The 63,220-nt window shown below is 38.9% G+C and overlaps 2 protein-coding genes across 3 annotated transcripts; one reads left to right on the top strand and one right to left on the bottom strand.

Moving 5' to 3' along the window:
* Positions 1-7,907: 7,907 nt before the first annotated feature.
* Positions 7,908-20,541, bottom strand: LINS1 (lines homolog 1). The gene is made up of 7 exons (XM_074155663.1): positions 20,454-20,541; positions 16,140-16,684; positions 15,954-16,043; positions 14,586-14,727; positions 13,731-14,321; positions 10,203-10,383; positions 7,908-9,251 (listed from the first exon to the last, which is right to left on the bottom strand). The coding sequence occupies exons 2-7, from the start codon at positions 16,545-16,547 to the stop codon at positions 8,351-8,353; spliced, it is 2,313 nt and encodes a 770-aa protein (XP_074011764.1). The 5' UTR covers positions 16,548-16,684; positions 20,454-20,541; the 3' UTR covers positions 7,908-8,350.
* An 11,193-nt stretch (positions 20,542-31,734) lies between these two features.
* Positions 31,735-50,528, top strand: ASB7 (ankyrin repeat and SOCS box containing 7). 2 transcript variants are annotated; one of them, XM_074156337.1, is made up of 4 exons: positions 31,735-31,945; positions 39,499-40,104; positions 49,647-49,671; positions 49,713-49,764. In XM_074156337.1, the coding sequence occupies exons 1-4, from the start codon at positions 31,735-31,737 to the stop codon at positions 49,762-49,764; spliced, it is 894 nt and encodes a 297-aa protein (XP_074012438.1). The 2 variants fall into 2 exon arrangements, with proteins under 2 accessions (XP_074012438.1, XP_074012437.1); XM_074156336.1 differs by lacking the exons at positions 49,647-49,671; positions 49,713-49,764 and adding an exon at positions 50,389-50,528.
* The last annotated feature ends 12,692 nt before the right edge of the window (positions 50,529-63,220 follow it).

The following is a 63,220-nucleotide window of genomic DNA, read 5'->3' as shown; positions in this document are numbered from 1 at the left end:
CAAGCATACTGTCTATGAAGGAAGTTAAAAGTGGATGACTACAGAAGAGTCCAAGAACAAAATAAACACAAAATAGTAACCGATGATACCCCCAGCCTTTAGTAGTTTGAGGCTCATAGACTTCCCAAACCACAGATGGTGTCTGTGTAAATAACACTGAAGTTCCCCACCCAGTCTTAATTTTCACAACTCCTTTTGAGTATACTGAAACTTTCATCATAATCCATAAGACTGCAATAAAAGAAGTGACCCTGACAATATTTGGATTCTGTTCCTTTATTTGCCCAGAGGAAAGTTGGGTTTTGTTCATATAGCTACTTTTTCCTTTTTTTTTTTTTTTGGTATTATATTTTGCAGCTATTGCAAGGTCTTCCATAAAACTGGGAGCAGTATTCAATGAACTGATGCACCAGAGAAATATTAAACATGAAGGATTATTTCAGAAAGGTAGTATTACGGGTTTGCTGTTGCTTTAAATTATCTCCATACTTTCCCACATCTGAACCACTAGTATGAACCAAGCAGAACATTTAGGAACACTTTGCCAATTAGGAAAGCCTAGAGCAAGCTGATTCATCTATCGCTTGGCTAATACTGTGCCAGTAATGTAATACGTAATTGGCAGAAACACCTCTTTATTATGCCTTAATCCACAATTTCTTCATTGTTACACTAGATTGCAAAAAAAATGCTTGTCTGACTGGAGCAAATGTGGGGCTGGTACAAATAATAAAACGGGAAAAGATGTTTTTACATACTTTTTCAAGGAGCATTGGTTAGGTAGCACTCACCACCTACGTAGGACTCTATTACAAGATTAAAGATATTACATGGTAAATAAGAAGCTAACCATACCCTCTTGATCAAAGCTGCCCACTGACCTTTCAATTATCGCTGCACTTTCATAGTACTTATCTTGCAGGTATCTTAAATTTGAATGCTGCAAAAAACAAACCCAAAGAAAAAACAACTTAGACTCTATGTCTCACTGAGAAAAAAAATTAAAATAAATCATAAAATAAAAAATAAAAGTGTTACTACTCATTACTTGCAGCATAACGCCTACTCAATCATATGACAATTAAATATAAGTAATGGAGACATGTATTGGAGCCAAGTAATTATTTCACGTATCACTGGAAATTATGTATAAGTTTTCAGCAAAAAAAAATAATTATTAGAACAAAACTAGAAAAATTCACAAAATTCACTTCTGTTTTCCATCCAGTTAAACACATCTATTAAATTACAGTAAATCCACACATGGGATGTGAGCTTTCACCTGAGCTTCTAAGCAGTTACATAAGAAAGCTTATAGCATTAGTTAAGTTTCTCAACAGGGAAAACCCTCTTGGCAAATCTTTGAGACTATATTAAATCTTATGCTTCTAGAATCAGAGGTGTTGCGCATGACGGCACCTGCAGGGAGAAGAAGAAAAATAAAACAATAAAACACCAAACCCACAAAACCTAGGGGTTTCTTTTGTTTTCCTTTATACAAAAAAAAAAATTTAAAATTCATCTGGAGAACCCACAGATGTTTTAAATATATTGCCTATTAGTGCCTAGCTATTTTTGCTAACTGATTATCTCAACGGCAGTTAATCAAATCTCAGTCATATGTGTACACACAGGAAAAAAATAAGAATCAATTCAATCTAAAAACAATAATTTGGATTATCTTTTCACCACCAGCGAAATCCATCTGCTTGCCATCTGACATTCCTTTGAGATTAAGGTAAAACACCCTTGATATTCCTATACTTTCTGCTCCTCAAGAATCAACAAATATCTGAAAATGAACCATTCCAAGTCACGTGTTCAAGGACATCAATATCATAACTCATGATCTTGCAATCTGTAGTTTATATCCTTCAAGTGAGTTCACATCTCTTAATACACCAACCTTCCCCTACATAAAAGGGATGAAGAAGTCCATTTACAATCTCACAAAAAGCTTTCTCCTCAAGACCTTTCTTACTAGGAAGTATGACCTGATTCATAATCCATACAGGATTTTAATCATATCTAATTAATTGTGTCAACTGCCATCATTGAAGACTAGACACCTGATTTTGAACACAGCAAGCATTAGGGTAATAAACACTTATCGCACATGAATGCCATCGCAGGACTAAATCAGGAATACACACAATTTCAACACAAAGGCTGAAATCTTCAAAACCCTTAAATCTTTTTACAGTATTGTTTCAGAACTTGGCTCCTGTGAATTTTAACAAGAGTTAGAAAACTCAATACTTTGAGAATGTGGGTCTTCATAACAATAAAGAAGATGACAATTGGATAAAATGGGGATGTCCCTAGTAATACTGAAGAATAAAGACAGCAGAGGGAAGTGAAGGAGCAGTAACACACTCTACAGCTGACCCAAGCTGCCATCACTTCACTGAAATGCAAAGAACAGGATCATTAATAGGCTTCAAATATGCCTTAGAAAAAAGCCTCCAGGAAAAGACACCAGCATTACCTGGGGACTGCTTTCTAACCAATTTCTCTCCATGCTTTGCAATTGAGGGATATAAATACCGCAATTATACTACCTCTTTCAAGTTGTTACAAAGTCTTGGCTGCATTTCATTTAAATACTGATCATACACTGTATCAATAAGCCTCCAGGGCAGCAATTAAGAATGCTCTCATATCCAGAGGCACAGAGAAGTATGCGTGAAGACTTCATCTGGTTACAGTTTGGTCAGCGTTCTTAATACAAAACCCTAGTCTGCTTTGTCCTTAAGTTATCTTTGGTGAGATTTTTCTTTCCTCTTGATTTAGCATCACCTTGTCCATACTTGTCAAATTCACCTTTCTAACACCAGAAACACTATAGCAATTCAAATACACCTGCATAGCTATATAAGGTACTTCTATTAAGTATGTTCTAATATGTTTGAAAAAGTAAATTTAGCAAGAAGAGTAACTTTGGTTGCTTACATTTATAGTAAGCAGTTTGTTAAAACTTGTGTGCTACTCACAAAATCTTAACAAGAACTGTATCAAAGGTTTGACTTCTGTAGTTCACACTTTCTACTCCAGATATAGCACTGCTAATTCACTCAAATAATACTTCCATGTGCTATTACTATCTTAAGATGCAGGAGACTACACAAAATATTCTGGCTGTAACACTAGATATTTAACAATTAGTCCAACCAATTCCTTCAGAGAGTTTTAAAATTTGTTTTCAACAGTCCAAATAATATAGGATTTAAACAAGATGCCTTGTTGATCTCTGGAGCTGGAAGCACTAGTTTAACAACCATATAAAAATAAACCTCAACAGCTTGTAACACTTGCACATGTTGTTTGATTACATTACTAGAAGATGCTTTAGAGCATCAACCTTTATCCATCCACAGGGAACATGAGCACAAAATATAAGCATTTGCTTAGTGAAACTGAAAGGCAATCCCTTTGATGCTCCACAGCCAGGAATTCCCCCCTCCGCATCAGCTCATGATTGAAAATTATAGAAAAATACTGGCATCATACTAGTCAGTATTTTTAGCTTAGGTGAAGAAGCACTCTTTTAGAGGGACCAATATTCTGTTGAAGATGACCAAGTACTAGATTCTTCTCTGAGGAGTTAAATAAAAAAAAATAATAAAAATTGGTTGAGTTTTATATTTGCTGCATAATGGGTCTTTGCCTAATTCTCACAGCAGCTGTAGTGGCTTCAACAGAAAGAGAAAACCATTTCAGACATAATTTTCTTAAAGAATATAAATACTATCAAGGAAGCCAAGTATTGGAGTTAAGTTTCCAGAAAGCATTAATTTCTGTTTCAGTTAAATCCCTACATGAAATAGCTATAAAAAGTCTGTAGTAACAAAGTTCCTCTAAAAACAAACTTTGACAAACTCCAAAAAGATTACATTTGAAGATAAAGCTAGCAAGCAAAGGATGAACATTGTGAATGCAGAAATGTAGAAATAAGCACACAGCATCTCGTTATTTGACAGCAAATCTTTTTACTTAATCAGTATGTGCTGTTTTGCAAAACAGACTTTAAGATCTTACCCTTTGGTTTCTACGTACCTATTACTTCCTTCAAACTAGCTATGGACATTGGGAAGGCCTTTGAAGGTCCACAGAAAATCTTTCAGGTTTCAGCTCCCTAGGCACCAGATGAGATGAGAATCTTCAACAACTACAATCAGCAGCTAGAACTCCTGACAGTTTTGGGATACGTACATACAACCCTTTCCTACAAGGTTTTAAGGAAGCCAACAGTCATCAGTGCAATTACTATTGAGGTTGCATGTACTACTTTTTCAAACATTTCACAATTTTTTCAAATCTTCCCCCTGAAGGGACACTGCTGACTGAAACTCATGTTTTGCAGCACAGGCGACTAGGAACCAGAAACAACTAAGGATATTGTAGTTCTCCATGCAAGCTTTTTACCACAAAATACATTGTTGTATTCCTTCCTTCCTGTATGTAAACCAGCGGCAAAACAGCTTGTCTATTAAAGTGTGTCTCTGACAGTTTTCAGCAGTAAACTTATTTGCACAACATTCTAAAAGACAATGACCTGGAAAAGCTTAAATCCCTGAGGTGTTACTCAATCAGCACCAGGTCCATGCCTGCTGTTGAGATAGTGATAGTAAAAGACTGCTGTCATCCATTCTGACACGCACAATTGGCTTCTAGCAAGATTTCAGAGTGAACCAGGTAGCCTAAAAGACTTTACAAAATATAACAAGAATTTACAAATTCAAAGTGTTTAAGGCCAGGCTGGATGGGGCTTTGAGCAACCTGCTCTAGTGGGAGGTGTCCCTGCCCATGGCAGGGGGGTTGGAACTCGATGATCTTTAAGGTCCCTTCCAACTCTAACCATTCTATGATTCATTCGGACAACTCTTTATGGGAAAATACACAGAAGTAAAACTGTAACTGTAACACAGTATTTTCACTCCTACTGACAGTGAGAGGCTGTGGTAAATACTTGATACCAACTTCAGACACCATCGCAGATTGACTTTGGAAAAATTACAAACAATGCTTACCCTGCAGCGATAAACCCAGGAACAACCAAGGCTCCTTATTCCCAGCTCTACAGTACGTATAAAAATTCTCAAGGTTGGTTTTTATTCTTGTATTACAGGATCAAAACTCGTATTACAAGTCTTAAAACAAGAATGGAGAGCAGTCATAAAAATATTGGAGGAAATCCAGTCTGAAGAACCACAAGCATGGAACCACCTGGATTCAGCTGTAATTGCAATCAAGCTCTACAAATATTCCAGTTTAAGAATATTGCTTTTAAAAAGCACATCCAGTAAGCAACTTCTAGTACTAACTGCTTACCTCATTAAAGCATAATTTATTCTATTGATGTTGAAGGTAAACGCCTCAAAACAACTGCACAGACATAAATGGAAACTGCGGACATTTCAGGACAAGTCCTCAGACAGAAAGCTGTCTCCAGACAGGTCACCTGAGTTGTTCTGTGTCTTGCTTTGAAATAATACAAGCAAAATTGTTAGATACCAATAACCAAAGGTGAGGCCTATCAACCTCCTAGTAATGGTACAACTGACCTGCTTCAGAAGTTCTAATTTAACATTGGTTATAGGTTCTGCAGCCAAGTTAATTTGTTCTAGCAAATGAAATAACAACTTTGCCTAAAAGATTTAGATAGTAAAAACTCAAGACCAAATAAACCCACCTCCAACTCCACCTTACATACTCACCAATGGATTAAAATACAAATTATTTTGCAAAGTGTTTTCTCTGTGCTAGACTTTTTGAATATAGCCATAGAACTACTAGTTACCTCCACTGCTCATGCTCATTTTGTGTGCAATAAGAAAAAAGTTGACTCATATCAGTTTTACTCCATCTCAGGTCCTTCAGTTCATAAATGGTAAAATATAAACACATTAAGGTTGCCAGATACAAACCACATTTACCCATTTTTACCACTAAAACATTCTGAGAATTAAAACAATGGCTTTCTGATAAGTGAAACATGTGGGAATGATCACTACTAATAAGCAACTGGGCACACAATCAACTTCATGCCTGTAAGAATTAAATACAGTTGGATTGCCATTGGATTTGCTATATTCAAAAATCATGGCTCCTACACTTCCTGCTAAATTCTACACACTGTTCTGAGATGTCTAAGCTTTTACTTCACAAAAGTTTTGATAGTTGTAATCACTGACAAACAAGATGACTAGCACTTAATAAAACCTAAATAATCTCCCCATTCTACCTTTCCCACCCTGCTTATCTTATCATTGTCTGAGAAATACTGTTGTAATTTAGATACTTCTAACTGGCAAAGTATAGACCAAGAAATGCTGAACACTACTATGCTTAGAGAAAACAATGAAGTTACTCAATTAAAATAAAATCGTCAGCAAAGGCTAGATTAGAAAAGAAATGAGGATAGTGGAAAGGATTTCACTGAAATCTAAGTACCTACCTACGTTTAAAACTGTGATCTTGAGAAACTCTTGCTCAACTGCCTTGCCAAAGGCACTTCCCTTGTTTGAACTGAAAAGTTCCCAAGTTGTCTAGAGTTGCATCTTTGAGCATGCCCAGAGGCATTTAGTCCTGACAGAAATGAGCCACTCAGCATCTACAGCATAACCAAGTTCAAACAGCAAAGAGAAACCAGGCATTCTTCTGCCCTGGACAACTCAAAGTTAGGTTTTAACTGAAGTAACTATTGTCAATGAATGGAAGAGTTTCCATTCATTGACGTTCTCACCCACTCCTATGCACAAGTTACCTCAGAAAGAAACCAAAGCACAACAAACGCACAGAATATTCAGATCTCCTACATGCCAGTGAAGGCATCACTTGTTCCTATAGAACTGCCCAATGATTACAGCTGTCACCCTGAAACAGTAAGACTGAGGTTCAAACCTTTCTGTCTGAAAATTCATACCATTCAAGTGTCTCTTGAGAGCACTGTGATTTCCAGCTAAGTTATCCCAGAAGTTTTACCTAGTTTTCTTCCCCTCCCAGTAGTGTTGATTCCTCAGTTCAGAGCTCAAGACTACTCTAGAAGATGGCCACAGAGATTTGGGGGTCAGTCACCTTCTCCAGAGACTCTTCATCTTAACTGAATATCTATTTTAATTTAACACTAAATAGCTATTTAAAAAGAAGATAGAACTTACTTGGTTTTCAATCAAAGCACTTACCTTCAAGAGATGATCCTAAAAGGAAAACTGCTTCTTACAGTTCTGATGAGGTCAGATTTTCACAGTAGTCCCTGTTGTCAGTACTTTCTCACTGCCTAACCCTTGTAAGATCATTACAAGCTGCACATTAAGTGTACCAACATTAGGTGGCTTCCTCCTAAGTGCACACGCTGTTTTGGATGCTCTTCTGAACCAACTCTCCTCAGGCAAAGTCTTAGACACTTACTTTTCAGGCTATTCAAATTAGATCTAACAAAAGATGTAAGTATAAGAACTTAAATTCAATATCCATCTCACTGCACTGCAGACACTTAATTTCTAGTTATCTGTTTCTGATTTAACAAACTGATTAAGTATATATTCTATAGTTATATGGATGCAAGGAATTCTGCTGCATTACATAAGCTTGATTTTAGATATAATACTCCACTAAAATGTTCCATAAATAGCCAATATATGCATTAGTCCCACACCTACTTTTCCTTTTAATTAAAGGAATATACCATAAAATATTAAGAAAAACTAAATTCAGTTTTCAGTGAAATGACAATGCTGCTGATTAAACCAGGCAAACAGTAAAAGCTTAAAAAGTACATCCTAGACATCAGCTAAGCACTTCAGCCAAGAAAAGTGTGGCATGTATTATTGTGATTGTGGTAGCACATCTGAACATCCACTTAGAGCAAAGTACCAATTCAGAACACAGTATAAACACCAAAACTTCCCCCAACTACAGTATTTTATTGAGCTCAACCTCTAAGTAGTCAAGTGTTGCATTAACACTGTACTGTAGTCCATAAATCACTACCAATCTGTCAACGGCTTCATATATAGAATGACATTAAGTATAATTGACAATACTTTGAGTACCATGTGTTGTTGATACGCTTGCACATCAAATTTTGAATACCTAACAATTAATCCTTATATAGCATACATTGACATACATACCATAAATAAGCTTAGGACCCCAAGGTAATGGATGATATCACTGAGTGCAATTGCAGACTTTTAAGGTGTCAACCAAACACACGTTTATCCTGTTTCAGGTTAAATACACTGACAGGTGCAAGAAGCATGAGCTTTAGCAGTCATTAATCTCATGGAAATGTTCCCTAGTGCACTAGTTAAAAAAAAAAAAAAAATCACTAGAACACTTTTTTGGGTTATTGTGGATTCACATTCTTACTGATCTTCTCAATGTGGTTCAGTAGTTTCAACAATGCAGATGGATTATATGGGAAAAGATTTCTTCTCTGCAACCTAGAAATAGCTTTTTGCAATTCTTCCAAACATTGTGTTGATTTGTAAAACATTATTCTTAGGGGAATGATGTTATCCGAAGATGCCATACAAGTCAAACAGGATGAGGTATTATATCCCTTTTGTTTCAGAGGCAAGACTTCAGACTTGAGTGTGTTTCGTTTATCATCTGTGTAGCTGCATCCAGTTTCCCTTATCCTCGTCTCACTCTCATTATTTAAAAGCACCTGCTTTGTGTTTACCAAGCACTCTTTTCCATCTGATTCTAATTCAGAGTCATCTGAGCTGTCATAATTAACAAGGCTTTGAAAAGAACCCAGCAGAGGTGTACTATGGTCGCATATCAATGAGTTAGACTGGTTAGACTCTGCAACTTCATTATCACCTTGCTCTGTTGTAAACACTAAGTAATTGTGAGAAGGCGGCAAAGATATCAAAGTCTGTGGTTCTAGTTCACAACAAGCATTTTGCGAAGTCTCATAGGTCATACAGCTTTGGTTTCCTTGAAGGTGTGGCTTGACAGAAGAAATTGATTGAAAAGTGCCATGTTTGGTATCAAAACAGTTACAGACATCTACAAACTGATGCCAGTCTTTTCTAAGAAGCTTTAAGTACCTTACGAAGTACTCCAGAAAGCAAGTTTCCGATGAAATCAAAAAATCTAGAAGTACTGTGGAATCAAATGCAATTTTTTCTAGAAAAAATAAAAAGATACAGTGAGGATTGTATCCACTCGCATGTGTAAGGAAGTTCCAGGTTTCCTCCGCTTTTTGGCTTAAGTTGTCAGCAGCATCATGCCGTAACCTGAAAAGTAAGTCATAAAATGGATTAAATTTCATGAAAGTTTACAGTTTTTTAACAAGCAGATGTGTTCAGAAAATGGTATTCTTGACCTTTTTTTGATTTTGCCAAAAATTAAAAACCAAAAAAGAAGTTTTGATATTACAATGAGAAAGAATGAGGCAGGTGGGGGTAAATCAGACAATTTAGGAAGCCAAAGCACTTAAAGCAAGCCTTCTTAAACAGCACTCCTCCTTAGGAAACATTCTGGAATAAACAAAGTTATTTGCGATACATGAATTGGTATTTTAATATTTTTGTAAACCTGAACATAGACTAACTTTTCAGGATGCTAAGCACATTGGGAAAAGTGGCCTGCTTTCATTTAAGTGTCTAAGAAGAATTGTCTGTATCTAAGATATGTACTTGCAATATCTTCACATTGGAAGCTTGAGGGATCTTTTATAAATTAGGACAATATTTTATCTAATTTAAACAACAATGAAACAGTGAATGTCCAGGACAAATTCACAAAGAACACATTTCAGCTGTGAGCAGTAAGAGTAGTTAGAGGGCTACTTTGCCAGAATTCTTGAAGTTTAATTATTATATCACATTCTTTTCAAACTCCCAGTGTTGAAAGAAAAGAGTCTTGCCTTTTATCTGTGTCTAACCACTATTTTAGATTGTGAAGTCAATTATTCTGAATTACAGGATATGATAAAGTATTTAATAGGAAACTCTTGCACAACTCCCTCATTTCAATCCAAAAAACACTTATTCAAGTTATCAGCAAAGTGAACTGCTCTTACGTCACACATTATTACATTGTCCTGAGGTAGGTTGGGTTTTTTCTAATTATTAAAAATCTTTTGTCTTTCTACAAGAAGTAATCAATGGAAAAGTTACATGTATCACAATAACCTCACTAAATTACAATTCTTCATAGTTCTGTCAAATAAAATGTACACTAACCTATCAAATTTTAAATAAATGAGTAACAAAGCTTTAGCAGCTTCCCACATATCATCATCTTGCTCTATGAAAATCAAGGAGAGCCATTCACAGTGATATACAACTGGGTGAGACTCTGGGGGAAACTTCAGATGACTCCTCCAGAATATCAGTAGCTGGGACATGGAACTCTGAAAGTCTCCTGAAAAAAAAAAAAGAAGTAACCATGAATTTTGTTATACATTTTTTGTTACTAAACAACACCCACTTTTTATTTTTTAAATTAAAAGTGCCTAACAGTTCATGAATGCATTTATCCTTCCTTAGCTCAAGTGATTTAACACAGCATCAAATTTTATTGATTAGTTCTTGCTTCTCAGTACCAAATAAATCAAGAAATACTTTGCAGAAAACCATAAGCATTATCTAACCTTAAGCTCAATGTGAATGGCTACTCTATTGAACTCTAAACATAACAATGTTTAGATGCCAATGACAACAATTTTAAGTAACCTGCAGAAAATTATTTTACTCATTAGGTACAGGACTCCCACCTCCTCCTTCCCCACAAAATAGATAAAACTTAAGGACACAATTTATTCCGCTGACAGCTTTGATTTACTTGGAGTTCAAGAATAACAAGAGGTGACCTAGAAAGTTATGGGTACAACAGTGTGAATCCTCTCGCATCAAAGTTTGCAAGGTAGTGAACAAGATTTCACCTCCAAAAACATGCATTTATCAGAAAAACTACAAAAACGTTACTATACCTACACAGCTGGGATTTATACTTTCCTTTAGCACCCTAATTAGGTAGCTTCATCAGTAAACCACAAACTAAAGAAATGTGAATTGTAATCAAGTCAGTGCCACAGATGGAACAATCCGATATGAGCACTTTGCTGAGATTTTGTCTCAGGTACTTATTCCCACATGAAATAATAATACAACTGTAATGTATTGATAGCACTGAAGGTAAACCCCCCTCCAGTGCGATTCACTATAGAAATTAACTGCAGTGATCTACAGTTGATGGGAATAAATTGTCATTTCTACAATAAAACAAAGTATGCATCTTGTAGTACAGCCATATTCTTTATAAAATGAGTTCTTCATAGATGATGAACATTTTCTTACATACAGGCTTGGGATAAAGGTACCTTCATGAGAGGATATGAAATCCTTGCTGGAAGAATTAACCTAAGCAGCATTTTTCCTGCCAATCTGCTTTTTCCCCATTCCTCTAAACTCTGCACTCCTGAGCTGAGAAAAGCACCTCAAAATTTAAGACATTTTAGAGCAGTAGCTTACTCATAAAAATAATTTTGTATCATATGACAGACAGACTCTTTCCCTTAAGTCAAAAAACCTACCTCTTCAATACTAATGACATACGGTAGCATGGTACTGGGTAGCAGTTTTTCACGTAACACAGTGTTATGTTGGATGCTTAGAAAACAGAAGTGATATAATGACATAGATCTTTACCCCAAAGGTACTCCTTAAATAAAAACTCTAATACTGTTGGAAGTGACTATGGCTTGAAGAGCACAGTTGCATCATTTATATAAACAGTGATTACTGCTTTTGAAAAAATTCCTGCAACATAGGAATCAATTTTACTTACCACATCATTATGTGGTTTTCCTTAATATTTGACTTTAAGATTTGCTCTTCCTCTTAGTAAATAATAGGAACAGAAAATTATCTTTGTTATTAATAGTTACTATTCAGACTGAAATTATTCCCTATAAATCAAAGCTATCTGGAAATTACTCTCAAAATTGAAATGAATTAAAGTTAAGCCACTGTAATTCATGTTAATAAAAAAAGATAAGATCAACCAGCTACCTGGAAGCAAAGTTAGCATATTAAAGCATTTCGGTGCTTGTTTTAACGACTTAATTTAATGTCACTAAAATAGAAGCACCATTCCTTTCAACTTCAAATTCCTCTTGACAGTTGAGGTATTTTAATCTAATTAAAGGACCCATTTTTGTGTCATGAATCTGGAAAAGAAAGAATTTTTTCTTTGAGAAAAAATTTTCACAGAGACATCTAAAATAGATTTAACCTACATTTTTCCTATTCACTTCTTCTTAGACAATCTCAGTCTCTATACATTTTTCAGAAGGTGTATCATAGGTGAAATACTTTCTACAAATACTTAAAAAACTCTAAGATTGCAACTGGCATCACAAATATAACATCTTCCAAAATCTGCAAAAAGTGTCAGAAGCTGTCTTATAGAAGTCCTAGCTCTTTTGCACAGTCAGATTAATTAAAAAATTATTTTATGCTTGTTACATAACTTAGAAATATAAAAGTTAAATAACATTTAAATCTAGAACTTGTATTTAAAAGCCTCAATATATTGAAAATGCTGTAAAGTTGCAGCCTTGTTTAAAAAGAAACAAATTCTTTTTTACTTTTTGCCACATCACCAATTGGCTGACATAAGGAACACCCATTCTCATTTGTATTTCCCTAGAAACACTACTTCAGAAATGCCTTTCCACTTCTGCTGTGAAGCCTGTAATCCAGGGACAGCAAGCTGCTTTGATCATAAAATCCGCACATCCACGTTCACATGGCTTAGCATAAGAGGACGTGCATCATGTGCCTCTCAGAGGTAAAAAGGCAAGTGGGAAGATGGGATTCCAGCAGTGTCTCTCAAGCAAAAAGCCTCACCCCACCACTTCATTACAGCATAGGAGAAGACTACTAACTGGCTGCCAGTGTGACACAGCAATGCATTCTCTCCAGTCAGGAATGCAAGTTACACAGCATTCCCTTGCCATCCCACCACCTGCCTTGTGGCATAGCCCTAGCACAAGAGCCAGATCTGCTCTACTAATAATCCAATTCATCTGTTCAGAAGAACAAACATACTCATGTAAGCAGGTATGAGAAGTATGCCTCGCACCTACTAATTCAAAGGACTAGACCTGTAAATCAGCATGAAGAACATAACCACTATATTCTGCCAAGTCCCATAATTTTCCTGTCTCTAACTTTATAGCTTCATTATTTTTATCTTTTCTACTACTGTTGGTTTTGCCCTATTACATTATTTGTCTGACGGTAGTGCCCACTATCTTTAACCAAGACAAGTACATAATGGTACTTAAAGTTCTACTTCCACATTGGAAAACAGGAAAGTGTTACCTGCAGTTCCTTTTAGTTCTCCACCCTGAAGAGGATAGATGCTTGTGCTATGGGCTCCCTTCTTTTCGAAGGATGTAACAGCCTGGTGTTCCCAATGTGGCTCAACTATTTCAGATTTTAACACATGTTCATAACAGGAAAAGTTTTCAATCCCAAATGTAGCTGTTTCAAGCCCCCCATATTGCAAGGATAAAATGCCAGGAGATGACTAATTAGGCAGGACACAGTAATAGCAAGCTTCCTGGGTGGGTCTTCTCTTTCCTCCCTCCCACCACCACTAATCCACCTGAATTCTATTTGCAGTCTTAATGAACTATGACTACAAAATCTGAAAGCCTTAGAACTCTTGCTGCTTAATAAACAACTAAAAGAGACTGTTACCTTTGATTTCAGCTTCTGTAGCAGAGTTCTGAAACCTGAATTCTAATGCTTTAAGCACAACCAGACTTAAGGCTCTGAGAACAGTCTGGTCAGAACCACCTGGAGTGTCATCTCCGGGAGCAGCTTCACTGCCTCCGAAGTAGCTGGTCTTTTCACTGAGCGGGATCTGATTAAGCCACGTCAAATTCACAACCTGCCCAACAGCGTTACTCAGCACAAGCATATCCTCATGTAAAGATGGGTTTTGTAAGAACAGTGATCCACTTTTAGCATCTTCTCTAGACTTGTAAAGGACACATTTTTTAAGGAGCATAATTAACTTCTTCTTGATTAAATAGTGAATTGATGAGCTAATGAGGTTCAGGACATAAGAAACTTTCAAAAATAATACTCTCTGGCATCTGAGCGGTAGTTCTAATTCAATTCTGGAAGCCAAAAGTGCTTCAAGCAGATCTATAAAGCTGATCAAATTGTTTGCATCTTCGGAATAAGGTGAAGTATAGTGCTGACTGTCAAAATGATCGATCAGAATGGAATTATAAAATCCTTCAAGCACAGCATCAAGAGGAGCCAACAACTTCTTCAAAATACCTACAACAACAAGAACAACGTATGGAGTTGGAGTATAACAGAGTCATCTCAATCATCAAATAAGCAGAAAACAGGTGATTGTGACTATTCTCAGTTTTTAAGCATGTTTAAACCACTACATTTTTAATAGTACTTTTTTCACCCACTTAATAACAAAGAGCATCGGTGTTCTTTACACAAGCTGCTCTAGATGAGATTACAAGTAACATTCCTCCCCCTAGTGGGCACTCGTGTATCGATACCATCATAAAATTGCTACTGTACCTGCTTTGGTTAAAATGTTATCTTTCATTATGTCCTTGATAATAGTTGTAAGAGTCCACAAACATTCTGCTACCTGGGTATTCACAGGGAATCCTGAAAGAGTCTTCAAACTGAACGCGAGCCAGGTGACATTTAATACGTTCTAAGAAAATTAGTTCAAAAAAAAAAATCACGTATGCTTTACAATTCCTGTGCAAATTAAATTAAATCATAATACAATGATTTAAAATTGTACATTAAAAGATTAAAATGTAGACACCGACAAAACACAGGTAGAAACAATGTATCTGTCCAGTGCCTTTTAAGTACACAGGCTCGTATTTACAAACGTGAGGTCACATATGCATGCAAGAGAAATTTCCAGAAAGGGAAAACCAAACCTCCTAATGCCATGTGACCTACCCAAAAATCAGATAATACCCTAGACAGATCATACCTGAATTCATAATTCCCAGACAACTTTGCAAGAAATATTAGAAACAGGTTTCTGAGAAAAACCCATGCTCAGAGATGCTACTGTGGAGGCTACAGTATTCACCAGACATGAAGCAAGTAAAAAAACCCCACCCTCAAGTAATTGGAGTATTCAAACAAGAAATACAGAGAAGCACTTGATTAACTTTCCATAGGTTATTACCTATTTTTATCTACTGTATCACCTAACAGATCTCAAGTAACTTTACAAATATTGATAGTGTAGATTATTGGGGTTTTGAAATACATGTATTGCAACCTTAAAGAGAGTATTTATTATCTAGACACATCTTGCCTTTAAAGAGTTTCATAAAACTCCAGATTTTTACTATATAAAGACATTTCACCCCTCATTACAAACTTCTGTTACACATCTATCTCCTTTCTCTCTATACTCTATGCCCCTCCTGAACATACTTGAAATACTCCCCTGGAATATTTATTACATATTTTTTCCTATGCATCACTTACAACCCAAAGCCCTTTAAGACATACTTGATGAGAGAACTATCACATAGCATTATCTTGTACAACTTTCGCATTGTTCCTGATACTGGAGCTAAACACACTTCAACAAAACCGTGTGGCATTTTGAGGGGACTGTGTGTTGAACCATCAGTAGACTGGAGATGTGCCTTTCAGAAGGCTGGATGGAGCAGACCAGACGTGCAGGCAACAGATGGAGGAAAGGAGCAGTTCTGATGTTACTCTGTGGGTCTACTTACAAAACGAGCCTCTTCAGAAGCACTTTTAGATTTTACAGGAGTCGTACAGTGACTCCTTTTGTGCCATGTAAACACTAAAAAAGGTTGGCTCTAGAGTTAAATGGAACAACTTGAAGGCACACACTCCACAAGTAATTTTTTAGGCTGTGAAAAGTTATGCCATACTCACCTCTTCCTTCAGCTGGAAATACACTAGAGATGCTAAACTTTTTGAAGCCATGTGAGATAACAGCCGATCATAATTACGGAGCAGACAAATCTGCAGACATATAGGAAGAAAAAGGATCTAAGGCATGTTCTTCCCCCCCCCCCCCCCCCTTTCACAAAAATCTTTCCAAAGTTTATAAAAGCTTACCAATTTTGAGTCAATTCTTGCCTCCTTCAGAAGAAAGACAAAGATTTCACAGTACTTCTGTCTCGTATTGAACTCAATTTCCTGGGACTCTGCTTTAGCAACCATCATCTTGATCAAGGTTAACTGAAGCAGCATCACTTCTCGTGGACAGAATGAGGAGCTCATGTTTGCAAAGCTATTTGATATGTCATCTGTTGTAGGGACAACTGCATCTGACATATCAGTGTCCTGATGGCCCCTAATGCCACCATTAGTAGATGGCAGATGCATCCAATTACATGATTCATCTCTTTCTGGTGAGTGCTCAATACACAGGTTAAGTAAAGAGGCATAATGATGGCTGTCCTTCGCTAGTGGAATGCCTACCAATACGTCCTTATACATCTGCTGCAGAAGAGAGATCTTCATTCTAGAGAACGTTCAATATTCCAGAAAATGCTGTGTGTCTTCACTGATAATCCACGGCCACTGCAAATCAACTTCCAAGCTATTTTTATCCAGCAAGAGAAACAGAATCACTGTCAGGCATTTCTCTTCTAAGTTACCTAGAAATAAATATTTTGCTATTACTGAACTTAAAAAGTTAACTAGAAAGATACAAAAGGACAACACACATTTTTTAGAGTTAATACTACCATTATTTAACTTATTTTGAAAATACAAAGTCATTGTTTAAAACCAGCAAGAGTGACCGTTACACAAAACTGTCCCAGTGAGACACTGAAATGACCCAAGAATGGCTACGTGGTAAAAAATTTTACAGTTCCAGTATTACACTACTGACACCAACACTGGTTTCCTGGAACTAATGAAACCAAAGATGACTGTTACTAGGGGCTACTTCTCAAAGATTTAAGAACTTGGATCAAATCTTTCTCTACATTGCTAAAACTACTAAAACCTCATTTCTTTTGTGCCAGATTCCTTCAAAAACAGGCACAAAGTCTCAACTGAAAATTTTCACCTGAACCGGCACTATTTATTGCTCCACTAAGGGTGGGTAAGGAGGTAACACCTCTTAAAAAAATGGAAACCAAAGGCAAAGTCTTGTCTTCTGCTACACACAGGCTCAAGGTGAGTAGTGTGAACAGACAGGAGGGGAGAACTGCAGAACTTAGTAATGAGGACCAGAGAATTCCTTTACGTCTACATGGGCAGAACTGTTATTCTGAGCACCTAAATCTTGAAACCCAAAGCAGGTTTTGAGATAATGCAAAGGACCAACCATGCCACAAGGCTGCTCTCAAGGGATCAGTGACCAAGAAGTTTAAAATTAAAAAATACTTTAAAAACAAATGTAAAATTTATTCAAAGCCAATAAAAATACTTTACCGTATTCAGGAAAGGTATACATTTATTTTTTTTTTTTAATCACAAAGTCAATGGAACACATCTTTCAATCACAACCAGGAATATTTACTACAGCTGGTAAGAAATTCTAAATAAGATGCCATCTATGTATCAATTACACCTGCTTTTTAAATTATTATTGCTTTTTAGCAGAACATTAGAAAACAATGAAACTATCAAATTCTGTATATACAAGGCTTTTTTTTTTTTTTACTTTACAACCTTCACAAGTTTTTAAAACACTATAACACATTGATAATTACACCTTCATTTCTACAATTTGATTTTTTAACTGCAACTGAAGTATGCACTAACAAAATGGCTTCCCAAAGCTACAAAGGGTTAGACCAAGATATGCAACCGAGACTCCTCACTTCTTCCACCATTGGGCAGTATTTCCTTCAGAAGAGAATCTAAAATTAGAAAATAAGAAGTTGCCTTCTGGGAGTGATCTACAATTCAATCTGGTATGGTATTTTTAAAGACATATTCAGCAATGGCTGACCTAGTAACTCCAAAATGTCATAGTACATTCCACACCTGACAGAGCTAAGAACTCTTCTTCCCTCACCCTTTCCCATATTCCACATCTTAGATGTTAAGAATAAATCTCATACTTCAGACAATAAATTCCTTCGTTTGCAGAATCTATTTAGAATTCTACTCGAGGTGGAAATTTATGACCTGAAACCTTGTAAAATTTCTTCAGAAATCACTCTGAATATTTTATATAGCTATTGTTCCTATCTTTTGAGTTTCATTTCTTCCTAAATGAATACCTAATAAAGTAAAATTATCTCAACACATTTACTTCTGTGTTTCAAGAACAACTTGAATTATCATTCTACATGGTAAATGAACACACCTCTCCTGCACAAATTCATACAATATAGCAAGGTTGTTAAGGCAGAAGAGATTTAGAACTCCTCTAGGACATGCACTATGAGATTTTACCTTCACCACACGATATTGATTGTGCTTTCCCTGATCCTACCATAATACATTTATATTATACCATTAATTTGCAGAACACTTTACAAAAACAGCTATACGATATGTCTCACTTGCACATGACAACAGTTCATGAATAGAAGACATTAAAGGAAATGAAATGAGGGGGCTTATTTTGAAGACACTTCAAAGAGGGGGAAAATGTCAGACAATGACTAAATTTGTTTCAGACTTAGTAAGAGAGCACAGTGAAAAGCTCAAAGCTGAAGAGTAAAGAAAAGCAATCACATTCATACACAAGAAATGACAAACTCCAACCCTTACTTGTATTATTTATTTGAGTTACTCATGACAGCATCTAAAACCAATTAAGGTAATGCCTCACAGTGCCAGACTCCTGCATAAAGAGTATGAAACAGTGCTAAAAACCTTTTCTATAGATTGATCAGGCAAAAGACAGGAAGGAAAACCATACAGAAGAAAATCCACAAATAAGTATTTTGCCATACATTATCTTCATGGCTTCTTTAAAGCTTTAAAATCAAAGTCATGTGGAGCTACAAACAGAATGAGATAAGAATCTTGAGGGAAAAGGAAACAAACTGGAGATGGCAGTTGAAGCTTGTAAGATTTAAGGACAGTCATAAACAAAGCAAGGGAAGTTTAAGTGGTTGGAAATGCCTCCAGAATATCCTAAATCAGAATTATAAAATACGTACATTTTTCCAGAGTGGGATACTTAATTTAGCACAAAGTCACAGAAAGCACTGGATTTCCTGGACTAACATTTTTGATATCACATTTTACTTTTTCTTTTTACTAGCACAAATGGCTTACAGTGACAATTACTCAGAGATATTAGTGAAGAAGCATGATTAGAGAAAGCTATTGTCAAGTCCCTATATTAGTTTTTCCCTGTTATTTACTATTGAATGTTAATTGCACGAGTAGCAACTGGGAGAAGACAAACTATCAAAAAATGCTGTCTTCATTAAAAAATTAAATCAGATAAAGCAAAATGAAACCACAGTCCATAGTTGTTGGGTACAAGTCTGAAGGTTCCGGATCTCCTTACAACGCAATGGTTGAATCAGTTAAGGAATAAAATACAGTTTGGACCACCTGCAATGACTTCATAGGCTCATCTCTCAATACAGAATATGCTTCCGCTCAGTGCTGAAATACTGTAAAAGCCTCTAAAATAATGCCACTTCCTTCCAGAGGTTGCAAATAACCTCTGCTGCAAGCTGCCAAATCCCTGACTGTTAACGCTGACACCTAAGCATGCCAGATGTCCAATCTACTCTTCTGCGAGCATCTTTAGCCATTAGAGACAGGACTAGACAGACCCAAACAGACCTCTTATTGTACCGCTTACACCGGCGTTTCAGAAATTTCATCACTGGGTCAGTGACAAGAAGACCTCGCTAAAAGCGACGCAACCCTCCAGCCTGACCAGGAGCGGCGTTGAGAGAACGGTCGTGTGTAACCACCACCCCAAAACAGGCGGCCCAAGGACCGCCCAGGTACCGGGAGGAAGGGCCTAGCACAGCGCTGCCTCTACCAGGGAGGAAAGGGGCCTGCAGGCCCTCTCCCCCTTACCCAGCTCCAGAAGGCCTCATCAGCCTCCACAATCCCGGCCTAAGGACTAGCGCAGGCCTTCTGTCCCGCCGCTCAGCTCAGTGCCGCTTCCACCCCTCAACCGGGGCGGCTCCACGGTCCTTCGCCAGCCCCGAGCTCCCTCAACCCACCCAAACCCCTCGGCGGCCCTTCGCCTGTCCCCCGGCTCCCCCTCAGGCCGCCCAGAGCCCCCTCAGAGCCCGTCTCCCCCTCAGCCCGCCACCGCCCGGGCCCCGCCCCTTTCTCCCCCTCAAGGCACGCGACCGCCCCCTCCAGGCCCCGCCCCACCTGGAAGCCCACGGCCCCGCTTAGTCACCCCCGGCCGCCGCGCGCACGGGCCCCGCCCCCCCCTCGCTGCTAGGCGACCGCTGCTAGGCAACCGCCGCGACTCACCCGCCCCCGGGAGACAGGGCGCCGTAAGGCCCAACTCTCCTCCGTCCAAACGCCGGCAACCGCTGCAACCACCCCCTTTCCTTGTCGCAAAGCCCTCCCCCTTCCCCCGCGCCTTTACGGCAAGGAGGACGGACCATAGGCGGAGCTGCCGTCAGCCCGGCGCCCAATCAGCATTGGCGGCGGCGGGCGGTTGGGGGCGGGCCCAGCGCGGCGGCAGGGGATTGGCGGCGGCGGGGGTCAGTCCCTGCCCGCTGACCCCGCGGAGCCAGCCTGAGGCGGGGGGGGGGCGGCTCGGTGCAAAGTGTCCCCACACGGCCCGGCCCCCTCCCGCCGCCGGCCCCGCCGCTCCCCCCGCCCCGCCGCCGCCGCCAGCGCGGGGGGCGGCAGCGACACGGGTGAGCGCCGGCCCCCCCCACGCCTCCCCACCGGCGGCAGACAGGTAACGGCCGCGGTCGGCGGAGCCCCGTCTGCCCCCGGGCTCCCTCACGGGAAGGGGAGCGGGGGGAGGCGCGACCCCATGGCCCGCCGCGGGGCCTCCCCTCGCCGCTGCCCGCTGGCCCCTCCGGCAGGGCTCGCCGCCGGCCTGCTCCGCCCCGCTCCCCCTCGACGGGCTGCAAGGGGGCTCCCCCCCACCGGGAGGGGGTGTTGGCCCCCCCGCTGGCTCGCCCCCCCCCACCCCATCCCCCGGCCGCGGCGGGCAGGCTCCGGGCCGCCCCGGCCGGCTCTGGGCCCGCTGCCGGCGGAGGGGGGTGCTCCCCGGGCGGTGAGGAGCCTCGGGCCCCTCCGGAGCGCGTCCCCAGCCCCCGGCGGCGCCCTGGCGTGGCTTCCCCGGCGCCGGGCCTTGGAACTCTGCGCCGGGGCTGGGACGGCTGTTGTGTGTGGTGTGTGTCGCGGTGTGTGTGTGTGGTGTGTGTGTGTGTCTGCGCTTGACGGTTCCTGAAGCACGAACTCCTGCAAGGGAGTGATTTTGATTTCCCAGCAGCTCTGCTTTCTGGGTTACTTCCTGTCCCGTTCTTTGGTACTTATCTCTTACTTCAGTTCCCTGGAGCAGCTCCCTTGACAGGGTAGCGGTCCTGCCGCTGTTGCCCCCCAAAACTCTTTAGTATCCCGAGAGAGTGCCCTTCTTCTCGAGTTAAGATCCCGATTTAGATAAATAAGCCTTTCCTTCCTAATTTTTGCAGGCTCTTCCTATTTCGACCTCCTATTGCTTTGGTATTAACCATTTTTGTTCTCCGTTTTGCTCTTTTACGCCTTTTGTGCCTCAGTTTTACTTTTGTTTTTTAGGTTTAAGCTGCCTGAAAGGAGAATTTAAAATTGTGGCTCCAAAGAACAAAGTAAGAAGAGAGAAAACAGCACATGAAAAAAACCCAGAAAGGTGGTAATTCATGTAGACTCTCAGAATCTTCCTGGGCACATGGTTTGGATGGGATTGGGGCCTCTTCTTGTGTTTTTGATGGATTTGAGTAGGTGGCATTAGATTTCTTTGTTCTCTTAAGACCTATTTGCTATTGAGCTTTAAAAGTTTGAAAGCTCTGAAGCCCATTGGAAGTATGGTTCCTCTTCTTGTAGTGATTTGTCATTTTCTAAATTTAATCTGCAAACATCAGTTTGATTACGAATTGCTACTTAATGTTTTTTTGTGTCTTCTCATCTCAGGAATGTCACTTAAAATTACTTCACTCCCGCTAGTTAAAAGGGTCTTTTCTTTTGTTTCACAAATATATGGGTGCAACACCGGATTTGTTTCTGCTCTGACTCTAAAATCTATATTTGAGTAGGTCATGGTAATTGCATTATGTTTGTTCAGTTGTACCTAACTTTTGCGTGGGCGTTTGTATTGTAACGGAGCTGCAAAAATTGAAATTCATTTCATTGGATGGTGTTTGTTTTGAAGTACTTACTTTTTGGGTTGAGATCACAGAAGGAGATAATGCTGTTAGGTGCTTAGGGAGAAAAAAATGAAAGGAGTCATCAAAAACTGAATCCTGCTGGTAGGAGGAAGGTTTGGTTTCAGGGGGAGAGCAGTTCATAGGGAGAATTGCTTGTTTTACGTGGTAAGATGAAGAGATTCATTCTAGAAGGAGAGAGAGTGGGGGGGTGAATGATGTCAGTCAGCTTTTTTTTCCATCCTACTGTTTGTGTGCTCCAAATAATGGAGTTTCTGCGCGATCTTTTAATCCAAAGTCTGTCTTGAATCCATTCTAATCTGTTGAAAATACAGATGAGTTTGTTATTTTGGCAAATATATCCTCTATATAGGTCCCTCTGGTCTTTGTTGTGTTATCAGAGATGTCATTGATGGTACCAGAATGTTTTTTATTGTCAGCAATAAATTACTGTTTAGCATTAGTTGCGGGGGAAAGAGAAGTACCTGTTGCCAACAGTCTTGGTCAAGGGGGATCATTTTTCTAGTATAGGTGTCTCTAGCATATGACAAAAAGTAGCTGCGACGCATTAAAGGTTAAATAGAAAATCCCCCAGTAACACAAGTGCAACAAATTCTGAGATGCATTTTGAAAGTACAGGGAAGAAATATCGCATGTTATTTTGATAGCATACTGCAAACCCAGCAGTAATAGTGGAGCATGCCCAGTGTGATTGCAGGAGGGATTTTTATGCTAATAGGTGAGACAGATGCACATTCCTACAAACTTACCAGTACAGTTATGGCACACTTGTTTCATCTGAAGTTGGTTTATTGCAACACCTTCTTTACAGTCCATCCAGGGCATCTAATGTCAGGGTTTGCATTAACGTAGCTACTCCAGCAGGACACCTCTTGGTGCAGATACCATCAGATCTTTGGGATTTATTAATGGAAGATGTAAGTGTTCATTTGATTCGTGAAGCCTTTTCCTGATGTAAAATGCCAGTGCAGCAAAGTTTGATTCAGATGCAGAGACTGGAATCGAGTTTGCAGGAATCACGGAATGAGCTTCTGGCAGAATTTTGCACATGGTCAAAACAAGGAAGAGAGATACGATATGCTGAAGTCCTGCTCTTGATCTCTGGAAGCAATGCAGTATATTGCACGTATAGCCCCTCCGATAAAGTTTCACATCCTTTTTTGTTTTGTTTTTTTTTTTTTGTCTTCAGCCTGTATACTAATTTTGGGGGGTTTTTTGACTTATCGTGTATTCTAAATCCTTCTTTAAGGATTTAGACATGCAGCCTGAGAGGTTGTTCTTCGTTGTTCCAGCATTTGCTTACAGAATGATACTATCGCAGTGAAAAGCTTGCTTTATCCACTGAAGTCATCCAATGAATTTTGTCCACTTGGATTCTTTTAGGCTGTGTTAAAAAGAAATACAGAACAAATACAAGTCTTCCAGAAATTGTTGAATGAATTAAACTCTGTAAGTGGCACTCACTTTGTTCATCAGCTGTGCTACGAGGATTAGGACTGAAGTAACTACTTTAATGTGGTCTGAACCGGCCGTTGTTTTCTGCTTCTGTCATTCTATGAGATATTGGTGTTTGGATTCTTTAGTGATTGTGAGTCATGTTAAAATACATAAACCTCATACATTAACACGTGCTATGAGTTATTACTTTTAAGGCTGAGCTTTCATCTGACTTTTACTGGTTAAAACTTAGCAACAGCAGCACTGTAAGTCAGAAGAGAGGTTGTATTTTATGTTTGGTACAAGAGGATCTCCAAGCGTGCTGCAGAGCACAAGCTCCCTGCAGTTTGTCAGCGCGTATCTTGAAGGAGGAGAGTTGTGGCTGTGCAAACCTGAAGCAGCATCCTCTACTGAAAGGGATCCGTAAGTCCTTGCTTTAGCACTAGCATCGAGGTCCTTGGTTTGGAAGGATTTGCAGTGTTTTCTTCAATGGGCTGTGCTTGTGACTACGGTTGCCAACGTATGGGTGGGAATTTTGAGGATGGTTAATAGCTGATGCATTACCAGTGCTTTCTGAATGTGAGGTCTCTCTTCTTTTGCTCTCCAGTTTGAGTTGGGTGATTTCAGTAATTCTCCATCAGGCCCAAAAGTCAGACCTTGCTATCTCTCTGTGAAATGGATAATAGTTGGTAAAATGATACCTCTGTACTTTAGTTTCAGCCACCTGCAGAATGTAACAACACGAGCTGTTTATTAGTATATAACACCACCAGTCAGCATCATACAGCGCTGTAAACACCTGGAGTTGATGGAGGACATTTAGATTAACTCCTTTAGCTATTTTAAATTTAGTATGTCCAAGCTACAAGATGGCATTACGGAAGCTCTGACGAGAAATGTGTAACTTTTAATGACCACTTATGAAGAGTAAAGGCTTCTTTCCTTTGAAGTAGCAGTTTCTCTGTGATGTTTTGGATTCATGCACTGTTAACTCATTGCTTTCAGACCCAGCAATTCGCATGTGTTGCCTGGTGATTTTCATCTCAGCCACTTGGATACCTCACTTGATGTCTGTCTGGGATGTAGCATAGAACATCTAGCAGAAAATATATTCAGGATTATAAGGCTCTGTGAAATTTTAATATTTCACATGTTATTTTCAAACTTTGCGATTGTGATATGAGTGTTCGCCTTACTCTCTTCTCTGAAGAGCTCCTGAAATAGGAAGCTGAGCGACACATGAAGATGATAGTTGCATTTAGTTTCTTTGTCAAACACATATTGACCATTTTTAAAATGCCACTTGAGTGGGAACACATTTAGCTTGTTCGAGTTTTGAAATGGGTGGGAGAAGTGGGTTGTGAGAATAATGAATGCTAATGTGATTATCCTTATTCCACAGGGCTTGCCTTTTTTTTTTTTTTGGTCGTTTATTTGATTTAAATGTCTTGGAATACTTCAACCCCAGACAACTAGGATCTACGCTGGTTAGGTCTATGCCAGATATTAAATGCCGTGTGTAATGGTACACTTTCCTTGTGGCATAGAGTTAGGCTAACATCAGTAAATTATGGTCCTTATTCTGCTCTCGGATGTATAATCTTGTAGTTTAGGAATTAGGTCTATCTGTTAGCTCATCTGAATGACCAAAATAATGTATTATAAGGTCTGGCTTTTAGAACCAACCTTGAACTTTCTTTAAAGTAAGTATATACATATGTTGGAATTAATTTTCCACATGATGTTTGCAACGACTTTAGTGAAGTGACACATTGATGTAGAAAAGTCTAAGATCTCTTTGACAACGTGAGACATTATCAATAGATAATGATGTTTGGATTTTTTTATTTAGTGTGCTACTTCTACTACAATTATTAGTATTTTAAGCAAACTTCGTTAAGTCATTGAGTAAGTGAGCTTTACTTTCACTAAATATGACTTCTTTTTATTAAAGTTGCAGATCTTACTCTTGCCATATGCAGCTAATTTTCCTTTGGGGGGAAAAAAGCTTGTTACTTTTTTAGTGGAGCAATCTGTTACCTTGTCTGTAGTCTGTGAAGTCAGTGCAATTCTAATTTGCATTAGCTAATAAAAAATGTGTGGGTTTTAAAGTGAAAATCATGCAAAAATAAAAAAAAAAAAGGTGAACTAACGACTGATCATCTATGCAAAAAAACAAGGCTAGAAATGTGATCAAATTAGGTCATGGCAGTGCAATTTTGTGCAGGGCTGTGAGCATATCTGCAGACATTGTATGTTTTATCTTGGGAAGCGAAGCTCTTGGAAAATGTGCATAAGAGGGATGAAAAGAGCTTTTTTCATCCTCCTCTTCTGAGCTATTGTGAGGAATGCAAGATTTTATGTTGCATTAAGTGACAGAAGTTTTAACTGAAGCAAAAAGCTGCACAGTTCATGTAATTGCTCTGGTGCAACACATTTGCAGAAGAAACAAGTCACTGTTGGTTTTGTGTGACCTGCTATACAATGAAGTAATTGATGCTTTTATTATTTATTGTATTATTGCAGTGCTCACACATGATGAGGGGTCCTGTCGCAAGAAGTTTGCAACCAAAGTGAACAAAAGGTCAGATAGACAAAGGTGTACAAAGAGTTAATGGAATAACATTGGTCAGTATGAGCTGTGTGAGAAATGGTCAAACATCGGGATTGATCCTGTTAACTGCAGATGATGGAAGGAGAATAAGGAGGGCTAGTCTGAAGAAGGAAGCTGAATAGGGGTTGTAACTGGAGTTCGGTAAACTTTGATACTAAAAGGACAGTTTTTATAAATGAGGAAAAGAGGGAAGATTTTTGAGGTGGTGGTATTGCTTGTATTGTGTTTGTGAAATGCAGCGTGTGTTAGTCTGATCTGTTGTGTGAGGGAGAGAGGACTGTCTGGTGGAGCCAGAGGTCCAGTTGAAGGACAGAGAACTCAATGCTGTACGTTGTCAAGTTTTGCCCTTTGGATAGGGAAGCTTAGATGGGATGGAGATTAAAAAAAAAAACAAACTCAACCCAAAAACCCCACAAAAACGGGTTGGGAGGAACTAAATGGATCCTGAAGGTTTTTTCTGGGTCTTGACTCCCGCAGGGAGATGTTGGGCAGTCAGGCAGAAATACCTACTGTAACCTTTGCATCCATTCTTGTTCCTCAGCAGGAGCAGATATGCGTAATCCTTAGAGTAGAGTTTAGACTGTTCCTTCAAGGTTTATTCTGAAGAGGAAGCACATCTCTCGTTTCTCGTTTTCCATAAAATATTCTCTGTAGCCTTTTCCTCATCTGGCAGAAGCAAACTCTCTCCACCCCAACCTCTGGAGGACTGTCTGATAATGAAAGAAAACACACTTCAGGGCCTTTTCTGGCATAACCGCATTAAAATGTAGCATTTTAGCACTGGTGCAAAGTAAAAGTAAGTAAACCTCTCACTTTTACTCTTTGCAACTAATAAGAAATATCTATCTTTTTTTTTTTTAAGGGGTAGCAGGTTTTGACACGCATGGGCACACATGATTATGAATAGTGAAGACAATGAAGAGTGGGACATCCGTCAAAGAGTAACAAGGTAATTCAGGAACACATTGAATTTATCCTTTTGTGCTTGCACAATCAATTAAGTAGCTGCTGTTGTCCTCCATTTTCGTGGCACTATACAATCATTATAACCAAGAATGTAAAGGTACGTTTTTTCCCCCCCCTCTGCTTCGTTTAATTTTTTTACTTGCATGGAGAAAGCCAATATGTAGCAATCAAAATGCATACTGTGTTCTGAATGAGATTGATTACACTTGCGAAACATTAAATATTAAATGCCAAATGGCTAATGACTTCCAGTAGTCCTCCCTTCGTTCTCCAAAGATTGATGCTGTAAATGGGGATTTGCAAACAGGAATTTTAAATGATCTATGGAGCAGAAGTGAAAATGTTTTCAAGGCCGGTGTGTACCTAGAACTATCCTGAAACCTTTAATGTTACAGTTCAGTATTCTTGTAATTTGAATTTCATTGCTTGCCATAGGGGTGAGATAGAAGAGTAGATATTTACAGAAACTGTGCAAGTGATAAAAGGAGCTGCTTATGCCTGACTTTGTCTTCTGCTTTGTATGTTTTAGTACTTATGTACTTTAGTACTAGCTAATTTGAATAAGCTCTGCTAGTCACATGCAACATATGGGGCCGGTGCCAACTTCTTATAATGCTGCATTACAAATATACCCACCAGCTGAGAAGTGTGATATAAGGCACTTTGCTTTTTCGTAACCAACTGTCTTCATAGATATTTGCAGGGGGGATACTGCTGTCCCCTGAAATGAGAAATCCCATTTCTCTTCATCTATTTAATCATCCATTTCTGTAACATTCTGAGCAACTAGTTTGACCTTAATTTTCAGATTTTCAGGATCACATGAGATCTTGCAAGTATTAGCCCTTTACTAGAACGGACTGTAAAAATGGCAGTAAAAAGTTTGTTTATATTACCTTTTGGTCAGATGTTCTCAGTTTGAGACAAAAGTTTTCATATCTTATTTTCATACACATTCAGAAAATAGAGCTAAAGGGGCACACTCTGATTTTATTCTATTTTTTTTTTAAGGATCTCCCCCTGGCTCATACTTATCATCAGTCAGGGCCTACTACCAGTTTTCCAAAGAAAGACCTTGTTCATGTAGTTGGAATTTCATTAACAGTACTATTAATGGCGTGATCCAGAATGAAGTCAAGCTCACTGTCTTATAGGTGAGCGTGTTCCAAAGTGCTAATTGGAGTTTAGAAAAGAGCTTAGCAAAAGCTTATTAGAGTCAATAGAAATACTTCCATTGTCATCAGATTAACCAAGTTTGATTTTGGAATATGCTGCAGAAGCTGAACTATTGAGTTAACAGTTGCTGGTTTGTAAATCCCCTTTTCTTCCAGTGTCAGATAATAGAGTTCATACTATAAAGCAAAACAAAGCCAGTACCCTAAGCTGTGTATAACCTATTGAGCTAAAAAGTCTTCTTTCCTAACCCTATGCTGAAATAGTGATTGTTGCCATACATGGTAAGTTGAAGCATTTACAAATGTCAAAGACAGGCATTTGCTGTATGTAATTTCCATATTTGCAATGTAAGTAGGGTCACTGTAGCTACCTGTTAATTATGAGTTTATATCTCTCCAAGAAGCAGATAAATAACTTCTTTGTAATGGGCATGACTAGATTATAGACGAGTGAATATGCCTTTATCTGGAAAGATGGCAGAGAGTGATGTTTTCACTTTTGTCTGTGTGTATATGTGGATCACAGGAAAACAAGCGCCCAGTGGAATATAGGGAGTTGACTGCAATGTCTTTTGAATGAGTACGAATCACGAGGCTCTGCAAATCCTTATGATATTTACGTAAAAGAAGGTTTAGGTGGTGATGTGGGTTGGCATCCTAATAAAACAAAGTTGCTGTAAATTTACGTAAAAGAAGGTTTAGGTGGTGATGTGGGTTGGCATCCTAACAAAACAAAGTTGCTGTAAATTTTAATTTTTGCTTGAAATGAATTTTTGTCTTTAGAACTTTTCCTTGTACTTTAATCATGATTAACTTTACAGGAGTCTAAATACATTTTTCTTTCTCCTTTTTATCTTCTAGTTCTGTGTTAATATCCACTGCAACAGGTTTTTAATATTTTCTGAGATTCCTATTGCTCAGCATTGCCTTTCTAATAGCCTGCTTTTATTCTCTTTTGATATTCCTTTCCATTCTAGGAATGCCTGTTAATGGGATATGATGCACAATGTATGTGAAAATGTACATGTAAACAGACTTTGTGTACTGTGGAAGAATCCCTAAATACCTGTATTTTTTTCTCGTCCCCAGCTGGGTAGCAAGTAGAACCGCAAATGAGTACTTTACAAACAGAGCATGGAATATAGTACTTATTTTTTTACCCATGTATGCTTGTATCTAGGCTTTTCTACAGTGGCTATTTTAGATAGCCTTTTGGCCTAGCTCTCTCGCATCCCTGTAAATTACCTGTGTCAAGGTAATTATAAATTTAATTGTTCTGGTGTATGTTCTTATGGTGTTTAACAGGGCTGTATTAACTGCAGTTAACGTGTTTTTAGGTCTCATATATTGTCATCTTTGTGTTTGATTTTTGGAATATAGAGGTTCTCTGCAGTCTTTAGGTACTAATAAAGATGTCCACGAGCCAAAATACAGACAGTAGACTCTAATTTAAAAACAAATAATGAAGGGAGAAAAAGAAAAAAGAAAACTAAACTTTTCAGTTTGAACATTAGTGTTACTACTATTCATGTGCAGTAGGTCACAGGAGAAGATTATATTAGTAAGATGAAGATATTTTCACTGAAGCTCAGAGGTGATAAATTTCTAGGAAAAAAAAAATATAGTTCAGTTGCTCGAGCAATGCAGTGCTGTTTCATGCAATAGTTTAGATGTCTATTTAACCAGTATCTCTGGAGTTAGTGTACTAACTGTGTTGTGATTCTTAAAAGTATGTTGGGTTCTGGAGATTTTTCATTTTTCTTATTGCTCAGATGCTTTAATTGTGGATTTTTGTTTGATACTGTATTTCTGAAGAAAATGTTTACTATTTATAATCTCTAAGTGTCCTTTTCTTTTGCAGTTCAGTGATGTGAACCATGTTCTATGATTTTGCTAGCAACAGTGAGATCATTTGGGGTTTTTTATCCTGCATATAAGATGACTTTGCTCTGCTTACAGAGAGTAAATCTTAGCATTACTTTTCATTAAAATAATAGAATCCTTTTTGGTTGGAACAGACCTCTAAAATCATCAAGTCCAACCATTAGCCTAGCACTGCCAAGTTACCACTAAACCCTCAGCACCACATCTACAGGTCTTTTGAATACCTGGTGATTCAACCACTTCCCTGGGCAGTGTGTTCCAATGCTTGATAACCCTGCCAGTGAAGAAATTTTTCCTAATATCCAATCTAAACCTCCTCTGGCACAACTTGAGGCCATTTCCTCTTGTCCCATCGCCTGTTCCTTGGGAGAAGAGACCGACCCCCCCTGGCTACAACCTCCTTTCAGGTAGCTGTAGAGAGCGAGAAGGTCTCCCCTCAGGCTCCTTTTCTCCAGGCTGAACACACCCAGCTCCCTCAGCCGCTCCTCACAAGACTTGTTCTCCAGACCCCTCACCAGCTCCATTGCCCTTCTCAGAACATGCTCCAGCACTTCAATGTCTTTCTTATAGTGAGGGGCCCAAAACTGGACACAGCACTCGAGGTGGCACCTCACCAGTGCTGAGTACAGGGGGACCATCACTTCCCTAGTCCTGCTGGACACACTATTTCTGATACAAGCCAGGATGCTGTTGGCCGCCTTGGCCACCTGGGCAACTGCTGGCTCATACTCAGCCGACAGTCGACCAACACCCCCAGGTCCTTTTCCGCAGAGCAGTTTTCCAGCCACTCTTCCCCAAGCCTGTAGCGCTGCATGGGGTTCTTATGTCCCAAGTGCAGGACCCAGCACTTGGCCTTGTTGAACCTCACACCATTGGCCTTGGCCCAGCCTGTTCAGATCCCTCTGTAGAGCCTTCGTACACTCAGACAGGTCAACACTCCTTCCTAACTTGGTGCTGTCTGCAAACTTACTGAGGACGCACTCGATCCCCTCATCCAGATCGTTGATAAAGGTATTAAAGAGAACAGGCCCCAATACTGAGCCCCAGGGAACACCACTTGTGACTGCCTGCCAACTGGATTTAATTCCATTCACCACAACTCTTTGGGCCTGGCCATCCAGCCAGTTTTTTGCCCAGCAAAGCGTACACCCATCCAAGCCACGAGCATCCAGTTTCTCCAGTAGTACTAACTTTTTTTCTAGATCCTGGTCCCAATCCTAATTTATTCATGGTTTATATTGATTCAAGGTGACTAGTGTGACCTCATGACGCTTCTGTAAAAGCCAGATTCAGCTAGGATGTTACACCATCACTGTCGGAGAAACCCTGAACTACAGGAAGAGTTGCAGATTCAGGCTGCAGTTGCTGCTGGCGATGTTCACACCGTGCGCAAGATGCTGGAGCAAGGATATTCTCCAAATGGTCGAGATGCCAATGGCTGGACCTTGCTTCATTTCTCTGCAGCAAGAGGGAAAGAGCGATGTGTCCGTGTTTTTCTTGAACATGGAGGTGAGTTGCCTGGAGAGAAAAATCTTGATACCCATCTCACGGCTTTCTATCCCAATTTCCATTGTAGGGCTTTCCAGCACCAGTTAGGTTATAGGGCTACTTCTGATTATTTTTTTTTTTTTTCTTTCTTTAAAGTAGTACTTCATCTCTGTTTCGTTCTGGTGCATACTTGGTGAATGAGGTAATAAATTAGCTTTATATCTTAATACCTTACTACTTTTGGGGAGGGGTTGTTGGTTTTGGTTGGTTTTTTTTCCAGAATTGTCTAGGAATTGTTAAAAGAATGAATAAGGTTTATGAAAATGGGGCAGAAGGGCTCATTATAAAATTAACTACACTCAGCCCTCGCTATAAGTGAGTGCTTTTATTCTCTGTTAGGCGGTAGTATTATAGGAAGGCAGGTCCTTGAGTTGAAATCCTAGGGAAGTTTATTTCCTAATTCTCAAGCAAGTGAACAAGTCACATTAAAGACTAAGTTTCTGTATGGGCTTTAACACAATCTGCTAAACTTCATGAAAATAGTACTTTTTGTGCAAGGACGTTAGTGTCAGCTAGTCCAGTTGAGTTTATGCTTCTCCTGTTTCCATCTGTAGTGAAGCTTTATTTCAAGAACTGTTTTGTTGATTTAAGTGATATATTTGCTTGGGTGATGATTATCACCCCTCAAACAGTGCAGTCAGAATTTCTTTTTGCTATAGGTTCATGGCCATCTAAAGTGTTAGAAATGGATAGTCTTAATCTTCTAATGTGTTACTGGAGAGGAAAAATGAAAATCAGTATATGTTCTCCTCATTCTGATTAGTGCTCTTAAAAGAATAGCATCCTCTATTGTAGCACTGTTCTTATCACAAATGAACTATGAGCTAAGATGCTGCCAGTCCCAAGGAAACTGAAATTATCTTTTTGATGCTTTACATACCTGAGGCCATATGGGCCCCTTATGTGTATCACAGTATTTGTCAGATGTATGGATCATCCTTAAAATTAAATGGCATTTATAGGTTGTGGTATATGCACAATTAGTGGTATGTTCCTTAGGAGGAATAGTGAAATACAGCCTTAATACTACGGATTCTAGCCGTGTAATATTGGCAGCCCCTCATGTCCTTATTGGAAGCAGGGGGAAAGCTACTAAATTGCTCTAATAAATTACTTTAAATTCTACTTTTTAAATGTAAAGGCTTGAGGTTATCCACATATATTAGTTTGATAATTGAAAATTTTTAGGCTGCAAGTCTTGAAATATGTTGGGTTTAGCTCTGCAAACTTGAAAATGATCTGAAAAAAAAAAACGCCAACAACCCTTATGTATTCCTATGTATTTTCATTGTATACGTTTTGATAAATAGCTGCTGATGCAGTGTTTGTTTTTTATTTTTGTTCTTACTCTTTCCTGTATGAAGTACCAGCTGAATCTGATGCCTTGTGAAAACTGCCTGTAATGAAACATCCTTGTTCTGGAAGCACTATAGCGTTTAATCACCAGGACTAGAAAGTTGAGTAACAAATAGTGTGAGGGTTAGTCATCTACAGCAGCTTTCCTGTAGCTGAGCCTCGGTTCAGAAAATTGGCACTGTTTTGTGCCTTGCCTTGTTTTCCCTCAAAACAGAGGCATAAAAGATAATGAGTATTTAAAACATCATAATGTCACAAATGAGCTATTAAGCAGTGAATGAGCTGACTCTTAAAAGCCGAGTTAATCATGCCTGCCTCATTAGTGAGAGGTTTGTGTCTACCTTTCTTCACACAGTCTCCACCTTCCTCCCTCTGAAGAAGTGGATTATCTTGGTGTTGGAGCTTAATCCCTGTGGACCAAAATGATACTGGGGTGAAGGAAAAAGTCATTTTCTGGTGTGAATTTCATGGTAAAAACGGAGTTTTGAATAGGGAGTTGAGTATTGAATATATAGTCAATATATTAGTAATAAAGAAGATGGTGAGAGGGAGTGGATGGCGTTCTGGAGGGACGACAGAAATGAGATGTTAGTGGGAAAGAAGGGGCAAGTGGTGGTAGTAGTGGTTGTCTAGAGGGATGATGAAGTTTAGCAGAGCTGGAAGTATTTTTGTAGTACAGGAATGAGGAGACAGCACTGGGCTGCTCCTAATGCTAGAGTGCTGTGCCTCAGATCTGAGATGCTGGAAGACTACTGAGGTAGTCCTGAATAGTAGCGGGATGGGGATGGAGTTTGACTAATAGAGGCTGAGAAGGAATTTGGTCATTGACCTGGAAATAAAAGGTAGCTTCTTATGGGAGTCATGACCTGGCCACCTCTTGCTTTTGCTCTTTTTCTTCACTTCCATCATTGCTCACCAGCAAAGAAAAGAGCCATGGGACAGTGTTGTGCGTGCGGATTGGCTGGTTTGAGTGGAGGCGGTGGAATAGGAGGAAGCTTTTGATTATCTGCTGAGCAAGGAGACATGGATAGATGGGGAAAATGCATAAAAAGCCAGTCCAGACTAGAGGCTGAAGCCAGCAAAAGTACCAACTAGATACAGAAGTAGGTCAGATAATAAATACTCTTTAGCAGAAAGTTGATCAGAACCATGGAGAAACTTAGTTCTCATGAAAAATAGTGAATTTGACTTTCGTAGTGTATTTGTCTCACTTTAATAAAGTGAAGATTCTATGAAGCCAGCTCTTTCTGTTCATAGAAACAATCTAGAATCACAAAGCTCAACAGGAGAGCAACACAAAAATAGCAAGTGTAGTTTTCAGTAATCTTGCATTTTTGCATAAGAAGCCTTTTTTTTACCCCTTTAGTGTACTTTTTTTTTATTTTATTTTCAAAATGACGTATTTAGACAGACAGTCCAACGCTGGACAAGAACTATGTTTTATTGATCCCTAACCACCAACATTAAAACCAGCTGAAGTCCTGAAAGCGTGTAGTTGTTAGCTGTTTCTTGGTGATAACTTCTCAGTACTAACTGAGCAGGAGAGTTTCTGGTTACTTGTATTAAAGTGAAGCAGTTATTTATTAAAGCTCCTAAAAATTGAAGAGTAGCAGAAGGAAGTAGCCAAACAGACGTATTTATTTATTTTTAGTCTTGGCTGCAAGGTATCTAAATTTCAGTAAGGTCATGGGGAACCCGGGAGAAACTAGAGAATGCCAAATGCTCATCCGCCTAAACCAGCTCATAAAGTGTTTCTGTGTCTGGACAGTAATGCTCTCCTGGAGGTCTTTTGTATCAGTGTTGTCCTAGAAAATTCAAAACAGAAGCTACATGTAGCCATGTTTCTAAACCTTGTGGTCAGAATTAAGCCCCAGTTGGGGGAAGTAAGCGTGATATAATAAAGTACTTTATGAAGCCAGAAGCATTGCTTTCTTGGCTTCCCAAATTAGACTGTGATAGAGTAACCTAATGAAGGTGTCATGAAAGAAGGGAAACTGTCCCACTGAGCTGTAAATTGAAACTCTAAAATACTGGACTCTTGTCTAGGAATCTCTGTATCCTCTAGATTACGGTATTAGAAAAGAGTTTAAGAGTAGAGTTTAAATGACTAGTTTAGGTGCCCAACTTTAATATGAAATAAACTAATCTGAATATCATTCAGTGTTGCAAATTTTCAGTCTCAGGTGAGATTGATTGCAGCAATTTGGTACCCTTGATAAGCAGTTAAAGGTTTATGCCACTGTATTATGCCTTGTATTTGAGAACATTAGAAGTGACCAAATGCAGCTGTTTCTATTTCTAGATTCTGCTATCCCCAAATTAATGGGAAGCTTGAGAAGAAATAACTATAATTGTTTGACAATCAGGTTGGAGGCAAGATAAAGAAATGCTGGCAAGTGCTGGCTTCATCTCTTCCAAGTTAAATAAGTTTGTACCAGGTACTTTTTTTTTTTTACCCCCCCTGCAGATTTTGAACTCATTTCTACCTTGTGTTCCAGGGGCAGACAGTTACTTTACAGCATGATACCAATACCGAAGCTTTTTAAAAAAAACAAATAAAATAACCTACAACAACCCAAATTCTTAAGGCAACATCAGCTTTGTAGCATTACTGTTGTATGCAACATACTCAACCCAGGAACGACATGGACCTGTTGGAACGGGTCCAGCGGAGGGCCACGAAGATGATCAGAGGGATGGAGCACCTCCCCTATGAAGACAGGCTGAGAGAGCTGGGGTTGTTCAGCCTGGAGAAGAGAAGGCTCCGGGGAGACCTCAGAGCAGCCTTCCAATATCTGAAGGGAGCCTACAGGAGAGCCGAGAGGGACTCTTTGTCAGGAAATGTAGTGTCAGGACAAGGGGTAATGGTTTTAAATTGGAAGAGGGGAGATTGAGATTAGATATTAGGAGGAAATTCTTTACTGGGAGGGTGGTGAGGCACTGGACCAGGTTGCCCAGGGAAGCTGTGGATGCCCCATCCTTGGAAGTGTTTAAGGCCAGGGTGGATGGGGCTTTGAGCAACCTGCTCTAGTGGGAGGTGTCCCTGCCCATGGCAGGGGGATTGGAACTCGATGATCTTTAAGGTCCCTTCCAACTCTAACCATGCTATAATTCTATGATAATGCAGGTCTGACTTCTGCTAAAAGCCCTTGTGAAGTTCAAAAGCTTTCCAGGAGGTGGCAGCAAAACATTGAATGAATAGCAACAGAGAAAGTTTTGGTCTTTTTAAAATTGTTTCCCTAATCAAGGGGGAGACTTGTACTATTAGCTCACTACAAAACCATAATCTTAATGGAAATTGGAATATTTTTATCATGAGGTTTTGCTACCGGATTTACTTCTGGAAGGTTGGTTGTTTGTGTTGCTTGGTTGCCCAACTGAAAGGCTTTTTTCCCCTATTGTTGAGATATTTTCTCTTATGTGACTTGGTATTCTTTTAGTTCACTTCAGCGGTCAAGAGCAATGAAATTTTGGGAGGAGGGAAGGCGTAGAAAGTTACTTAAAACCATAGGTAAAGGGCATCCTTATGTTGCAAGTAAATTGTTGGGTTTGGATTACAGCAACTTGCATAAAAATGCATATACGTGCACACACAAAAGCTGGGGCATATCTGATTGAATTTGGAAATAACGTAGACTAAACAAGCTAGTGGCAGTATCCTGCACCTCACTCGCGGGGTAGAAGTGATTGACTTGCATGCCCTGTGCAGCATGGAAGAGAGAAGGCACAACATGAATTTATATGTTTTTTTTTTTAACTCCTGTGGAAAACAGCCCTGGCTGCTGCTGTCTCCTTTCTATTATGTCCATATTTCTCCCTAATTCTGCCTCTCAGAATGTATCATCCCTCTGCATCTTAATTCTCATGTTTATGCTGCTCACTTTATTTATCAGCAGTCAGGAGATAATTCAGAATATTGGATTCTAGAATATAGAATAGTCTGAGCAGTGCAACAAAAGAGATACTGTGAGCAGCGAAAATCACTTTGAAATAGTATCTTTGTCTTAATGACTTTGTGGGTTGTACTGATTCTTTACTGTATTTTGGAGATCTCATGGTAGTGCAGGTTAGAAACCACCTATTCAATCACTGCTTTCGTTTTCCTTCCAGCCTGTGGATGCTTCAGCAATTACTTTAACTCAGGTTAGTGTAACTTCACAAAGGGCTGAAACTTCTGCTTTTCACAGAAGACTAGGAAGGCTGTCACTACCAAGGGACTAAAGTTTCCTTAATCTTTCTCTTGTTATTTCTAGGTTCCTGTTCTATACACTAGAGGCAATTCTTATGTTTTATTTCTCTGTATAGTCAGGCTGCATTAGTTCGTGTGTTTAATTTTTTGTTTGTTTGTTTTCATCCCTTCACTCTTCACTTTAAATTTAAAAAAAAAAACAACTTTAAAGTTGCTGGATCACCTTTGCAGCTGTATTCTGTACTCTTTCTTGCCAGTCCTTTTATTTGGTATATTATATTTTGGTATGATACCTATTTCTGTGTGTTATCTGGATATGCTCACAGTAGGTCCATATTGGGAAGCTCGTTCCTGTTGTTTTGTGTTAGTACCTCTGTGTGTTCAGATGTGTTCAGACTAAACTAGCTTGCAATTTATATTGTATTGTGAACTTAACTTACAGTAGGTCTGAATTTTGAGATGCAGACTCCCACCCTTGTCCCCTCTCCTGTTTGAGTGTGGTGGCAACCAAGCAGAAAACTCTGCCCTCTCTGTGTGGTACAGGAGAGCAAGCGCTCCTCTTGAGCAATGTGTGTGAGCATTGGGTGTTTATAGCCTTCAGCCAAGTTCGTTTTAAACCTGCATGGTCACAATGTCCTTTTTTTGTTGTTCTATTTTTCTTTCTTTTTTCCCCTCCAGACCACTGCTACTTTCCTTCTAAACGCAGTATGTATAGATGAGGAAATTAAAAAGAATTCAATGTGCCAGGATGCAGGGACAGGGCTGCCAAGGTTATGGAAGGTGGGCAGACACCCTTATGCTTGTCTGCACTTGACGATGTGCTTTGTGCACAAGTGACCTGTGGTTATAGAACAGACACCGCCACAAGCAGCTGTGAAAGACAGACCCCAGCAGTTGTTTCAGTAGATACACAGGAGTACTGAAAATATGTCAACTGAAGGCTAGTGTCTTGTGCAGATAGTATCTCTTGTTAACCAGCCAGGAGACTTAGGTTAGGAAAGTGCCTTAAACTTCCAAACTGTAGTTTGTGCCTTTTAGCATCCGACAGGCAACATCTCCGGATGCTGGAAGGAGAAACCTCGCAGCCTGGCTTGTTCTCTAGCTGGGAAATGGTAACGAGGCAGACTCCTTTCCTTTTGGTCATGAATTTGGTACACGGGAATAGTCACTTGCTTTAGAAGTCTGGGTGTATTGAGGAAATTAACTAAATTGGTTTGTTTATTTTAATTTTTAAATTCGTCAATCAGACTGAGTTTTTGTGCTGTGTTAGGGGGAAAAATATAATGTGTAATCACTTGTACACTGCACTAACATTTTTCCTGACTCCTTCCATAAGTGGATGCTTACATTCTTGTAAAATCTTAAATTTTTGTAAAACTATAAATTCAGAACAGATTCATCATCTTTAAAAACAGACTTTATCAAGATAATCTAAAATAACATATATCCTACATGCTTTGGAAATCCTGCAGACCACAGAGAAACATTTTACCTAATACAGTATTACACCCTAAAAACAATGCAATCCTGCCAGACCACAAAACATCCGCAGTTTGGGACAGCAGATGTTTCTACACATGCTTCTTTTTAAGACCAAGAAGCAACACAAGGGAAAATAAAAAAGTTGAACATTGAGAAAGAAATGTAATATTGTAGAGCTGGAGGAAAACTGGATGGACAGAGAGATTTGAGTAATTAGCCTAAGAGTGCTAGGAAGATGTGGAAAACTATTTGTCAAATGGAAACACATGTATATGAAAGAAAAAGTCTTTTTTTTTGTGTGTGACTTTAACTTTTTCTTAAAAATGGCATGTTCATGAAAGCAAGAATTAGTTTGAAGTACAAAAAATCCTGTCATGCTATGCCTGAAAAGACTAACATTCAACCATTTGATTATATTATATTTTTTTTGCAGCACTGGATTACTGTAATGCCTTCTAATTATTTTTCAATTTTATTTTAACTTCAGCTGATCCCACAGTTAAGGACTTAATTGGAGGCTTCACTGCTCTGCATTACGCAGCCATGCATGGCCGAGCGAGGATTGCGCGCTTGATGTTGGAATCTGAATATAGAAGTGACATTATTAACGCAAAGAGCAACGATGGTTGGACTCCCCTCCATGTAGCAGCCCACTATGGCCGAGACTCATTTGTCAGGCTCCTCTTGGAGTTCAAGGCTGAGGTTGATCCGCTCAGTGATAAAGGTACTACACCGCTTCAGCTGGCCATTATCCGGGAGAGGTCAAGCTGTGTGAAAATCCTCCTGGATCACAATGCCAACATCGACATTCAAAATGGTTTCCTGTTACGATACGCTGTGATCAAAAGCAATCACTCTTACTGCCGAATGTTCCTTCAGAGAGGGGCGGATACAAACTTGGGTCGCTTGGAAGACGGACAGACACCCTTACACTTGTCTGCTCTTAGAGATGATGTGCTTTGTGCACAAATGTTGTATAATTACGGAGCAGACACTAACACAAGGAACTATGAAGGACAGACCCCACTGGCTGTTTCAATAAGTATTTCTGGAAGTAGCCGACCCTGTCTGGATTTCTTACAAGAAGTGACAAGTATGTATGTAAGAGAAGTTAATCACAGGACACAGTGTCCTCTAAAAGCCTTCTTTGAATTTAGCCCCAGAAAAAAAATTGCTTCCTCTCTGCCCCTTGATGCTATTTAAATGCACTAGAAAATTTCTGGGAAGGTGAAGGGATTGTGATACTGGGAATCTCGTACTCAGCAAAGGTGCTAATGTTAAGTATATTTAATTTAAATTAGTTTTGTTTAAATATCTACAGGAAGCAGTCATTTTTAAAAAGTCAACTGTAAAATCTCATTTTATTAATGGCCTTAGCACATAAGATGTTTGAGGTTTGGGGTTTTGTTGTTTGGATTTTTTTCAGCGTCTTTATTTTTTTTTTAATCATCATGCAAATACTCTGCAGTTGCTGGCTTTTTCATCTGGCGCTACGACTAGGGCGGAAAAGAGGTTTTTTTTGCTTCTTTGTGTTTTCCTCCATTCTCTCTCCTGCTCTCCCCTGCACCAGACAACAGAACGGCGTAGTTCATTCCTGCAACTTGAAGAGGTTTCATGTGCTGTGTAGCTTTGATTTGATTTTGTTGATGTCTTTGAAATATGAAAGAGATTTTAACTCATCGTGACTTCTGGTATTTAAAAAGAGTATTAGGCTTGTAATATTCTGGTCACTTTTGATTATCAGGTTTTGGTGTATTAGATCTCCTGAAAGTTTTCTTTTCCTCTCTCATTCAACATGGAATGCTATAATAGTGTTTCGTAATTAGAGTATTGCCTAAAGCATTTAGGAATTGCTGATTAGCAATTAGCAGGAGTTTGCTAACTCAAACATGTTAAGATGGCCTGATAAATTATCATCCTACGAGGGTGATCTTTGCACTGCCAAGGATAGGGTATTTCATATATACTTTTTCCCCTAAAGAGCCTTTTTTTTTTTTTTTTTTCTTTTTGAATGTGGTGGGTTTTAATGAAAATTAAGCACCTCTTATACTCTGTAATGAAACTGAAATTCGTTGAGGGCTGGGGGTGAATCAGCTGAGATCTGTTGTCAGTAGCGGACACAAATAAGCATTTGGAATTTAATTTCTGTCTTCATGATTTGTGGTGTTATTTTTGCTTTTATCTGAAATCTAAAGAGTATTTTTTGAAAGGTAGACATTGATAATAAGATATACAAGCAACTAATAGATTTTTAATTCGCCTGCCCCTTCTCATTCAAACACTTTTCTTTCTGGTTTCCTTTTTGGAAGCCTCTTACTATATATTAACACCATCAGGGTTATTAGTAGATGATATAATATCCAGACTTGCAATTTTTCACAGGCTTAGGACGTATCGGTAAGCGTGAAGGCTTAGACTGGTTCAATGTTTCTTCAATGTCTAAAGACTAATTCAGAAAGTTGGAAAACGGTACTGTAATTTACTTTTAGGTTGCAGATTCCATACCTTAAGGGTTTCATGTTAAGTGAGAAGTAAATTCCGCTACAGAAAAGTAGCTTAAATTTGTGGCTAATGTAACAGTGTTGGAACTATCCCAGTTTTGTGCTGATGGAGGGAGAACTGGGGAAGCAGGGAGGACTAGTGCTGAGAGAAACACTTCAGCTTTGTACTGCAGAGCAGATTATAATGAATATATGTTTACAAACAGCTATAAACAGACTCTGATGCCCTTACCATAAATATCCAAACACTGTCTCCCACGGTTTTCATGAATAATCACTTTAATAAGATGGTGTAGGAGAAATGAAATGGATAAAGAGAGAGCTGGGATTTTGGTAGCGGAGTTCCCAATTAGATCAGACTCTGTACAGGGAATTGTTGAGATCTTACGCTGTAGCACTTCAGGGAAGAATCTTGTTTATTGTCTATTGCAATTTATATTTACTAGAAGAAAAACTTACAAAATTTTTAGAGAGTTCTTCTTGTGGAAGTCTTCCTGAAATAATCTCTTGTGGTTGGTAGCAATGCCTTGGTCGTAGGGCTTAACAGGAATTTCTAGTTTGCTTATTTGCACATTTTTACCAAGTGCTTAATATAGAAATCCATAGCTGTAAGTTTCATACGTGCATCCAAAGTTTTGAAGAGTATATTTGATATTAAAACAGGAATTATTTTTTACTTGTGCAGTAGATTAAAATTTTTAAGCTTAAAGATTAATATATGTGATTTAGGAAAGTTATCAAACCGATTTGTGTCTTCAAGTGAAAGCAGTTGCATGCTCCATATAAATGGGATACTGTTTAGCAGTCTACATGTAAGTAGCTATTTTTTTAATATACTCAGAAAACATATTTGTACATTTTCAGTTCTTCAGAGAACGTCATACGTGAATTTCTTTTTGTTTTGGTAGGTATTGTAATCGGTATAATCACAGCCTTTAGCCCAGGTCCCCGGTTGTGAATAACAGGCAAGAAACCAACTCTCAGAAATACTCAGTATTGGCCCTGAGAGTCTGCAAGAAGATATTGGATTTTGGGGTTTGACCCTGAAGGTCTGATATTCTTCCTGGTTACAGGTAGAGATTCCTTTGCTCCTAGAATAATTGCAAGAGGAAGTTATTATCTAGTTGTGTCTCACTATTTAAGCACGAAGCTGGAAGTTAGGAACAACAAAGTTTTTCATTGTGAGTCTGCCATTGACTTGGTGTTTAGACAGTCACTCGTGTCTTTTTCCTTTTATTTTTTCCTTTTTTTTCCTTTTTTTCCTTTTATTTTTTCCTCCCTCCTTTTTTACAATACAAAAATGAGTAAAGTCTACCTGTGGAAAAAATATCGGAGGTGAAAATTGCTCAATGATTTTATCAATCACTTTCCTTTTCCTTATATGTATTACTTTCCTACTCCAAAAAACATTTATTGGCAACCACCCTGGTACCTGAGATAGTCTGATAAAGAGCTGTTTTGTAGCACTTCAATATAATGCTTCAGTTTTATGAGATCTGAACTTCTCTTCAGGACTTTGATGGTTAAGCTTGGAATACACTAATGCAAAATTAAGAGAGATACTTGTATATAATATATATGAAGATAGTTACATACAGAGGTTTGTTTATTTTTTTGGTAGTCTATATGTCTACGCAATTAACATGTGCAATTACAGTCCTGGATGGAATGATTTATGTTGAAGGTGAAGTTGAATAGGATTTGAGAATATTAAAGCATAAAGAGAATGCTGGAGGCAGGAAAAAATGCAAGTATTAGAAAAAACACTTAAAAGTTTAAAAAAAAGTTAAAGAAACTTTTAAGTTACTAGAAATTCAATTATGATCTCAAAAAGGGGGATAAAAAAGCTCCAACCCTTCCCCCTCCTCATAGCTCTCATTTAATTTAATCACTGTTCAGATAATGTTGTGGACAAGAGAGTCTATGAGTAGCCCTGCGAGTTGCTTGTGTGTGTCGAGGCAAATAGCTGAGTAAATGGATACGGCCACAGCAGTGTAATCTGGCACGTATGTTAACAGGTATCAAAGAACTAATTCCAGATCTGGAACAAGATCTAAAGGTCACCAAATGAATTAAACTACAAATATTTCATCTCCATTCCTTTTTTTAAAAAATTTTTCAAAGGGCAAATCTTTGGCTTTGACTAGAGAGTGTAATTTTGTGTTTAGATTTATATAACACTGTAAATGTGCAGAAAAAATTAGACAAAAGTTCTGTTAAGGAAATCCTTATACATTCTTCATCTCTATTCCTTTGCCTAAGTAAAGATAACTTTTCAGTAGGATTTTTTTTTCTTCTTTTACTGGAAGAACGTTTTAGAAAGGGTCTCTGCATAGTTTTAACTTTTATGAATACGGAAATGTCATAGTGAATTAAGTAGACCTACATATTTTAGTACGTGGATAATTGCAAAGGAAACAGTATCTTCATGTTTGTTATAACATAGAAGAACTTTACTGGAATTGCAAGCTCTGTCAGCTTCCTTGGGTGTCTTGCCCTAATGACTGCAGGCTGCTTTGTCATCCAGAGTTATGCAGGGAACTGGGGCAAGAGGCTTATAGTTTTCATTTTATCTGAATCAGCGATAAACAAATACCGTCTGAATCACAATTACTTTCTGCAGATTGCAGGTATCTATTTGGTAAAAACCAGTATAGTTTCTGGTACCTTTATAAAGACATAGCCCAATTTTTCTTTTCAGTTAGAGGGAAGGTACCTTTCAAATAATTGTTTAACTCTCAACTCAGAATTGCCTGGTGTGATATTGAAAAATGTAGCTACGAAATCAGAGAGCAGTTGACTGTTTAGATTAAGCAGTTGAGTCATTTTTATATATCTGTATACAGATGTATACTTTGGAAGAGGTTTGGTTTTTTTGAAGAGGCCTCTGTAAAAAGTAAAAAATGTCTACACGTGGCATGTAAAGTACAGCCACCCCTCACTCCCATTTGCACACCTATGCTGTGCTCTGTTATAATGTAAAAATAGTGCAACAATGCATCTTAAGCCTGTCATTATGGTCAAAGCACTTTACTTACTGTCTCCTAGAAATAGAGAAACATTATGGGATTGAAATTCTTAGGTGAATTTTCATAGCAATTTCAGTAAGACTGAATTTATAGAAACATTACAAAATATTTAAAAAAAAATCTTCCACAATTATATTCAAATCTTAATCTCATTGCTAAATACACCTGTTATACTTAACATTGAGCTTTACTGGTACTCTGCTTTTCCATATATAGATTTTCAGTCCATAATACACTCCTCCTCAGTACATATTTTCCATGCCAGAAATACTGAAATTTAATAGACATCTAAAACTCATTGTGGAGAATTATTTTTGCAGAGAGCAATGAAAACATACCTCAAGCTCAAGTATTCTAACGGAGGCGTACTGAACACAAAATTAAACTAGAACTTTTAAAATAACTTGTATGATATCCAGTTAAAAAGAATTAGAAGCGCCTCTTTGTCCTGTGGAGCTAGATACTGGTTCAAGGAGTTTGTTTATTTTCTCAAAGAACTGTCTCTTTCTCTCTAAATTCAGCCCCACATGTCTCATATTAATATATTTCAGACCTATGGATTCTTGATAATAGCTTTTTCTGGCATCTTGAATGCTGGAAAACCAAATATCCTCTCCAGTTACTTTGCTGTTGCTTGTTACAGAGTACAAGAGAACGCATTTCCTAAACTTAGACCTACTCCTTTTGCAATAAAAACAGCTCAATGTCCGTTCGGCTCAGCGACAGCCATTTGCAAGGTGATGGCATCCTTTCGGTATCATCCTCTTTGTTTGCGCATCCTCATCAATGTGTTTCTCGCCTGGTGAAAGCCGACAGAATCGTAACTAAATTTAATTGTTGGCGGTAGCTTAGTTCCTTCACAGTTGTGAAATAAGGGCTGGATTTAACAGCTGCAGATATAAATACTTATTCCGATAGTCTAGAGGAACTGAGTTGCTGCCGGCCGTACATCAGCCTGGTTTCAACTTTTTTTTTTTTTTTAATGTTTCACAAAACTTTTATTTTTAAGTTTCCTTTGTAGCTAAAAAGAAACTACCAAATGGATTCTTGCTACTGTTTTCGGCCTTTCACAATTCCTAGGGGAGGCAGAGGCTCAGTTTGAGAAATACCACTGTAGGCTTTTTTCTAGAGAAATGTACTAATATTGCAGAGAGAACCGTGGGCGGCTTCTGAAATATATCACGGGTGTTGTTTTTCATTTTTTAACTTGTTCAGAAACTGCCTCTCCACTTCAAATCAATGACACTGATTGTTTGCTTTTAAAAGTACTTTTTTTTTTTTACCTTTTTTTTTTTTTTTAGTAGGTAGAACAATACATCAGAGAGGATCTTCTCACAGCCTACAAGTGTATTAATTTCAGTTACTCCTAACTTTTCTCTTGGGTAAGAGAACGGGTCAGTTCATGATTTTTGCTTTGCACAGATGCTCTTGTATCTTCAGTGGAGGAAAGTGGTAGGGATTCCCCTTTTCCACCTTTACGGCACTTTTGCCTACAACTGAGTGAGGCTCCCTACAGTGATCTTGGAGGTACAAGGTCTAATGTTAAACCTTAATGATCCTTAAATATAGACCTATTCGGCGAGTTAATGGTTTATTTCTTGGGGAGCGTGGTCTGCACAGGAAAAACAGGCAGGCACAGGTCTAAATGCATAAGCTGCAGAGCAGTTGTGATGATGACATACAGTTCTTTGTATAGGTAGTAAATCCTAAATGTAGGTTTTGTCCGTCTCTGGGATAAACCAGCAAAGTCCCAGATAGAATAGCAGAAAAATCTTGGAACTGCAAAAGGGAAAGAAATGGATTATTGAGTGGAAATTCAGGATTAATTGTAATTTCTTGCTGTTAAAACATACTTTTTTTTCCCTTGCTTTACCAGAGAAGGCCAATCTATTAATAATAATTTCAAAGGTTTATTTTATTATTTAAGTAAAATAATTAGTAATTACTTAACGGGCTTGTCAGGAACTTTATTAGCAGTTGAAGAACTGAGTTAGGAAAATGTTTAAGTTTTGTACGTACTGAAGTCTGCTACGTCTAAAGATAAAAAAATCAAAAAGCAGTTCCTCTTTATTTTATAACTCTGTGTTTTACATTTCTTCTGTTTGGAAGAAACTTTTCTGACATGTTTGGGAATCCATCCACAAGAAGTGCGTTGATGGGGATTTCTGCTTTCCATTACAGCACGTAGCATGAGCTGCAGAAGACAAAAGATGAAACTATACATCTCTTTTTTTCCTGCAATTAATACTTCTAATTTATTTTATTGTCACTACAAAGCTTGCAAAATAAATGGACTGAAGTTACCTAACTCCTTCCGGTGAACACGTTAGCAAACCTTCAGCTCTGCAGCAGCGGCAGGTATTTGCTACCCTGATGGTAACTGTAAAACAGCCTGACAGTAACCCGGCTGCTCCGGAATAACGGCACTGCCGTCATCAAGGTGTCCCTTTGAGACCGGAGCAGGGATGTGGTGGTTTTTTTTGTTTTTAAGGTGATCGGTAGTTTTATATTACTGTTTTGCATGATGGTGGTAATTAGGTCAATCTTACCTTTTATGTTTTTTGTTTTTTTTTTTCTTTTTAATTCTCTTCCTTTCTAGCTTATTTGCCTCAATAACTTTACAGACTTGTGTTGCAGGATATAACCAAATTTGCTACTTCCTAATTGTTTTTAAACAGAACTTTATTCATTATTTAACTTGTCTTACTCTGCCAAATTACTAATAACATTTTTCATTTGCCAATCCAAGGTTCACTGACATCGGTCTGTAATCCTTTATTTTTTTTCTTTTTCATTCAGATGCAACCAAGAATGAGTAAGTGTTCTAGACACCGTTTCTAATAAATCACAAATGCATTAATAACCCTGGAATTTGCAAGGCGTGACCTAAGACACTAACAGCCACTAGATGTAGCAACTGGTGCTTAACACTGGCAATGGCCATTGTTAACACATTCCCAGGAAATATTTTTAGGCTTATCGGGGGAAAATGTCATACATTTGATAATCGGGTCTTTTTGAATTAACTGATGACCAATTTCTTCTGGGTATTTTAAGTTGTCTGTTCCATTTTGTTCTCAAAAAAAAAAAAACCCGTAGGATGTTAATTAAAAGGCATTCATTTCTGAAACCAGAAATCAGTGTCTCACAGCTGTATTATTGTGTACCCTAACACAGAAAATACACATGTAGATCTGTAGTTCTCTATGCCCTCCAACGCTGCTTTTTGCAGTTAACTTTTTAAAAGGTGCATCCTCTCTGAACCCCGTTTGCCTTCACATTTAAAGCATTAGTACTATTTCTTTATCACCATAAAGATTCCTCTGCTTGGTTTCTTGCCAAAAGTAACTTTTCTTTCCCTGAAGCTTAAGCATTCAGCTGTTGTCCGAGTTGTATAAATTCATTCCTTCAGGTGGAAAAAAAAAAAAAGTTGCTAAGAAAAAAACACCAGTGGACAAAGTAAAATGATCTGTTTTTTAAGTCATGGCTGAAGGAGATAATTAAAAATAAATTGACATTTAGATACTGTGGGGATAAGTGTAATAAAAGTATTTTAAACTTATGAAGGAAACTCAAATTTTCATGCTCTTTAATTTCAAATCTAATTTCTTTAAGAACAGACTATTTTCATGCATTACTTCTGCCAGCTTACCTCGGATAATTTTAGTGCTTAAGATAAATCCTGGTGTATACCTGTCTGTCAGCCCATTTCTATAGGAGAACCCATGCAGGGGGAAAAAAAGGGGGAACTCCCTATAGAGGGTAACTGCAAAATGCCCAAAGTAGAAAACAGGAAGTAGTTTCATAATCTCTTTACTCTGTGCTTACCAGGAAAGTCTAATAAACTCATGATGTCGGTGTCTTTAGCTGATAGAAGGTTTGTTGCTGAATGAGGAGAAGGAGGGAAGAAGGGAAGGGGTCTGAAGTCAGCTCTTGGGCGGACTCGAGCAACAAAAACCCTCCCGTCCCCTCCAAACAGGTTTGTGGCCGGTGAGCTGACAGCATCCACTGTCCACCCTAAAGCCCGCCTGCATCGCAGCCCTGTACGGAAGGCATTTCCTCTTTCAAAAACCTCCAGCTTAATTGGTGGCAGCTCAGGAAAGCTAATTGGAAACGTCCATCTAAGTTACTTAAAGTCACTTTTGTTGTTTTGTATTGCTTTTTAAAGAAATGATTGATTCAAGCAGTCAGCTCAATAAAATCACCAGGCCTTTCTTTGCAAAAGCAGACACTGTCTTTAACCATTAACAATTATACAGATAATAAGACTGTAATAAGTTGCTCTGTTGGTGACAGATTATCTTGATACCGGCATAAGCACCTACATTGTTCGTGGTGCCGAGTATTTTGACTCGGGATAACCATCGGGTGCCATAACTGTGTAAGCCTTTTTTTTTATTATTATTATGCTTTTTCTGTCTCCAGGCCATGACATAGTTAAGTCAATGATCAAAATATTGACTAGCACACCCTCAATGCATTATTTGGGGAATTTAAAAAAAAATAAAATATATATATATATAGCAGAATGAGGAAAAAGCACAAAGGCAGGCAGGTAGTTTGGTCAGAGGTTTGGAGTGGTTCCCGTGGTGGGAGGTTATTAAATAGAGCAAATGTCTTCAGCTTTGGAAAGAGCTACTGACCATGAGTGGAGGACGGAGAATAATATAAAGGTATGTAAAATCATGACTGGCGTGAGAACCATTATTCCTTATTTTTTTTGTAACTCAAAGAATGGTAGGCACGCAATGAAGCGATCAGGAAGCAGATCTAAAATAAATAAAAGCACTTTGTAGTTTTCCAGCCAACGCCTAATTATATTGTGAAATTTGTTGCCACAGGATGTTTTGGATACTGAAAGTATGAATGGGTTCAAAAAAAACATTAAAGAGATTTTCAAAGGGCAGGCCATTCACAGCTATTAAAGACATAGATCTGTGTGCAATCTCTGGTTTAGGGAGGCCCAAAGGCACCGGTGCTGAAAGCTGGAAGGGTATATCGGGACAGGGTTTCTCAATGTCTGTTGTTCTGCTCTTTCTTTCTTCTTCCTTGGGATCCATTGCTGGGTGCTTTCAGATACAAGGCTAGATTAATCTTTCTTATGTTGCATGGGGGACCATTTTTCGAGGTGTCTGACTTCGAACAGTTTCCTATTAAGAATGAGGTTGAAGAGGAACCAGTTGTTTTGGAAAGTCCTTGCCAGAAATTCTGAAGTTGATGTGATGTCAGTAAAGCTTTTCCTCTGTGAACGGTGGTTAACTCATATTTTCTTTCTGTTTTACGAGGTTCTGGCTGCATCCAAAGCCTAAAGGCTTTATCTTTTCATTCAAAGGGAAAGACAATCTTTAACTCTGCCACGCAATCCTTGTATAACTTTTATAAAGCCTCACTCTCTAAGGAAACCGCCCAGTTCTGTTACAGTTGAATGTGGAAGTTTTTGTCTTAGCGTTTGAAAAGAAGCCAGACTGAGGGGATTATTTTCCCCAGGTGTTACAAGGATAGAAAAAAAATCCACAAAGAGTTAAATGGAGGAGTTATGCTGTTCTACAACACTTAAGTGTATGTTGCCACCTCGTGAGAATCCTCGCAGGGATAATGTCACTTTACACTGGCATCGGGAAAATTACGTGTGTGTAAAAATGTTTTTAGGATTCATCCATTGATTTCATTTGAATTACTGTTCATTAGAAAGTTATTAACTTCCACCTTTTTTTCTCTTGTAATTTTTCCCTTCCCTGGGCATCGTAGAAAACAGCGAACGCCTGTGATTTTACTGAGTAAATGATTTCTTAAACTATATTTAAAATGTGATCATTTTACTTCTATGTATTCCTTTTGTCTTTTCAGGACAGCCCAGAAACTTGCAAGATCTATGCCGAATTAAAATCCGTCAGTGTATAGGCCTTCAAAACCTAAAACTACTTGATGAACTACCCATTGCCAAGGTCATGAAAGACTACTTAAAACACAAATTTGATGATATCTGATATCCATGAAGACAAGAACTCTGAGCAAGATTAGTTATATTCCAGATACTGAAGAGGCTTGTTGCCTTGCACAAAGTATATCCTATGCAAATTCTGATTTTTCTGTGAAGTCAGAAGGCAGGTATACACTTCCTTGGGTTTTTTATACCACATGCTAGAAGGTCTTAATTTTTGGTTTCTTGGTCCAAGTTTACAAGGTCCAAGCTTTCTATACAATATGACATTTTAAAAATTGCTGTTGGTTTTTTTGTTTGTTTGTTTGTTTTCACATTAAGCGTGCAGACTTGCAGTGTGGAGATGGAAGGTAGCCTCTCAAGGGAAGCGGTTGGTTTGAATTGGCATGCTGAGCAATTATTCAAGAAAATGAGTTTTGGAAATCAAGGCACCAGTCCTGCAAAAGGATACTGATCAAAAGACCTTCAGAGCCCTGTTGTCTGTTGGGACTCTTGTCTCTGCCAGGGTGTACGATTTTGCAGGATGGAGGGAAGAGTTGGTAAGCAACCCCTCCGAGGGTACTGTAATGTAATTTGGAAAGTAAAGAAAAAATGCAGTTACCCTGGTCAATTTGAGGGTCTACACATTGGCTCTTTTTATATTCTTTTCCTAATTGCTGTAGGTGGGATGCCTATAAAATTCAGGCCCTCTTTTTTCCTGACATTCCCTGTTAAATGGGCGGCTATTTGTAAGTCTATTTTTAACAGTGACAGTACACTACAAAGAGGCATAGCCTCTGTGTTTTTTACATTAACTTAAGAGTAAACAAATTTAGATTTTTTGAAGCCAATGTATTCTGTTTCTCATACAGTGCCTCCTGTGCAATAATCTTTCTGATGTAATTTTCCCTTTATGTGTGATTCCCCCACACATTGTTCCTCATTTAGTCTCAGTGCATTATTTGTGAGAATAGGAACTGCTGCCTCGCTGTAGTGTTGACCTGACATTACTAAAGTGATGCGGCAGTTGCTGTTCCTTATTGCTCCCTGAATTTCATGAATGTATAACCTGCTTTATTTCACTTTCAGTTGAAATTTTATCTATGGGTTCTCAGCCAAATTGTGTCCACTTAAAAAAAGAAAAGAAAAGAAATTGGCCAAACCCTTTTACTTTAGAGGCAGTGATGGATTTTTTTTTTTTTTTTTTTGGTTGGTTGCTCTGAAATTCTGTTTGTTTCAGGTTAGAGAGTGGGAAGTGCACGTAAGTTATTAAGATGCATTTTATACGTGCACTAACGAGCCCCATCCATATTGAAAATTTAAATTTTGCGATTAGTCTGAAAGCAACAACTGAAAGGAGTACTGAAATTCAGCTACTGAATGTGTTTTTCATACTAGGTATTAAAAAGATCTGTTAAAGAGTTTTGTTCTGGTCATAAAAAAAAAAAGTGAAGTTCTCACTATCAAAAAAAGATTGGGCCAAAATGTGCAGTTGTTTCACTCTCTTTATTTTCAAGGGATTATGGAGTCATCATAGGTTCTTGCCAGTGTCCTCTACTTTTGTTTTGCCATCCTACTGGCTCCAGAAGGGCCTCTCTAATACCGGGAGTGCTTTTGTACCAATTATACCAATGGAAGCGGGGAGATGAAAGGAAGGGTGGTGGCTTTTAAGTTTAACACTGTCACTTTCAAAATATTTAATATTAAAAACATGAAAAGCAAGGTGAAGCAGGTATACTCATATTATTTAACTGTGCTAGTTCCTTTTAATATCTTATAACCCTGGACTGCAGTTCCTTGAGCACGAACCTTATCACTGATAACGGATGCACCGGAACTCTGAGGAGCAAGGAGGATTATCTCTCCCTATTGTGCCTGGCATTGCATCAGGTTTCCAAACAATAAGTGATTTGGGGGATTCATGGCTCAGAGGATTGGAAATGGGATGTTGAACCTCTTTTATCTCCAGCTTGTATTGGTTCAAGTCCAGCCTGCTTGTGAAGAGTGACCAAAAGTTCATGTCTCGGCAGCGTGAGCAAGCAAGTACCTCCAACCTTAACACCACGCAGCGCGAGCGGTCACCTCCAGGCAGGAGAGCTTTAGGGTTCTTTCTCCGGGTTGTATTTAAGTGGTGGCCTTGTAGCAGGGACAACCTGAGAGCGTGGGTGGGCTGTGCATGTGAGCTCGTGTGCGTGATGGTGTCTGTCACCTCCTACGGAAAGATCAGGCATCGTGATCTTTTAAGCTCTCCAGTGCTGAGACAAGACAGGCGTTAACATTGACTGGCAGGTTTAAAGTCTTCAGTTTTGTGACATGAGATCAGAACCTTAAAATTGCTTTCTCTTTTTTTTAAAAAAAATAATATTGTTCCCTACGTTTGTAAGTTGGTCTAAACCAATGTCCTTCCCCACTGAATTTCTACAGTAATATTTTCTAAGGTAATCTAGAGTATATTTTAGTTGCAATCTATATTAAGGCAAATTATTTGTTCTGTCTGTTGCTGTGACTGAAGAAAATTATGGAAGACTGTTGGTAACAAGAATGCTATTTAATGAAGAAATGTGTAATTCCATTATTTATTGTTTGAGGTTTGTTTTTTGGTTATTTCTTTTAAGTAACTGACATCTAAAGGGAACACACCTACATTTCAGGCCAGTAAAAAGCCTTGGAAATTAATTTTCATCCTATCCTCTGTACCCTCCCCAAGGTGGAGGGGAGCCCTCACCCTTTCTGACAATGCTAAGCCATCTCTTGTAGCTGGTTTCTCTGACCTTGATTCTGCAAAGCACCGCAGCACCTGTGTGTCTCTGGACCTACTGGTGGTCCTGTTTGCTATCTTAAGTTGTACATGTGCTCGAGTGCGAGTGAAGTCTGATTATTCATTGATAATCCTATCCCAATTTCAATAATGGGGAATTTGGTCTTGTTTTTATTATTTTAAATATTGTGCACAAATGCTTTGAAGAACAAACTGAACTTTTCTTTTTCATTCGGACTAGAATGTGGAAGGAGAAGTACATAATATAGACTTGTTATGTAGCCTAGTTCCATTACCTTAAAATTCACAGTTGAACGCTTTTAATAAACCTTAAAAAATTGGCAAATACACCAAAGAATCAATATGAGTAAAAGACTCTGATCATTAACAAACTGCAAACCTCATCCTTTAAAACAAAGCAGAAAGTTTTTGTAAATATTTATGTTTATAAATGTACAGCAGAGTAAGAGTGTTTTTTAGATTATTTAATTACCATATTTCTAAACTATTTACATTACAGACAATACTTGTTAGTTTGAAAAGCTCTTGAGTGAGTGGTTTTTTTTGTTGTTGTTTTGGGTTTGTTTTTTTTTTTTTTAAATTCATTATCACTCATGCTTGGAATAACTCTGGCTTCCTTGGGATAGCGTGGAAAATTCAGTTTTCTGGCTCTGGTTGGCAATTGTAGGAGAACACATCTGGACAAACTCGTCAGATAAATACCCAGGGGCAAAAGAGAAAATATAGTGTGTTTACCAGGGTGGACCTGGGCTAGACGAAAAAATGGGATCCTACCTTTCTCAATTAAAGCCGTCAAGAGCCTCCAATGACATTGTGACAAGAGCAACTTGGAACCTACCCACAAGTCTAGCTTCCATGCAACGCTGCGTTACTGATATCATAATGTATTTTGTTCTTCCTTTGCAATGTAAGTTTTTTGCTTTGGGTCAATTCAAATTTAAAAAAAAAAAAAAAAAAAAAAAGAAAAAAGTTAAACCTGATTAAAAACCTTCTTTTGGGTTTATGTTCTGTTTATTTCTACTGTAGTTTTAATAACATAATACCACTTTACACATTTTTTTCTCAATGTTTGTCTGTCTCTTCTACTCCTTTTCTCTTTTCTGATGCACATGACTCTGGTAATGCATTTGGTACTCAAATTTGCCCCCGCAAGTAGGAGTTCAGATGTCTCATGAATTATAATGTGATTTTTAGCAGTAAGTATGAGCATAAAACTCGCTCTAGAGCTGGCCTTCAGAAGGGGGAACAAACTGGTCTTTAGCTATGAGTAATTGGGTTTTCCCTGCTCAGATTCCAGTGCAGCCACTTCAGGGTTTTCTGAAAGGCTCACCTTTCCTCCTCAAGTTCATGTACTGACTAAGATACAAAAATGGACCAAACAGAGGTCATATTTTGCAGTTGAATCTGTTTGGTGTCCATTTACTACTGATAAAAGTTGGATAAGGGGGATGCATATGAATATTCCTGGCACACAAACGGGAAGTGGAAGCATTTGGTTTCAGTCGTGGGAGTAAATGTACAACCAAAAGTTGCAGTAAGGTTTTGGACCCTAAGAATTTGGAGAGGAAGGAGGCTAGATTTAAAGACATCACTGCTAAAGGGTAGTAGGGGGGGGCAAAAAGATGTTTTCCATTGCTCAGTAGCAAACTATACAAACATCACTGGGAGAACGTACGCTGTACAACCAACAGTTGTGTTTAGAACTGTTGATGATGGTTACTAACAGACTGGCCAGACTTTGACTGGTGTATTTACTGAATGCTGTGTTAAAGACTTTGTTCCTGTTTATGTATCATATTTCCTGTTTGAGTGTTCACTTGTTAAGTTTAAAACAACTAATGACTAATGTTACTACTTCAAAAAAAACTGATTTACAAGCTGTTGACAAATGACATGTTCAGAATATACAGTCTTTCCCTATATTGGTATAAGTGTGTGATAAGGAAGCGTACTTATTTTATATGGCAAAACACTTTTTTTTACTATAGTGTATAACCAAAGTTTTGTACCTTTGAGAGCAGAGGTGATAGAGCTGATGAAAGTCAGCAAAGAACAGGCTCTGCCATGTCTTTCCCCAAACAGCCTGGGTTTAACACATTTAAATTCTCTTTGCTCTAGTCTCTCCCCTCTGCTTTGGTTGGGGTACCACCACCTCAAAGGTTTTATACTGTTCTTTGAAACTGGAATAGTATTGAAAGGCTAAAGTTTGTGCTTTTCCTATATCACTGGCTTATTGAATCTCTTCTGTATGCTTCTACTTCTTGACTTAACATTATTACCCAAAGTAAAGCTCAACATATGATTTAATCCCATGACAATAAGAAACAAACCAGATGCATACATTGCTTTATGAAACCGTGCTACCAGGATTTCCTCAGCCAGTGCATTCCCCAGGGATCCACAACATGCAGCTGGAACAGCAAGAAGTTGGGATGGAAAGCTGCGTTGACCTTTATTGGGAAATCTCCAGCTGTCTAGTGAAGAAATCGGAACTCCAGCTGTTTCCTCCACATCTGGGATCTCTAGTGCCACTGACTGCTGTTTGCAAGGTCCCAGGTAAGTTTTAAATACTGTTAAGGCTCGTCTTCATGTTTGCGAGAAGGATGTTTGACACATCTACAGGGGAGGTTGTAAAGGGTCCAAAAGCATTTCTATGTCTTCTCTAAACCTGCTAGGTTTTTCTGTATAGTGGAGTTTGTGCAGACTTACAGCAAGTGTGTTTGAGAACGATGGGTGCTACAGAGAGTGAGTATTTCCCAGACTTTGACTTGATCCGTTGCAGTGTGTTGCAGACCCCTCAGCATCCATGAAATATTCCTAAAAGGTCTGGGAAAGGTGGATGAAGAGGAAGCTTCTATAGGCAGTAAGTTATACAAGGGTAAATGCTTTTAAGAGAAAATTGAAGTCTGTAAACAACTGCTGTACAGCAAAGAACATTTATTCTTTGTTGAAGACCACAAAATTGGCCATAACTCTTCTGTTCTGACTTGCAAAAATAGAGATTATTTGCAGTCTTATTACTCTCCAAATGTATCAGAAGATCATCTCCTCCTGTTCTGTCACAAGTAACTAAGAGTTAATGGATGTGTTATACTAAATGCTGTCCTTGTTTGTGACTTAGACCATTGTAACTACTGAAGGTGGTGGTTACTCAACATTTAATCTAATGTGAAAGAGGAAACGATTTGGATGGCCAGCTTGCAGTCCTGCTCCTTGCTTTATGGCCTAATGAGGAGACTATTTTTGGCAAGTATTTGCAAAACACTTTGTGAAGGAGAACTAAGAGAGATTCTGTAGTTGGGGCCAAACTTATAAGCAATCAGTAGACAATTGGGTTTTTTCCCCCTAAAAACATGGCCTGTTTTGATAGAATTGCTTAAATGCTTTGATACCTAGTCCTGAGTTGGTAAGAGACATTTCAGTTTGATTGTCTTTTTTGTATCTTGAGAAACTTAACGTATCTGCTTATTCTCTAAGACGGCAGATTAGTCACAGTAGATCTGCAGCAAAATGTAAAGTCATTTTATTTTAAAGGCTTAATTAATTTTAAAGCCATTACAGATTAAATTTTATATAGGTCAGTGTAACAGCACGTTCTTTGCTGAATGCATGCTTGCTTGCGGCCAGCAGTCTGCGGTCACAACGTGTTCGGAATACTCGGTTGTGAATTTGAGTAGCATCTTGTTGGCTGAAAGAGTTAGAGCTGCCCCTGTTGCCGATAGGTCCGAGCCTAAGATAAGGCTGGGAAAAGTTACATGTCTGTCCTGTACAGCTACAAGCCAATTCTGTGTGATTTTTAGGTTCTCATCTGTTACTACCTGACTATAGCATTTGCATGGGATAATAGACATTTAGATTCAGCTTCCTCTGGTGCTTGATTTTTAAACCTCAGAGGGTGCCCAGCTGTGGGACATGGGTTATTGAAACGTGGCTTCCAAGCCATGCCAGTCTCAAGCAGCTCAACCCGAGATCCATCCCCTGGCAATCTGGGTATTTCTCATCTCATAATGGGTTTTAATACAGCTATTAGAAAGCAAAACCAAATAGTTTTTAGAGAGCAATCAGTCTGAAAATAAAGTCACCGGGATGTTTGGTAGGAGGATGAAGTTGAGATATGGGATTGTGTGTGAGGGAGCAGAAAATGTGGCTTTTGATCTTACAGAAATGTTTGGTATGTGGGTTGTTGGGCTCAGAAGTTTGAATGTCCTTAATATAAAATAATCTGCATGAGTATTTGAGTCTGTTCCTTTTCTACTCTGTGTGAGCTATTTAATGGTTAGTGAGCCAGAAAAAATCACTGTGTTTTCTTATGGTTGAGGCCCCCTCCTGATAAGTGGAAGACTTGAATTAAAGTTCCCACTCTGAACCAGGCAAAGCAATTAAGGATGGGGATTTGCACTCGCGTTCCCACCTTTTAGTGCTGTGATTATAGGCTTGTAAAATTGTGCCACAGGGGGAGAGCGTAACAAAACTGTTACACAATCTCTGAGGTTGACCCTGAAAAGTCATTCATAGCAGGTACCCAGCTGGATGGAGCTCACCCTTACGTCTCTTGCATGTGTGAACAAACCTGAGATGCTCGTAGGGTTTTTTTTAGTCCCTACTTATCCGTAATCTACGTGGAAAAAATAATTCAGACCTCTTCTGGTTCCCTGAGCACCTTACCTGGAGCTCTGGTGGTGTTTGTATTTATGGGCACCCACCTGCTTCCAAGCTCTAGTCTTTGATTCAGTGCCGACCTTCTCTTCCTCTTCACAACCTGTCCTCCACACCAGGTCACAGAGGAGGGCAGGGAAGGAGACCTTCCTGGCTCCAAAGGAGACCACCCCAGCCAGGTGGATTGAATGGTGGGATTTCAGGCATCATATAGCGGTGACAGTCACCAGTCACAAATCTAGTGCTTGGCAATGCTCAGAACCACTGAGGAGTGGATGGAGTGATCTCTGCAGGCATCTGAAAAGAGGGAAGGAGTCTGGGTGAAGCGTATGGAAGGATATTTAAGCTGAGTCCAAAAAGAATGAATACATATTTGTGTAAGTTGAGCGTGTAATAGGGTGGGCAGCTGAGCTGGCATTGAGGAACATGGACCTAAGATTGTGTGGTTAGAAAAATGGGATATCATGAAAGCAGATACAAAGCAAATGTTAATTGAGACGTATAGAGCAGGATTGAGAAGGGGAGGAAGGATATTGTCTGAAATGTATTTACTGTTGTCATTTTGAAACGTGCAGCAGCTTACAGCTCCAGTTCTTTCATCAGAGGAACGTGCCATCAGCACAACTTTGGGAGGTTGTGGATGTAGTGTGTCAGTCTTAATGCCGGCCCCTCAGTCCTTTGCCTGTCTCGGGCATTAGTTTCCTGCACTGACAGCCTCTTCTGTACCATTTCCTCACCGTAGGAAGGCAGAGTAGCTTGAAGAGGAATGGTGCTGAGAAGGAGGAGACTGGGGATGATAATTAAGGTGGCAGTGATAATTGTAATGTGTGCCTCGAGCAGTGGTTGGGGGGGGGGAACTTATTTTTCTTCTTTATAAAACCAAGATATCTTACCCTGCATTTTCATTTACTTCAGTTCCAGTGTTTCATCCCAGATCACAGGTTTATCTTGTGCCATTGTTGTAAGACTCAAAATTGCTTAGCAAACTTCTTTTTCAGCACAAGCAGTTACTATTTTAATGGGTCAAACTTACTAAGGGCACAACAAAATCTTCTAGTGACATATCTGCGTTACTAGCGCTATATCCTGTAGCTCTGGTTTTAATTTGCTTATGTCCAAGTAAATTAAATTAAGTGGCTTTCTTTAAGACTCTCATCAGTTGTTATGAACCAATATTAGAAAACACTTTAAATGATTCCACATAAGACTTTGTTCAAAGATGATCCAGCTATGGACAATTTCAATCTTGTCTGGTAAATAGCTTCAGATAACCTCTGCTGCTAATTGAGTCATGATTTGTGTTTTCTTCTTCCCAAGCATGGGCACAACACTGGTTATTTTTCCCCTCAAGACATTTTGCCAAAATTTTTTGAAATCTCCCTTTTTGGGCAAAGAAAAACTTTGCTGAACTTGAATTGCTTTTGCAATTCATTGCCCGCCCTTCTGTCTTGGTAAGAGAACAGCTTTTAATGAGAGCAGACCCCTTGTTTTAAAGGGCGTTTTTAATGGCCCCTACATTTTGCCCAGATGTTCCATGTCTTATCTAGTACTTTGTTAATTTGTAGTTATCTTGTCAATAAAGTTGCTTTTTATCAGATACATGTAGTATAACAGTTATTAGTTATATTCATGTATACAGCTGAACTTGCTGGCTTTGAGTATTTCCTGTGCTTCATAAATACTTAAATAATCTGTTGTGCAGGCTCAGCTGTTCCTAATTCTAATGTGATTCATATTGTGCTTAGAAATCTGACATTCTTGGCTTGTCAGAAATATTAATAAGTTACTGCCATATCTATTGAAAATTGACATGTTTTTTGCAGTGCTTTAATTTTCACTTCTTTATATTGCAGCATTCCATATTGAGCAACACAGCATTGTTTGCTTTTAAATTTCCCTCTCTCCTTCAGTCCTGAGAAACCAGAAATAATTAGATTATATCTTTCTCTTGGCTTGCATGGTTTTCACTTGTAGTGAATTATGCCATGCAAAACTGTATCCCTCCAGTGAGAATTTGGTTGTCATTGTTATGAGCTACATCTGGACCATATAATACTTTGTACTTTACACTACAAAGACTCTTTGCCCACGGCTCGGAGTCAGAAACTGTACCTCGCCAGCAAGTAGGAATAGCTCTTTCCTCTAGCAGAAGTGTCACGCTTGACCTCCCTGGGCCTTTCTGCTGTGGACAGAGCTGTTGCACAGACAAGAACACTATGAAGCTCCAAAGGTGGTGTGACCTTGGCTCTTTAGTAGGCAGCCAAAATTATGACGGGAATGTTGACCTCCATATGCAGATCCCATTTTTTTTTCAGTGGGTCATGGGAGACCAGAAGGGAAATTCAGACTTCTATCTGCTTGAGCCAAATAATCTATCCCGATAGCTGGATGAAAATTTATCTTCAGGAAAGAGGTCTGAATGCACCTTTAAGGTCCATGTGATGGCAAATCAAAAGCCTTTAGTGTTCCACCACTTCTGTGTTTAATTACCCTACCGCAGAGGAGCTGAGGCTTTTGTTTCCAGGTTGAGTCTTGCTGATTTCAGCTGGAAAGTAATGAATGTTGCTGTGTCTTTGTAAGGTCTTTCATCTTGCTGATGATATAATTTTCTTGTATAATCATGGGGACAGTAAACGATTACTGTTCGGACTTCCTCTTTAAAATGAGACTTGAAAGAGTTTGCATTGCTCACTCCTCACATTGTTTTTGTTGCTGTCATCTCATATGCCATGCTCTTTATCAAAAATTTGCATGGTAAAGACCTACCAATTCTTTATTGAGGCTGTTTGATTCTGACAAGACGCTATAAAACCAATCCTTCTTTGGAGGATTCTCGTTTGTGAAGTAATGAAGAAGGAATGCCACTTGGCTGCCCAGAGAAGAACATTAAAAATGTATGGACTTTGGTTTTAGACGTTTGGTTGGGGTTTTTTTCCCCCTCCAGCCTATCTGCTAGGTTGAGAGAACATCAAGTGCTGCGAGGAAAAGTGCTCCTGTAGGCAGAAACCTTGGAGGTTGCTCTAATTGTTCACCCCTATAATTTTTCCTTGCTAAGAGCGATACTCGGAGCTGGTGCTGATAGAAACACTCTCATTGAAGCATAAAGCTCTACTCATCTTGAGTTGAAATAGCATTTAAGTGCTGTGTCTTTCAGTCCACACAGAAGAAAATCCACAGCTTGTTTTTTGAAGCCTCATCTCTCTTGTTTCCTGTCATCATCCATGTCCTCCCATCTTTTTTGCCCCAAATATATCATGGCATCAGCAAAGTCAACTATTCTGCAACAGCAACAAAAAAAAATCTTCTTTGAATTGAAATCCTAAATATCTGTTTTGTATGCTATTAAGAAACTTGGCGTTTTATTATAGAGGATAAATGAAGCCCGGATGCAGCTCCACAAGTTGCTGTTGATCTCTGTAGTGTGATTCTTGTGAAGACAGGAGATGAGCTGACGCTCGGTGAAGTTTCCTTGACTCATCTGTCTTACCAGAACGTACGGCAGCATCAGTACATCGTGGTTTTTAAGTAGGATTTATTCTCGAAGTAGCTAGTCACAGCTGCCTTTTATTCATGCCATGCACAGATGTGAGGTTACAGTACAGTTCTTCCCCCAGAATGATGTATTGCTATCGTGACCTTGACTTCTGCTCTTACGGAGGTTCACGGCCATAAAAATCACTTTGTTCAAGAGCAGTGGCTGTAACAAATAAGCTTAGCTAAACCATCACTTTTTCACTCTTACTGATTTCACTCTTCTGCTTTATGACAGAGGTTAATACGGAGAATTAGATTTCAGTGACATTGTTTAAACCTCTTTATCCTTGTCTAATTAAACTGAATGCTTTAAAGATGATTCATATCGCTTGACACCCTTGCATCTAAATACTCTTTCTTTTAGATGGAAAATCAAGGAAATGTGCAGACTAGAAACTCAAATCAGCCTTCCTTTCAGTTATTGAGAGAGGGTAGTTTTTGTTTTTAGACTTTCCCTAGAAAGCACTGTACTTTTCCAATATCTGGTGTGATGATAGCTCCCAGATAGTCAGATTCCCAGAAAATGTTTCTTAAAGGGAAGATTTAAAAAGCCATCAAGATAGCCCCAGTTTCAGCGCAGAGCAGCATCGTTACCTGTTGCAGATTGGCACCAATGAGTTTTGGAGGTTGTGACTTCCCCTGTTGGCACATCGGTAGGACCCAGGAGTAGGTCCAACCTTCCCTCAAGCCCACCACCCATCTCCCCATGCATCCGACTTTCTGGGTCTTGGGAGCTGCGGTGTACTCCAATGAAGAAGTTTATGGGAGGGGGGAGCATGTTTGATGCTCCATGTAATGTTCCTCCCACCATAGGACAGCTGTGGCCTTGTGGCAGATTCTTTCAGGTTTTATCAGCTCAGTCAACAAGGAGACACTGAAACGACAGTTTTCTGCCTTATAATGAATACTTCTTCCTGAGCTACCAGGCATTACTTGGGTTTGCATAATGTTTTTTATACTGTACATTCCAGAAGGCATGGTGTGAGTAACAAAGCAGGGTTGAAGGATACTATGGTTTCCCTTCCTCCTCATTGCAGGACTTAATGGTATAAAGAGCACAGTATTCATTGACGTTTGTTGCTCTTTCTGCTTGTGGGCTTTTCACAATACTGCGGTCAGGAAGATGACAAGATAAAGGATGACTAGTGTCGATCTGCTCCCTCTTTTAGAATAGGAATAACCTCCTTTTCTGATTATATTTCCTCTCCCCTCCCTTGGAAAAGTTGACTCAGAAATCCATCACAAAGGAAACAAGTTCATTTGAATTTCTATTGAACCTTGAAATACCGCTTTTATGAAGTTTTATTTGGAGGCTTTCAACAGTGGCCCTTTGACAAGACCAGAAGGCAAAAATGAAACTCCCAGCCCAAATACTTGCCCTTGGCTCTTGCGCCGTATCACAGATGGAAAATGAGACCATTACTCATTCTTGGGGGTATGTGGTGTGATCCGAGTCCTCAATAGCTCCGATAGTAAGAATCTCTACCATACAAGGAAAAATTACTGTTAGCTAATTGGGGAAAAAAAATGCCAGCAGAAATCTGCTTTACTCTATTTGGAGGTAAGAGAAGAAGGAACTGGCTGAATACGATGACTTCTTTCCCTGTGCCTTTACACAATTTCTGATGTTCTTCTACGTAAGAATTTGTACATTGATAGCGTGTTGAATGGTGATCATGTGTACTCAGAAGAAAGACTCATTTTTATTCTTTGATACAGCATAACTCAGAAGAACAAAAGTCTCCGATGGATACAGAGATGTCTGTTCCCCATCCCATGCTGCGTGTGTT

The sequence above is a fragment of the Numenius arquata genome, chromosome 11 (genome assembly GCF_964106895.1).
Source record: "Numenius arquata chromosome 11, bNumArq3.hap1.1, whole genome shotgun sequence".
NCBI lineage: Eukaryota > Metazoa > Chordata > Aves > Charadriiformes > Scolopacidae > Numenius > Numenius arquata.
The sequence above is the reverse complement of the archived record's forward strand: the minus strand, read 5'-3'. Positions and strand labels throughout refer to the sequence as shown.

Coding starts and splice junctions, on each gene's coding strand:
- LINS1 (XM_074155663.1), bottom strand. CDS start 16,547: ATGAAGATCTCTCTTCTGCAGCAGATGTATAAGGACGTATTGGTAGGC. Junction 14,728..15,953: donor ATTTCCAGCTGAAGGAAGAG/GTGAGTATGGCA, acceptor TAATTTTCTTAG/AACGTATTAAATGTCACCTG. Junction 10,384..13,730: donor TACAGAAGCTGAAATCAAAG/GTAACAGTCTCT, acceptor TTTTTTTTTCAG/GAGACTTTCAGAGTTCCATG.
- ASB7 (XM_074156336.1), top strand. CDS start 31,735: ATGTTACACCATCACTGTCGGAGAAACCCTGAACTACAGGAAGAGTTG. Junction 31,946..39,498: donor TGTTTTTCTTGAACATGGAG/GTGAGTTGCCTG, acceptor TTTTAACTTCAG/CTGATCCCACAGTTAAGGAC. Junction 40,105..50,388: donor TTTCTTACAAGAAGTGACAA/GTATGTATGTAA, acceptor TTGTCTTTTCAG/GACAGCCCAGAAACTTGCAA.